Raw genomic sequence first — 70185 nt, 5'->3', positions numbered from 1 at the left:
CAGCAAAAATACATGATAAAATTCTAGCAAAAATAAAACAAAAATTCTAGCAAGACTGATCAAGAAAAGAAATAAAAATTACCAATGTTGGGAAGAAAAAGAAGATAGTTAAATCCTACAGACGTTACAATGATAATAAAGGAATATTATAAACAACTTTATGCCTATAGTCTTGATCATAGGCAAAATGGATAAATTCCTTGAAAGACACAAATTATCAAATCCAAACTGTTCAATATCTATTGAAGAAATTAGGCCAAATAGAATCTTCAACTAAATTATTAGAATGAAAAATAATATTTAGCAAGTTTGGGGGATATGAAATGAAAATATAAAAAATACTAAGAAATGTAAAAGCTTGCATTTCTGTTCACCAACCACAAAAAGAAAACATACATTTTAAAAAGATGCTGTTTATAGTTGCAATGTAAAACACGAAAGTGCCTAAAAATAAATTTAACAAAAGATGTATAAATTGAAAAAATTGTAAAGCATAAATAAAAAATTATAAAATTTAATATCTTCAGGAAAGATTAAAGGAGACTTAGGTAAAGGAGATATCATAGGTTGGAATATTCAGTATCTTAAAGATGCCAATCCCTCACCAGCTGATTTATAGATACAATACTATGATTCAGATTAAAATCCTAACAAGTTTTCCTATGAAATGTGATAAACTATTTTAAATCTTTTATGGAAGAGCCAAAAGCCAAGACACTTTTGAAGAACAAGATGGGTAAGTTACTTTACCAGACATCTGGGGTTACTAAAAAGCTATAGTCATTAAGACAGTATGGTTTAAATACAAAGATAGACAAATTAACAATGACACAAAATAAAGAGGCCAGACACAGTCCTTCCTTTGTATGGAAACTGGATTCATGACCAAATTGTAGTTGCAGATCTATGAGGAAAATAATCTATGGTTATTCAATAAATAGTTCCAGGACAAATTGTTATCCATCTGGAGGAAAAATTAAGTCAGATCTCTACCTCGTAATCATAGGGGGGGAAAAATCAATTTTAGGAATTGTAAATACTTAAATGTGAAAAAGTAGAATTATAAAAATGTTAGAAAAAAATATCATCATGACCTCAGTGTAGAGAATGATTTTTTTAAACTCAGAAAGTGAAATAAATACAAAAAGTACTGATAAATGTAACTACTAAATTTGTCTTCTATTGCTGTACAACAGATTACCATAAACTCAGCAGCTTAAAATAGCACCCATCTGTGAACCCACAGATGAATAGGCCAGAAGCGCAGGCATGCCGCGGCTGGGTTCTCTGCTCAGGGTCCCACAGGTTGGAATCAAGGTGTTGGCTGGGCTACGGTCTCATCTGGAGCTCTGAGTCCTCTTCTGAGCACACAGGGTTGTAGCAGATTGAGCTCCCTGAGGTCCCAGGTCCTGGTTGGCTGTCAGTCAGGATCTGTTCTCAGTTCCTAGAGGCCACCTGCATTGTCACAGAGGCCCCTCCATCCTCAAAGCCAGCAATGTCACATCAAATCTTTCTCATGCTTTGAATCTCTGACTTTTTCTGTCTCTGATCTCTTGACCCAGGTTTGAAGGGATCATGTGACTGGGTCAGCCCCACCTGGAAGATCTCCCTCTTGATGCACTCTTACTCAACTGATTAGTAATCATAGTCATACCTGCAAAATTCCTTTTGCTATAGAACACGATCACAAATAACACCTCTCATATTCACAGTTTTTGTCCATACTCTGGAGGGGGTACATTTTACCAGAGTGACGGTCGTGGGTGTCATCTTAGAATTCTGCCTACCACACTACGTTATAGTTAATAACCCCCGTTCTGCAAAAGACATTAAGAAAGTGGAAAGGCAAACTACGGAATGAGATAAAATTTTACAATATACATACATGATTAAAGAATTGTATCTGAATTGTATTTTTTAATTCTTGCATATTAATAAGAAAAAAAACAAAATAGAAAAACAGACAAAAGAAGTAAACCTATTTCACAGAAAAAATGCAAAATATCAACGAATATATGAAAACATGCTCATTATTAACTGAGGAACAGTAAGTGGAAACCCAGTAAGACACTATTTCACTCCACTAAATTAGTGAAACTAAGGAATCTGACAATATCAAGCGCTTGCCATGAATTTGGAGTAATAGGAACTCCCCCTCACACACTTCCAATGTGAGTTTCAATTGGTGCAGCCTCTTGGGATAATAAATTGTAATTATTTGTAAAGTTGAAAATGCACATTGTCTACAACCCAATAATTCCATCTCTTGGGTATATACTTGATAGAAATGTCGGCACATAAGTATCCAAAGCAGAAAAAAAAAAAAAAACTGGAAGCAATGGAAAGCAATTCAAATGTCCATCCACAGTAGAATGTGTAAATACATGATAATATATTCAGATAATAGAATACTTCAAAGGTAATGATATGGTTCTAGCCCTTAAAGTTGGTGGAGACTACGCAGGTGTTTATTTCATTCTTCCTTCAAGAAGTCTTTCCAATGCCTCTGTCCCTGCTCCTGAGCAGGTGTCACAGGATAGCAGGTACATAGAGATCTGTAGCCCAATGCTTAGCTTCACAAACCAGGGGACAAGGAAAGAGGACACGTGTCAGGCCTTTCAAGGGCATCTCTTGAAACCCTTGTTTCAGTCCTCCTAGAACACCCTCCTTCTTTTTTTCTCAGTACCCACCTATAACAATCTCTTTATCTTTTAAGGGTCTTCTTCTGGATCCTTGGAGATCATCCTAGTCCTGATGAGAAAACTGAGGTTCGGAGAGGCTTAAGTACATGCTTGAGAAACACAGCTGTTGAGAGGTAGCCCTGGTTCTCTGGAATCCGTGCCCTCTTTATCCGCAGCATCCAAGGCTAATTCATATCCGCATTCAAACCACCCTTGAAGATGGTCCTTTGTAAACAGTAGGTGCTCAGCAAAGGCCACTTCCTCCCTTCAGGTTCTTAGGTTAAGTTTAAACAAGAGTGTTCTAAAACTGTGTTTTGATGTCTTCACAGAAAATGACCAGCAGATGGCAGCATTTAGCTTTCCCAGCTCCTGACTTCCCAATTGCAAGCATTAAGGGGAGAAATGTAGGTTTTTCTTTTCCATTCTCCAAACGCTGCTGTCAGTGCCTCCGCAGTGCCCATTGTTCCCATTTGAAGCACCTATCCTCCTACTCTTTTGACAAAAAAATGTACTGTGCACCTGCAAAAACTGAAGCTTTGAACAGAGTGATGCGAGGAGAGCCCAGGGACAAGCAACAAGAACTTGAACACTTTTACCCTCTGCAGAGGCTTATAATGCCAATTCCCATGGCAGGCCTGTGGTACAGTGGCAGGGAGGGCAGCTTACTTAAGGCTCCCATTTTCACTTGGGGAAACCGAGGCTCTGAGAGGCAAGGTGAAGTCCTCCAGGACACACAGCAAGGCCAGAATTTCTGATTCCTACTCCAGTGCACCATGTTAGTTTTACCACATTAGTTCTCAAAGACAAAATCTACCCTGAAGGCATTTTCAGCCCACAGATGCAGACAGGAGATCTGAAAGTTAAAAAATAACCCAAAATACTATATTGTGAATAATAAAGGAACAGCATAAAAGAGTGTTGGGGCTCAGAGGAACAGACAGTTCCAATTTCAGGATGGGGGGTGGGTATGGGAAGAACCATGAAGTCAGGGAAGAGTTTCTGGAAAGAGAGGAGCTCTTACTTTTGGAAACAGTCACGACGAACAAAAGAAAAGGAGCCGTAGTGGAAATTCTAGATCAAGATGTCAAAAGTGTGTCCAGGGTGTGCTACGTTCTTTGACCTCCCAACTCCTCCACCCTGGTGCCCATGACAAACATCACTAATCTGCTGCGTCCAGCGCAGCTCGAGATCGTATCTGAAGACCGGCAATGCAAGACTTAAGAAACAAAGAGACAAAGTAAAGAGCAAAGACGGGACCGGGAGACTCAAGATCTCGTAGATCTAGAGGGCCAAAAGCCTGGTCAACATCATATTTATTAGGAGTATACAGCTCAGAAAAAAAATGTGATCAAAGAGGTGGGGCTTTAGATATTCCATGAGATAAGCACTAAATTCTGCTTGCTGGTTAACTGATTAATTTCAGGCCCATCCCTTCCAGGAACAATCAGCCTCCTGGGGGTATGCAAAATTTCTAAGTCTAGCCTGTCATTGCCTCCAGGACATCTCAAGATAGCAAATACTTCCCCTGGGTTCAACAGTATGTTTTCCTGCCAGAACAAAGTTCTGTTAATGGATGATCTGGCTTTCCAAGACTGTCCATTGTTTCACCCTAAGGAAATATCTGCCCTCCTTTGTGCCCTTATGGTCAATGTCAGGATTGCTCACTACAAATTTTCTTTAGCATAATCCGTGCTATAGATCATCTACTGAGCAAAACAGTAAAACAAAGCAAGCATGTGCATTTTAAGCAAGCAAGTGTGAATGTAATATTTTAAGCTCATGGAAATTTAGGAGTGGCTTCTTTTCCAGCTGCTTGTTGTCTAGCAGCTTGTTTCCCAGCAGCTTGTTTCCCAGCACTAATCAACTGTGAGATGCTTTCCTCTTGAGCTCAGAGCCTTCCCAGAATCCATTTCAGCACAGTGCTCCAGGCATCCCCTTCTAGCCAATAAGAGACAGCCTATCAGGTGAAGCCTGTTTGCTCTTCCTCACCCTGCTCTATTGCCTCCCCAATAGCTATCTTTTATTGTGCACTTGCTGCATGCCAAGAGCTGGGCTGAGCCCTCTATATACACTTTCCATTTAATACATGTAACAACAAATTCCCAACTTCACAAATAAGCAAAAGTGAGGCATAAAAGTGTTAAAAAACCTTCAGAGTGGCAGAGCCAGGATTAAACCCAAGTCTGTCTCTAAAGCCCATGGTAGTTGGGATAAGCCGGTATGGGGAGAAAAGCTGCGGTTTAGACCCTTGACGGGAAGGTGGTAACAAGACTCACAGGGCTGCAGTGGAGATGAGTCCCAGAGAACGGAAGGCATTAAAGATGCTTTGTTTGTTTATTCATTCCTTTGACATATGTTTGCTAAGCAGCTACGACGTGCCAGATACCTTTTGGATGCTGGGAGTATAGCGGCTGATAAAAGAGGCAGAACCTTCCATCCTCAGTCATGGGAGATGAACAAATATGTCAGCTTATATGTCAGGTGATGCTATGTGCCGTGGGGAAAACTAAGGACTGGAGAGGGGCAGAAAGAGTCACACAGAGCTGTCTGGGCATCTGAGTCTGGGGGATAACAGCTGGCCAGGGGGCCTGAGCTTCTTGGAGTGACTGACGCAAATAGGGATAACTGCCCTAATGAGATGGGTCCTGATGCTCTCAAGACAAATAGTGGTAGTGGGAGTACAGATGGGGCGTTGATGGGAATATCTGGAGTTCCGGAGGCCTGCCTCATTCTGCCAGAGGTAATGTGGCTGGGGAAGGGCAATCTTACCCAGAATGCACTGGTTCTCGGACCCCCTTCTGATTCTGGCAGATGGTGCAGTGGACACAGAGACTTCCTTGTACACATCATACATTTTTTGATCATCTAGTGGAATCAGTTTCATTCTGCAGGGGTCTCTGGCCATTGCCAACATCCAGCCCCATTGATGGGATCAGCGCAGGGTGGGAGGTGAATTTTCAGTCTCTGGGCCTTTCCTCCCTGCAGGACCGTGAATAGGCATTTACTGTACCAAGAACTGTAGGAAATATGGAGACTGGCATTTGTCCCTACAATAAGGAGCTTGATGTGTAGCTGGAGGAGCAAAATGACTGTCCGTGAGTCTGTGCAATAACACAGGAAACCTACTGTTCACAGCACAGGGCCCGCTGGGTGCCCAAGCTGATAGACCAGCTAGGTTTTGAGGAAAATAAATATGAAAAAAGAAAGTGGCCTCGTCTTGCTAGAGTCTTCAGGTCTCCCCTTCGGTGCACGAGCAGTACAGAAGGGAATGGGGGAGGTGGAAGAATTGTCACCCTCCATACCTGGGACAGGGTTTCAGAACCCTCGGGGCCAGCTGGGTCATGCCACCCTGCCCCACTTCTCCCAGAGTCTGGTGCCTTGCGGAGGCTTTCCTGTGTCTGCCCTGCAACCGTGAATGAGCTTGCCTTTGGATAACTTCCCCTCCAGGTGCTCTTCACTTGGGATCTGTGAACACCCTAGAAGTGTCCCCCGTGTGCAGGGTAGGTTATCATACATATGAGCACATGCATGAGTGTGTGATCCACACTTATGTGTTCCCAATTGTCTTCAAAGGCCCCCAAGGCATCTGTGCTAGTTACGAATGTATTATTCCCCAGCTCCAAATTCACCCATCAGTACCTGCTCTGTGAAAATGGGCAAAAGTCTCATAAGCATCTCTCCTTTACGGTGAGCATAATGTTAAGTTTCCTCAGTAGAGGGTACTGGGGGAACACTGGAGAAGGAAGGGGCTTCTTTTGCTGGTTTTGGCAAGTGTAGGACGTCCTGTGATGCTCTGCCCTGGCCATGTGCCCAGAAAGTCCTCCAGAGACCTTGCGGTCCTGCCTGGCCCGGCGATCACTTTCCCACGACCATCCCAACCAGACACCGTGCTTTCCACGCGACCCGCCTACACGGCCACTTGACTCCCTCTCCATGCCCACGTGCCCACCCACCAGGCTGTGCCTCACCTGTGCCCTTCAGGTTGGCTTCCAGCTTGTCCAGCAGCTGCAGACCAGCTCTGGACCAGGCACCAGCTAATTTCTCTGCCTCCAGGGGGTTGCCATGAGACCTCCTCCCACCAGGTCTGACCTCTAGTCTGAGGAGGGGCCCCCTTCCAAGGTTGTCTGTCCTTCCATGGGTCCTCTTCTTCAGCTGAAGGGAGAGTAGCGTTTTAGTTCTGCTTGTATCCTGTAGTTACTCTTTTGCCATAGCATAATATTCTTTATATTAAACTTCCACTTCTTAAACCCCTATGTGCTTTCTGTCTCGATTGGACCCACAGTGATACAGCACTTGTAGCCTCCAAAATATTAAGATCTACCATCCCTAGTTCCAGAAGAATAAAGATATAAAACTCTCAGCCTATTGCTTAGCACACAGAGAACAATAAATCTAAGTTGTTGTGTTACTACCGTATGTCAGGGATGGAGGTCAGTTCCCCTGTTACCACAAAGGGTTTGCAACTCTGCACAGTGTCTCGTAAGTGGTCCCTCTTGCCTGTTTAACTTGAGCTGCATTCCCTCCTGGTGTAGCAGTGAAATAACAAGCAATTAGAGCTATCATATGTAGAGTGCACACTTCAAATGGTGTGCCAAAGGTTTTATATGTTCTATTAGCCCATTTTGCAGATGAGAAAAAAAGCAAAAGACTAGAAGACAGAAACTTGTACAAAATTTCATAGCTAGCCCAGGAAGAGCTGGCATTTGAACCCCAGTATATCCAGTTCCAAAGCCCGAAGTCTTAATGACCATGATGTATTTCTTTTTAAATTTTATTCATTTGTTTAAATTATAAATTATTTCTTCTTTATTCTCTATTATATTATGTACAGTAGACATTACTGTTTAAAAATCATGTGTGTGGGCATGCTGTATTAGCTTTTAAAATTTTTTTATTTTATTTTTATTTTTATTTTTCATTGAAGTGTAGTCAGTTTACAATGTTGTGTCAGTTTCTGGTGTACAGCATAATAGTTCAGTCATACATATACATACACATTAGTTTTCATATTCTTTTTCATTATAAGTTACTACAAGATATTGAATATAGCTCCCTGTGCTATACAAAAGAAATCTGGGTTTTATTTATTTTTATATATAGTAGTTAATATTTGCAAATCTCTAACTCCCAATTTATCCCTTCTCACCCCTTTCCCCCTGGTAACCATAAGATTGTTTACTATGTGAGTCTGTTTCTGTTTTGTAGATGAGCTCATTAGTGTCTTCTTTTTTGAGATTCCACATATGAGTGATATCATATGGTATTTTTCTTTCTCTTTCTGGCTTCCTTCACTTAGAATGACAATCTCCAGGCCCAGCCATGTTGCTGCAAATGGCATTATTTTATTCTCTTTTATGGCTGAGTGGTATTCCATTGTATAAGTATACCACAGCTTTTTATCCAGTCATCTGTTGATGGACATTTATTTCTATGTCTTGGCTGTTGTAAATAGTGCTGCTATGAACACTGGGGTGCATGTATCTTTTCGAATTAGAGTCATGATGTATTTCTTCATAGTAAACATCTATTGCGTGTCAAGCTTTGTGCTAAATGACTCACACTAGCTGTATAGTGTGTCTCCTGTAATAACTGTGTTTGGTAAGCAGTTCTGTGCATTTTACAGATGAAGAGACAAAATTTCTTACCCAAAACCGCTCGGCTAGGGAGTGGAGGTGGGGTTTGATCGTGGCCCTCTGACTCCAGAGCCCACACTTTTAACATCTACAGTGGACTATTTCCCGGCTCACATACTAGAAGTGAACTTTGGGGTGAGGATGTACCTTGCCCTGGGGACCGTGATGGGTGAAACAATGCAAAGCACACAGTGTTTAACTTCGCATTCAATGTCCATAGGCTCCCAATCATGTCACCTGTGTCACAGGATAGAAAGCTGACGAGGCAGACGGTATAGGACCAGATATTTCTCTTCCCCCATGTCATCACCCTACTGTCCCTCACTCTCAGGGAGAAGGATGATCTGAAGGCCCCTCTACAGACTGGTTTAGAGGCACCTATGTTCACCTCCAGCCCTCCAGGGAGGGGATCCCCTCACACTCAACTTGGCAGGCATGGCTGTAGAGCATCCTGCCAGCACCCCACGCTCAGATTCCATAGCCATCAGTGGTGCCAACCTGAGTCCCCTTTGTGTGACCTCATGGTTGTTTACCAGTTTAGCTCTAAGAACCTAGCAGCTGACGGGGAGAGGGAAATCCGACCCATTATAAGGCCCAGAGTATTTGCAGGTTGCTAAGAAAAAGCAATTATTCCAGATGGTGAGGCCAAAGAGCACATTCACTTCTGAGTGCTCCTTGTAGAGAGGCCGCTGCGAATACACTCAGCAACGCCCTCAACAGCATCCCTACAACAGACCGGGGTTCAACGTTCAAAACTGTATTTTGCATAATGTCCTTCTGTGTCCTTCAGGCCACCAACCGAAGCAGAAAGCATGAAAAGTAATTCTCCAAGAAGCCACAGGAGGTAGTCAAAGCACAGAACTCTGCTGCTTTGGCTGAACTGGTGATATATTTAAGAATATACGTGTAAGAGATTGAAGAGAATACATACTTTATAGGCATTTGACCACAAACAGCATTTCTCTTAGCGAAGCTTTTGAAAAATACTTTGTGGCTACGGGTTGTAGGTTCTACTTGGAGTGTTGGTACTTTCCATTGCCAACTAAGAAATGGGCCACATGCCTTAATAATAAACTGGGCTGGGACTAATTTGATCCTCTCATGAAAACTCAGGCGCCAGTAAGATCATGTTCCTAAAGAGAAGGCCAACCCACATCCCCTCCAAAGTGCATCAAGGGAGTCCTTGCCCGCAGAGCCAAGATTTGCTTTGGGAGGGATTTTGAGAGTTCTCTCACAATGCAGCAAATGGGTAACCGAGGCCCCACAGTTCCACATCCTAATGTGCGATAGCAATAAGAATTAGCCTGGAGAAATGGTAAAGTGGGTTGCTAACCATCTACTCTGTTTGGCCACACATGCAAAACTCTGCAGCACATCTCACTTTGAGTAACAGGTTCTGCCAGTTAAACTGGCTGTGAAAGTTACTCCGAAAGTAACTAAATAAGGTAACCGACTATTTATAATTATTTTCTGTAAATCTTTACCTGAAGTTGGAGGCTACCTATTAAAATTATTATTTCAGATCCCAAATTGGTAGCCCTTATTTCTGGAAGTAAGGAAACAGTAGTATCCATTGCCTATTAAGACCATTCCTGGTCCATGACATCAAAATCAGGTAATTTGCATCCAGAGAATGCTTGACTTTCTGTTCTCTGGTGCAGGGCAGGATGGTGCAGTGAGACCACATTTAACTACCTGCCTGGCACAGACACTGACCTTTCCCAACTGACACTGGCTGGTGGGCTGCACCAAGTCCAGCAGGAAGCAAACCTGCAGCCCATCCAAAAGTGGTTTCAAGTGAGTCAAGATCAAGTTAAGAATGACCTTTGATTTACTAGATGGGATGCTTCGTGACTCATAATCATTGAATAAAGCCAGTTAGATCTTCAACAAGAAAAAAAAAGAAAGAAAGAAAAGATCAAGTTAATAATAAAAGGAGCCAGAACACATCTTTGTTTTACCCAACTGGAAATGACAAATAATGTAGGCCATGTTATTTTCCCCTACATATTGGATCAAAGGCTGGGAAAGGATCAGCAAAAGTCACAGAACATTTAATACAATTTTTTGCAGATTTTTCCTCAATACCCTATAAATTATAGCAAATGACCTTGCTCACAGCTTGCAAGTTGTGCACGGAGAAGATCAGGCTTGCAAATTATTTAGCAAAAGCCAAGTTTATAGATCTTGCTCATACTTGCTGGCGGAGAGTGACCAACTCATCCTGGTTTGCCAGAGACGTTTCCAGTTTTAGTACTTAAAGCCCCATGTCCTGGAAAACCTTTCAGTCCCTGGTAAAGCAGGATAGTGGATCACCCTACCTAGAGGCCTTTCTCACCAGCTGGTGATCCCAGGCTGGACACCTGCATTTAGCGGTGAGGCACAAAGCATGGACTGGAATCTCTGCTTGGGGAGTAGGGCTTGTTGACTGATGGAATTCACTGCAGGGTGTTTAAACATCCATCAGCATCTGCACTGAGGACCTTTGTCCAGGATGCTCATTTTCTCCAAGGATGAATCCTCCAGTTCTCTGCTTGTGGATTGTAAATCAGGATGCTCGCTACCTGGGGACCAGGGTCCCACTATTCAATATGCAGATTTTGGCTTAGTCCTTGTTTAGTTCAGTACCTTACCTCCTCCTCCCAAATTCATTGTCTTCCATCTAGCATTCTGTGGTCCCCACAATTCAATTTATATGACAAGTAGGTCTCCTTTCTCCCACATCTACCTGAATGAGCTGGGGAAAATGGCTTAGGGTTTCCGCCTGTGCCTCTGTTGCTCTGAATGCATCTTTAAGGGCTAAGCCTTTCTGAGACTCTGGGGGTGGGCTAGGGAGAAATAGCTGGCTCCTCCCTGTTTATTCCCTCTAGAGGCACCCAACTTAAAGCACCCCCTATTCTGCCAAGTCAGTTACTGCCCCTCCATGTTGTCTATCATCTAAAACTGTGTTAACAGGATGTTCTACCATATTCCCCCTGCACATCCACCCTCTACCTTTCAAAGTCACCTGGCTTCCCATGATCCAGTCCCAATTTGACAGCTTTTCCTCTCAAAGAAATGAAGGATTCCTCTAATCCTTAATTTTCTATGAGGACTCTCTTAGGTTTTAGGGGCAGGGTTTCAAAAGAAGGAATTTCAGTTATAGAACAGTCCTTGACTTGGAGCAAAAACAACAAATGCATAAATCACTTGAATACAAGGTAGAACTGGGGATAAATAACCTATAAAATGTGCAGATGAGATTCTGTCAGAGGAGAGAGATTGTGTGCAGTTTTGCAAATGAAGTGAACTTTTAGCTAGGGCTTTTAGAAACACGTAAAATTCATCGAGTTGACCAAGTATATGGAAAATAGGAAACTGCCATTTGGAAGCATATGATCTATTCAGTTAGTCAACCAACAACAACAACAGAAGTGTGTGAAAAATTCTTGTCCACTATTTTCTTCTCGTTTGTTCCTCTGCCCTTGTAGGATCTTACCTTTGCTTTTCCTCCGCTGTCATTTTTCGGAGATTTAGGGAGGAAGAGGAAATAAACTTGTGTTGCCAATCAACCACATTGCACCAGACATTGTTACTCTGGTCTCTCTTTTTGTAACACCTGATGGATGGATGTCGGCATTTCTGGAACTATCTTCCATGTCTATTTTCTTTTCTAGTTTCTAGTTATTTATCCCTTCCTGTTGTTTTAGGGGAAAATTGATTGGTCCCGTCTTTCAGCTCAGGTGCTCTTAAACTGCACACGTTCTACTGCTTAGCTCATCCACTGAGGCAGTTTTTTCACTTTAATTATAAATAATATATTTTTCATTTCTAACATCTCTAATTGATTCTTTCATCTTCACTTATTTGGGAATATGAACTATATCCAATTCAAAGCTCAGTACTGGTTGTCCTATTTGTTCTGTTTAATCTAGGAATCTGGAGGCAGACAGCCTGGGGTGGCAGAATTCTGCTTCACACTAAGCTGAATGACTTTGCAGGAAGTTATTTAATCGCTTACACCTTAGTTTCCTCATTTGTAAAATAGGAATAAAAACAGTTCTACCATAAAAGACAACAGTAAGGTTAAAGTTTTTTTTTTTTTTTTTTTAATGTATGCAGTATGTGTAGAATAGTGCCTGATGTATAAATGCTCGGTCAATATTAGCAATGATTATTATGTTTCCTCAGTTATGTCTCCCTTTCATAGTATTGATGCTTCTTAAATGATATGTAATCTTTTGACAATGAACTTGTGTTTTCCCATGAGGTTTCCTGCAAGAAATCTGCCCGTGTGTAACTCATTCTGAGGGCGGTGAAAACCATGTCCCGAGTGTGTGTCCCATGTTGCTTCTGGGGAGAGTGCAGAATGGGCAGGAGGCCCCATGGGGTGGGTGATCTTGTGGCTGGTCTTTGGGGCTCAGCTGCTACCCTTCCCTCCCTGGCTTTGCCATCCATCTGGGCCCTGCCCTGCCTCTTGCTCCCTTAACACAGCTGGCACCTGGAGACAGACCCTCCTGTCTTGGCCACCTTATATGCAAGGATGGGGTTTAGGGAGACGTTCAGGAGCCAGCTCATCTAGCTGCTCCCATGGGAATGCTTGTCTAACCCTCCCAGCAGTAACCCTTTTGCTCCAGGCATCCCCTCCCCTCAGGGCACGGAGTACCCTTGTTGCTGCTCCCACTTTTGTCATATATATTTTGTATATATTGTAGTATATACATTCAAGAGGATATGTCATGGACACTCACGAGCTGGGCTGTAATTTGAAAATCTCACTGAGTCTGCTTTCAGTTTCTTAGAAATTCCTCAGCACTTCTGATTCTCTGAACATTTGTCATCTTTTTTGAGGACCCTAATTTTTTCCTTTCCTGTCATTTCTGGAGTTTGGGGCACTATCATGGAAAAGGAAGTCAGAGAGTTTCTAGGAAAGATGACAAGTAAGCAGAATCTTGGAGAATGAATAGGAGCAGCTGAAGAAAAAGGGGAGAGAAGGATGCTGCAGGCTGGGACACTGCAAGAGCAAAGGTGTGGGGATATGGCATGGTGTGGTGGCGGACGGGGGACTGCAAGCAATTGGCATTTGAGAGAGATAAGTGTTGTGTGAGCTGCAAGGGGAGAGGCAGGGCACAGTATTATGTTCCAGGTTAAGGGGCTTAACCTTTCCTGAAAAGCCCCGGATGGTTCTAAAGGAATGGCATCGTATGCTGCTCTGGAGGGCAAGTGTGGGTGGAATGAGACTGGAGCTGGGAAGACCGGTTGGAAAGCTCCTGCACAAGACCAGGTTAGAAATCATAAGGTCCTAGACACTAGGACAGTGGTACTTATGGGATGGAGACTGGGGGTCAGATGCAAGAAATATTTAGGAAGAAAAATCTTCAGACAGGGAGAATTTACTAATAGTGTTGGTTTTCTTTAGACAGAATAGGAACGGACTTCAGTCTTCTTCCAGTATGGTCAAATGTTTTAGTAAAATTTGCAAAAGCAAGCTATTCTCACTGCAAACAGTTAATGCTACTGGTCGTATCAAGTACATTTTTGTAACTCCTGTCAAAGTTGGAAAGACTTCCACCAAGTTTCATATATGAGCTATGAGATTTCAGACCATTTTAAGTTTTCTTGTGCAGTGTCTAATCGTAGATACCTCTCAAACTGACACAAGTATTTTCCAGTTTACCACGGATGTTCTTCTTATAGCAGTGAATTGAGGTTTGTGATATCCTTGTAGAGGTAAGTATTCATATAAAGTTATCATAAAACTGAGTATTAGTGTATGCATCTGGAATTTACAGACTGTATCAGGATGAAATATATCACATAAGCTAAGACATAATCTGATGTGAGATGCTTAATACATTTAATTTCACATGCAGGCACACTTTAATTTGCACTTTAAGTTTTCCTAAAGTTTGTGCTTCATTACACAAGAGTTCTAATAAAACATATTCCCTGAAATTGTAAAAAAGGTGAATTTTGTACATGTGTATGTTATAATGTATAGGTTACGTTTTCAAGTATATTCGCTAGAGAGAACTTTCACTTTGTTTGCTTGTTTGTTTCATTTTTAGTGGAGGTACTGGGGATTGAACCCAGGGCCCTGTGTGTGGGCTCTACCACTGAGCTATGCCTACTCCTTGAGAACTTTCATTTTAAATAGGCATGGAAGTTCTCAAGGAGTAGGCATAGCTCAGTGGTAGAGCCCACACACAGGGCCCTGGGTTCAATCCCCAGTACCTCCACTAAAAAAAAAACAACCCTCAGGATATAAACAATCTAAATAACCAGGTAGCCACCTGGATGGAGAGATAGAGAGAATCTTGCACATGTAAAGAGTGAATATACATTCACAAAAACTGGGACATTCAAGGTCTGTATATGAGGCAACAGAAAGTCTTAATAAATTCTAAAAAGAGCACATTTTCTCATCTCCAAGCATTAGGGATAGAAATCTATGATACAATGTTTTTTAAAAAGCCATTACTTTGAAAAAAAAATTGGAAAACACACTTCTAAATAGTCCATGAATTAAGTATAAAATCCTAATAGAACAAACCAAAATATTTATAATTAAGAAATAACAAAAGCATGGCATATTAAAACTTGTGATATGTAGCTAAAGCAAGATTTAGAGGGAGATTTATAGTCTTATATAAATATTAGAAAATAACAACAAAAATTCTGAAAATAAATGATCCTAAATGTTCAACTCTGGAAACCAGAAAAAGAACACCAGAGTAAACCCAAAGAATGTAGAAGGAACAAAATTACAACGGTAAAAGCAGGAATTAAAGCAATAGATAATTTTTTTTTTTAAGAATTGACATGATTTTAAAAATTAAAGGGAGATTCTTTGCAAAGTCTGGCAAGAATGAACTGCTGACTTCCTGGATCCCAGTCTCTCACCTGCCTCTCATTTACCCCAGGGATCCTCTTTACAAGCCTCTGTCGTGTGGGGGTATTTACGATTTAATTTTTTCTCTATTAGAGGAGAGCTGTGTTTAGAGCACGGGGGTTTTCTTTTGTACCTCTTTCCGTGGCACCCAGCACAGGGCGCGGGCTGGGTTACATTGGCTGTATTCAACCATGTCAGTTGAACGAATCAGTGTTAAAAAGGTTATATTACAGTACTCAGAGCTCTACAGCACGTGAGCTTTTCACAACGCACTTACTTTCCCCTACTTCATTTGACGTTTGCATCAGCCCTTAGCAACAATGAAGCAGAGGTTACTTTACGACTTTTTATAGATCATTTTGAAAATTTTATAGGCAAGAAAACCAAGGCTTGGAGAACGCATCCCTTCCAAGTGTCAGAACTGGAGCTACAACCCAGGTGTTTGAACACCAAATCTAGAGTCTTTCCCCCCACGTGGTGTTCCCACTGAGCCATAAAAAAACACAGTGGTTGCTATTCACCATTCTAGCCTCGCAAGACTTAGTTCTGAGGCAGGAAAGTTTGTTACATATAGAAGGAATTTCACCCTAAATGATTTGTTTATTATTTTTAAATATGGTATTTAAAGAAACATTCGCTCAGCCACAAGAAAAATGAGCCATTCAAAGAAGCTCGCCTTTGCGGCCACCTGGGAGCAGGGGACCGCGGGGCAAGGGCGCAGGGTGTCCAGGCAAAGGGGCTGGGTGAGTGCCGGGTAACCCTCCCGGATGAAACCTCCAGCCCAGAGAGAGCTCCTGGTAACAGATGCCCCGGCGGAATGCCGCCAGTTCCGGGGGGAAGGAGGGCTTCAAGCCGGCGCGTGCTCCTACTCCTGCTACTGTGCCGCTGTGGGCGTCGTCACTAGAGTAACAACAATCCTGGGAGGGCCTCCTTGTGCCTCTGACCTTACGCTCTTTTTCTGCTTCGGGGCGAGGCGGGGAGGGGGGTGGCGGTTTCCTCCGAGCCGCTCCCAAGGCTTTGGCCTGAGTTTCACCCTCATTCGCCCAATCATCTCCAAAAAATGCAGTCCAGCCCCGAAAAAGAGCTGCGCCTTGGGGGCGGCGGGGGTGTTGGAGAGGCTGTGGAAGATGACTGGACCCCCAGGGTTCGTAGCTGGGCGGCGGCCATGGCTGCCCGACGGCCATGGCTGCCTGAGGGCACGGCTTACGCCCAGCATCCGCACCCCTGCCTCCTTTTCGGCCTACCGCGATCAGTCCAGTCCCACTCCTTGCGCTATTAAAAATGCAACTTGGATCAGCAGCTTTTTATTTTTTATTTAAAAAATTTTAACAGCCTCAAACAGGCAACAACCTAAATGTCCTTTCGTAAAGAACTAAGTGATAAAGAATGGTGACTCGCAAGATCACTCATGTTATGCAGTGGTTAGGAAGACTCAAGTTGACCCAGGTGCGCTTGCATACAAAGACCCTTTAAGGTACAGTGAGTAAAAAGGCATGGTTTGCAGAAAAATTCTACAATACCGTTTTGTAAACAGCACATCTAACTGTGAGAAAGGCACTCCTAAAAAGTGTACTGGGGGAGTGAAGAGTGAATCTAAGTTAAAAAATTTTCTTAAATATTTAATATGTATTATAAAGATTTATTAAGTGTAATAAACATTCATATATGTGTGAACTTTTTTCAAAAAATAAACTTAATTTTTTAGAATAGTTTTAGATTTACAGAAAAATTGCAAATCGAGTTCTCGTAAACTCCAGTTTCTTCTATTATTAACATCTTTTATTAGCATGATGTTTTGCTACAATGAATGAGCCAATATTGATGCATTATGATTAATTAACCTCCATACTTTGTTCAGATTCCATCTACTGTCCTTTTTCCAGCATCGTATCCAGGATACCATGTTACTTTTAGTTTTTCTCCTTAGGCTTCTCTTGGCTGTGAAAGTGTGTGTGTCTCAGATTTTCTTGGTTTTGATGACCTTGACAATTTTGAGGAGTACTGGTCAAGTATTTCATAAAATATCCCTGAACCGGGATTTGTATCATATTTTTGTCATGACCTAAGGACGCCTGTGGTGTCCTTTGGCGAGAGATGGCCTGTAGCTTCCTCCAGGAGCTGGGAGAGGAAGCTCGCAGCCTGCGGGCCAAGACCTCTCTCACCTGGGGGCGGGACCGGGACCAGACCACGCCCATCGTTCAGCCCAGCCCCTCACCCAACCCCGCCTCCACCCCGTCCAGCCCCTGGCGCGCGGCTCCGCCCCGGGGCGTGTTGGGGCAGCGGGCCCGGGAGTTTTCCGACCCGCGGGCTCCTCCTCCCGCCCCGCCCAGACGGCTGCGGAACCCGCCGTCCCGAGCGCCCTGAGAGCGGGAGTGGGACAAAACTCGGGGCCAGTCCGAGGTTCCGCGCCCGGGACGCCTGCAGAGATAGCTGCTGCTGCCCGCGTCCCTGTTCGCCCCTCGCGGTCCCCCACCCCCGTGGCCAGTGGCCAGGTGAGTGAGGGTTCTCCGGGGCACAGGACGGGGCGGTGGCAGGGCGCCGCGGCCCCCTACAGGAAGCCCCGAGCCGCCCCGCTTCCCCTCCCGGCCCTGCGGCTTCCTGGTTGCATAGCATGGGGGGAAGGGGACGAGTGTCGGGCTTGTCCCGGACGGGCTGCGTCGGCCTGGCTGCCCAGCTCTGTCAGAGACGGGGGGTTGCCCTCCCTGTGGACTGGCGGTACACAGTCTGGGTCCTCCCACCTCCCCGCCCCGGGCCACGGGATTGTGCCGCTCTGCTTGGTTCAGGGGCTCAGCTGGCTGGGGCCGGCTTCAGACCGGGTGAACCTGCGACAAGAAGGCGACTGGCTAGTGCAGAGATGGCCAGTGGCCACGACCGCTTTGACTCCGCTGAGTTCTCGAGACTGCGTGTGTCCTTCCGGGAATGGCTTGTGCTGAGGCGAGCTAGTAGAGGAGGCTGCCTTCAGGAACTTTCCTCCGGAACTGGAAAGACAAATTCCTGGGAGCTGTTAGTGTTGGAGTTGATTTGTAAGGCACTTTATTTGAGAGAATGCGGGATCCATCCCAGGTGCTGTGTGTTTACCTGCTCTGCCTTTCCCCCATCTCCAACCTTGAGCTACAGTTTCAGGGAGGGGTTCTTGGACTTTTTCCACCCACCCTGGGCTCAATCCAGCCCCCTGAAGATTTAAAAAGGTAGAAACCTGTCTGTTGGCTTAAAGAAGAGTTGTGAAGTTCATCAGCTTGGGACTTTATAGAGGAGAAGCTAAGCCAGCCAGTTCCAACCGAACCTGGGAACGGTCTGCCAGGCACATTTCTGTCCCTGCCCTTCTAATCAGTGACCGTTCTTTGGAGATTGAGTGTTTTTGGACAGACCCAGCATATCTGTGGTGGCTGGCCATTCTGCCTTCCCTCCCTGCCTTCACTCTGCTTCCTGCGGCCTTGACCTGGGCTTGGAGTGGCCCTGTGAGGGGTGAGCCTCTGTCACACCCACCCCTCAGCAGGAACAAAAGCTTGCAGGGCAGTGCCAGGCTGAGTCCAGGAGCTGGACAGGCAGGGTGTGTTATCTTGCTCACTCTGGACTGGCTCTCATTGTGTTCCTTCAATCCTTCCTTGTTTCAGTCAGTTGTTGGGGATTCCGGGAGGATTAACAGGGCCCCTTCCCGCAAGGTACTCTCTGTGGTGTTCTTGACGAGAGAGGCCAGGGGAGGTGCCGGGGCAGTTAGCTGGCACCTTGGTACCTCAGGCTCCTGCATTCCTCCTGAATCTCACCTCTTACTAGTCTCCGAGCCTTGGTTTCCTCATCTTTAAGGTGGGGGTAATAATAATACCTACCTCACAGGGTTATTGTGAGGATTAAATGAGTTAATTATACTTAACGACCATACAGCTGGGGCATTGATCTGAACAGGTGGTAGCTGGTGCACCATACCCATGTGTCCAGGTGGACGTCACCCAGGTTAAACATAAAGCTCTCGGCAGAGCCTGGCGCAGAAGTAATCACCTGTAAGCGTCAGCAATACAATTATAATAATAACCATCACTCCCTTCATGCAGCTGAAGGTCCAGCCAAGTTGAACTGCTTTCCTTCTGACCCGTTCCTCTGTCTTAGCTCAGGCTGTTCTGCCCTCCAACCCTCATTTCTGCCCGTTATTCATCACCCTTCTGGGAGCCTTCCAGGTGCCTGCTCCGAGCAGAAAGGGACAAGACATGCTGGGAGCCCCCGCAGCCCTCCTCCTCCACTCCTTTGACACCACTTCTCGATACTGGCCTTGCAGTACTCATTGTATGGCCACACGTCTTATCTCTGCCCCGTCCTTGGTCTCTGGAGGGTGGGGGCTGTTTCTCATTCGTCTTTTGGTCTCAGAGCACCCAGGATGGACCTTGCCTAATGTAGGTATTCAGCAGATGTTATGCTGAGTGAAAGAGGCAGGCCAGGGAAGTAAAGTTTCCCTGTTGTTAAAATATTAGACCTTGGAAGCTGAATTTGGATAAGCAAAAAAAAAAAAGGTGGGGAGAGTGAGATGGAAGTTCTGAGTCCAGACTGAGAGGTGGGAGTAGGAACTGACTGAGAGGCCAAGTAGCAGCTCCCTTTGATTCCTTTCTGTTTCCAGGGCCAGGATAGTAGACAGGGCTCATCCTGGATTGCTGTACCTAGAAGGTCAAGATCGATTAGTGATGCCTTGGCCATGTGATTTGAGGAGGCTGGGTATTTTGGGATGATAGGAGTGAGAATTGAGCCAAAAATAGGTGAGTGTGGGTTTTTCTTGGGAATTCACTGCAGAATAGAGGGGGTGAGGGGAAGCCAGTGCGGGCAGGAGGTGAGCGTAGAAACGGAATCTGTGCTGACGGCTGGATGTTCAGAGGACCCAGGGCCTCTCTGGAGCTCCCGCTCCTTCTTCCTGGGTCACCTATTCCTTCCTCTTCTCAGCTGCCATCCCTTCCCCCTCAAGCCTGAAGCAGTCCCTGGCACTTGGTCCTGGGGGGGGGGAGGGCACTGGTGAAGATTCTGTGTGTAGGTGTGCTGTGCAGTCACAGCCAAGCAGACCGACTCCAGTTTCTCTGGATTTTTCTGTACAGCACCTGTGAACCCACTGCCTGCAGAACATCAGCAATTTGAGGGGTACCTAGATAGGAAAGCTCTTAGGGGAAATGAAAAAACTGGAATTTCCTTGTTGCGAATTTGCATTTTTAAAAAGAGTTGTTGAAATTCATTGGAGCTTTCTAATAACTCCTGAAACCATACCACATTACACTTGCTGACCCTGATTCAGGTACCCCACGAATTAAAGGGGTGACATCACGTGGTGGTTTGTGTTTGGGAGGATCCTGACAGTGTAGCCTGAACAGTGACTGGCTTTGCTCCTGACGTGAGAAAGTAATGGGTGAGGACAACCGAGGGGTCAAAAGACAGAGTGTTCATCCCTGCTGGGTACCCTGGTAAAGCCACAGAGCCACACAGAGTCCCAGTGTTCTAGATGGTAAAAATGCCCACCTCAGGTGGTTGTTTGCAGAATCTGGTGAGAAGATGTTTGTAAAAGGGGTTTGAGATCAGTGAGAGGGTGGTGATGGCGATGGCGATGGCGATATCTTGGGTGTGTTCCTTCGAGGAACCTTGAAGCTGGGGGTGGAGTGTGCAGGTGGCTGATTCCTGGCTCTGTGATCTCTTAGGGTCTAGTCTTCCAGGGGCTTTTGCTTCTGAAGTTTCCGCTGCCTTAGCAGAGAAATAGGGGAGGAATTGCTCCTGAAATTGAGAGGGAAGTCAGGTACCTCCAGCCCTTACCTATAGTGTGGGGAGAGGCTGGCTTGGAGGACAGTGAGATGGAAAGCAATCTGAGTGAGGGACAGGGAGACACTCAGAGGCTCATAACAGGGAGGCGGTGGGAGCATAGGGCTGACGAAACCTGGGCAGTGGCATCCCTGGGGGTAAAGGGTGTGTATGGGGGCGGTGCTGGTGATAGCGCATGCGAGCTTGCTTGTGTCCTCCTAAAAGGTCACAGCTATTTTAGGAAGCTGTGACAAGGGATGTTTCTATTGGACTCAGCATTAGTGAGTACCCACTGGTTGCCTAGCCCTGTGCTGTGAGCACAAAAGCAGAGGCCACCCCCACTAGGTTGTCCCCTGGCTGCTCTGTAGTGCAAATGTAAAATAATTTGTTCAACCTTTCCCTTGTTGATGGGTATGGAGACTGTTGACTGTTTTTATAATTTGAAACAGTGTTGGAGTAAACAATCTATAGGATCCTGTTTGGAATGTTGAATGTATTTATTTATGAGGAAGAGTTGCCGTTTTTATGATACTAAGTTTTCCAAATCAGGGACAGGTTACAGGCCTTGGAATATAGAATGTCTTTACTAAATATTAAGAATGGGATTCTATATGTGTAAGCACATTTGACTGTCCTTTATGATTGGATTACCGCATTCTGTTGATTCTTATTTTGTGGTTGGCTTTATTCCTTTGATAACTATGTAAGTTTAAAAAGCTAAAGATCTAATCTGCTCTTAGAAACAATAATTAGTACATATACGAAAACTAAAAAAAAGTGCAATATACTGTTTATATGTATTTACATGCAATATAATGTGCATGTGCAGTCGAACTATAATAATTCTACATAATAAAACTGGAAGAAAAAAAAAAGAAATAAAAAGAGACAGATCCGAAAGGCTTTGCCAGTGAATTGGTCACATATGGAGAGGAAAAGGAAGAAATTAGTGTTGAAACCTAACGTTTTAACCCTAGCAAATGGGTGAAAAAGGATATGAATTACTAAGGTAGGAAAAACAGGAGTATTTCGTAAGAGAAAATAGAAGTTTAAAAAGCAAAAGTATTGATTTTTAAAATAAATACTTTTAGTTTTCTGAAAAAAAAAAAAAGAATGGGATTCTAACTGGATATGCTGGAAAGCTCTCTGTATATACCTCATGTAATATATGTCACATAATTTGGAAATTATTCCTAAATAATTTTTTTGTATTCTTTCTACCTGTTTTTCTGTTTGTTGGTCATTAATTTCAACCTTTATCATTATTCCTTTCTTCTTACTTTTGGCTTATTTTGTTGCTCTACTTTTAACTAATTGGTTCATTTATTTTTAGTCTTTTATTCTAATGAAAAAAGCACATGAAGCTCAACATTTTCTTCTGAGTACAACAGTAGCCGACTGGCCTTGGTATGAAATGCTCACCTTTCCATAGCTTTCTAGTTATTATGTAGATAAGTTTTGATCCAAGGACTTATTAGAAGGTGGCATCCTGAATTTCTCAGTAGTTTTGTCGGGGGTATGATCCTATTTTAATGTTTGCTAACTTTATTGGGTTATGATTAGTGACTGTGATTGGCAAAATCTCTTGTCGGGCTGTGTTAAGATTTTCTTTGTGGCCAGCTACACAATCAATATGAAAAAGTGCATGGGCTTGTATTCTCTGTGGACACAGACTTCAGAGACATCTGTGATCTTGAGGTTGCCCTCTTCGGCTTTGCTTATCGATCTATCAAATTCTGAGAGCTGGATCTGAAATTCTCATTTTAATCTATTTTAAAATCAAGGTCAATTTATATTTGTTCTGGATTTACGGATTTGGCGTGCATGTTTGATATATGCAAGTTTATCAAGCTTGTCTTTGTGAATTATACCTGGGGTCATTTGTTGCTTATTGTTTTTGGCCTTTGGCCCTAAATTCCATATAATCTGTGTTTTAGGAGTGTATATCGCCAAGAATCTGGGAGAATCCCTTATTCTATACAGTCCTAAAATTATTAACTCAGTGCATTTTATAAGATAGTGAGTGAAAGGCTCAGAAATGTACAGGCAGCAGGCAGTCAGAGAGTTAAGCCATGTCCTTTAGTGTCCACTCAGGGTCATGCAGAGTGGTAGTAATAAGGCCCCTGCCTGCCTCTCAGCGCCCCGATTATTGTGAGCTCCCCATCCTTGCCTGTCCCAGTGTTTCCCACGAAAGCCAGGTTTTTAGGAGGGATGGATAAAAAGATCTGCCTGCAGAGCCCAGGGCCAGGCCTGGGTACCATGCCCTTACAGTTGGTTCCCACTCCCTGCCCCCCATGCCTTACGTCCAAGGAGATGGACAGCTCTGACTTGCAGTTACACGTTTCCTTCCTCATTTGCGGCAGCAAGGTGGACTTGCTCTTTTTTCCCAAGGGATATGACAGAATAGTACACAAAAATGTCCCAGGGCCAGATGTCGGATATAAAGACCTGGGTCCCAAGTCTTACGCTTTTTTCTATGCTTGTGCTTTAAGTCACGCAAACTATTTTCAAGAGACTGGAATGGCCTAAGCCTTGTGGACCCATGAAATCCTGGCGAGCAGGTTTTCAAGTTCTGTGTTTCCAGATAAAGGCAAATGGCCAACAAATGGCTGGAAAAAACCCTTAGCCTGCGGAGGCAGGATTATTGGGAAGTCCTCAACATGTTTTTAATATTGGTATTTCCATTTCTAGTTTTTCTATGTATTTTTCTAATATGTCTTTGCCTTAATTTTTAATTTTTCTTTCTCACTTATAAAAAGTTTCTCTTGTAATCAGCACATGACTGGGAGGTGGGGGGAGATGGTAGAAGGCAGTGATAATAACAACAAGCTGAATTTGGTAGTTTCTGTCTTTGGTAGAGAATTCAGCGTCTTATTTTCTGTTTATTGTTTATTATACTTAAGTGATATTTCTGTCCTGATTTCTGCTGTCTTGGTTAAGTTTCTCATCATTCCTCTTCCCCACCTACCTGCATTAGGATTCAAGATTGGTCGTGATTTAAGAGAGGAGTTTCTCTCTTTCTACAGAAATTGGAATCCAGGGTTAATAAGTGTCTGTTCTATGAGGTTGTCCAGGCATCAGGCTGCTTACGTAAAGTCGCTCCCAGCATTCTCCAGGGCTTTGGTTTTCAAACTTGAGCATGTTTAATAATAACCTAGCGGGTCTGTTAAAATAGATTCCTGGGCCCCACCCCTAGATGTTCTGATTTAGGAGGTCTGTGGTAACGCCCGAGAAATTGCACTTCTGATGGGCGCCCAGGTTGTGCTGATGCTGTCAGTCTGGGGCCCACACGGGTGGTGGTGCTGCTCTAGGTGTTTCCCATACCTGCTCGGCCCGGAACAGCTGACTTCCTGACAGGCCCTGCCTAGCTGCCAGGGATGCTCAGAAACACGGTCCGTATTTGGGGCTGCCCGTGCCAGGCTGCAGCGAATGTTCTGTTATGGAAGCAAAAGGGGGCAGATGGTTGGGGAGGCGGAGCAACCAGAAGTTTCTGGAACACCACCCACTGCTGTTCTCAACCAGAAACCATGACTGTGCTTGTCAGTTTTGCCATTGGCTAAGGCAGCCTTCCTCGGGTTGGGAAAGGGGACTGGTGTCTCATGACAGTGGCAGGCCAGCAGGCAGTGCAAGGCACCACAGCCTCCGGGCCCGTGGGCTGGTGACTGGACAGGCACGTCGCTGCTGCTACTTTGCCGATGCTCTGAGGGTCATCGCTGCTTCCAGGCTGTTCCCGATAGTCCAGTCTGGCAGCCGTGCATCCTGCCACTTGGAGCCACCTCCTGATCTTGGCCCCTTGGGATGGGGATGGGGGTGTTTCCCTCCAAGACCCAGCTTTGGGATGGAGAGTATTCTACTGTGCTTTCTCCTCCCAACTCACCTTCCTCAGCTCCAAGTGTTACACATCCAGGTGTTGACCATCTCCATGAGACCCTGGGGGCAGAGGCCACATGAACCCTGAACTGAGCTGGGCTGATGGTCAGCGAGGCTCCTAATTCCCCATACAGATCGTAACAAGTGGCCACCAACCACTGCTCTCTGCTGTTGTTAACTCACGGGGGAGCCTGGGGAGATGCAGTGCCCCCGAAGATGATGCCTTCTCTGCGGATGATCGTGTGGGGCTTTAGCGGGAGGCAGCAGGGTCCCTTTCTCATTCTGGCTTTCCCAGGATAGCCTTTACGTTTCTGAGGCCATTCTCCAGCCCTGGAAGGTGGAATGGCACCCGGAAGTATGTGAGTTGCGGGGAGCTGGCCTGGGCTGTGATGCATTGGCCTGGAGGTCGAGAAAGGCGGTTGAGTCTTTGTCCTGCCCCAGCTGGTCCTGGGACCCCAGGCGGGCCTGCTCCCCAGGACTCGGCTCCCACTCTGGAAAATAAGCTGGTTGAAGCAGAGGATCTTCTGAAGGCCCCTTCCAGCTCTGATGTTGTAGGATTTCTGTGTAATCCAGGGGCCAGTGCACTGGGAATTGGCTTTATTCCTAAGAGGTGTCTTTTTGAACCTGCTTGCTCAAGTTCAGCCCCTTGGTGGGGCCTGGGCACTGGCCCGTTGCCTCTCTCCCTGCCTCCTTTGCCTGGAGCTTCTCCAGGCCGGGCCACCCCAGGTTACAGCCTCGGGGGGCAGTTTGAGGCACTGCCTGGCTAATGATTGGCGTGGGTTCCAGCTATTCTTGATTCCTGGGTGTGGGCTGGTGGGGGGGGCGGTTGAATGTTTAACAGCACATTGCGTAGGTTTTTGTTCAGTGCCAGGGAAAGCACGGTCAGGGCTGGTGGAGTGCTGCCCAGGGGCTTGACGGCACCTGCCACCCACAGCTCAGAGGTGAGGCGGTGCCCCAGCAGAGTCAGGGATGTTCCGACGCCTCTCACATCCCTTGAGGTCTGGCCTTGTCATGGGAGGGGAACGTCTGACATAAGTTCTCTCTGCCCCCAGAATTCCTGGCGCCTCTGTACCAGAAACTCTGACCAAAGAGGTCGTTGGAACAGGTGCCACCAGGATGTGAAAGAGATGAGTCAGGGTCCACTGGTGTCCTGTCGGTATGTGTCAGGGACCTCGCCGTGCCCTGCCCCGTGGAGGAGGAGAGGAGAGCCCTGTCCTACAGCCCAGGCACTGACTCTCTTGCTGGGAGGCCTGGAAAAAAATAATTTTCGCATCTGGCTTAAAGGCAGGCCAGGATCGAACTCGGCTTAAGGAAGGTGTAAAGGAGACAAGGACAGGCTGCTTTAGGATCAGAAATCCTGAAGATGGGAAGTGCTGAGGTATCGGCTTGGCTGAGCTACAGACATGCATTTCCTGCATTCTTTCCAGCACCTGGAGACCTCTAGGGACCTTCTGTTTTCTTGCAATGCACAGTGTCACTCTTGGCCCAGGGCCCTTTGGCAGGCCTTAGGCTCCCCCCTCCACAGGGGCCAGCCCCACCTGAGCTCTGAGAGAGCATCTTCTCCAGCATGATCTGTAGGCTCTCGCGGGGATTTCTTTTCAGCTTCCAGCTGAACAAGGCTGTCTGGGGACTTTGTCACCATTAGAAGAGTGGCCCTCGATGAGTGCTATTTGAAGCACTGCATTCTAGGCAGGGCAGGAGTGCTCAGCCACTTGGAGCTGGAATAGATACTCTCTCAAGTCTTCTAGGTTTGAAAGACTGGGCCTTTCCAAAGGCAGCTAGACTGTCCCAGGACTGGGCAGTATCAGGGCCTCCCTGATAGAGGCCCGGGGACTCCCTGCTGCCTTTAGACCTTTAGTCTGGCCTGCCACCCATCTCCCCGCAATTTGTTGTGAGAGAGGAGCTGTGACTGACTTGCGGATGAAGGTGAGATGGCTCATCCCATCTTACATGGCAGGGCCCTGGGTGAATGCCTGTTCCATTCATTACAAATACAGGAGCTTGCAGGGACAGACCAGGTAGGGACTAGTGGGCAGCCAGAGCAGGCACCTGGGATGCAGGCGCAGCAGCTGCAGCCCTCACTGTGTGCCACCACGTGGGGATGTGGAACCCTTGTTACCAGGACTCCTATTTTTTTAATTTAAAACAAAATTTAAATTGGAGAGTCTCTTTTGCAGCCTCATCCCGCCCCTCCCCACAACAAAATAAATGTTTGTGAACTCCAGAACCTCCAGGGAGCTCCAGGTTCTGGGCAGCACAAGTTGACAGCCACAGATCCCTCGCAGGCTCACTCGTTTAAGGGCGAGGGAGAGATACAGGGGGGAGCCTTAGGTTTGCCAGGGCCCATCAGAGAGAAGCTGGTGTCCTCCCACCTCTCCTCCCTGCTCTCAAAGAGCCATTTCCTGAGTCTCAGCCTTAATCTCCATTCTGCCTGGAAGTGGCTCTTAAACACATTCTGGGTATTATCCTGAAACTGCTCTTTTGTGTTTATCTCCCTAGCTAGAGGGAAAGCCTGGTGCAGGCCCGGACTTTATTTTCCCTCCTGTGCCACAGGGAGTGTAGCCCAGAGTGCTGGGTACCTCTCTGAGCCCAGAGATGGAATTAGTGTAAAGATAATGAAACTTAAGCTTCAGGTTCAAATCCTCAAACCACCCCACCCCCATCACTTGCATGTGGCCCTTCCAAGGCTGTGGGAGGGGCCCTAGCAGGGAATTCACAAAGTCATGTAGTTTTGTAGAATTTGCAAAAAAGTCTTCTAAATCAGCTGCTTAAAGAGGGCTCCTAAGATTATGTAGGCTTCAGGCTCCACAAAATCTGGACCTCCCTCTAGAGATGCTGGTGAAAATCCAGGGATTGGCTGGGGTCCTGCCTTTTGGACAGTGGGCTCTTGGCTTGGGGTCAGGAAGTGGTGGGAGTCCTGAGCCAGCCCTGGGAGGCTCTTGCTTTGTCACCTGGGCCTGTCACTTCCCCTCTCTGGTTGTCAGTTTCTCCATTTGTGACAGGGATGCTGAGGTGGGGTGGGAGTGAACTGAGTCATCTCTAGGGCTGCGTGACCTCTGGTGTCCCAGTTGCTTGGTCCTAGCTGGCTGGGCATGATCATCCCGCCCTCACATCACACTGCCCACATTTCCCCTCCCGAGAATATTTGCATTGCTGGCTGGGTGTGTCTGGGCTGTCCACACAGAACACACTCACAGGCCCCAGGTCTCACCATGGTGATTCATGTTGACTGATAATACAAGCAAGCAAAGCTTTATTGAGCTCTTATTCCCAGGAGATGTGAGCTCCGGGTTTCTCTCTCCCTTCTCGGGTGGAGTGGGTTTTTTTTGTGGCCTTGGGTTTATTGCTTCCCGTGTCTTAGAAAGCTTGCGGAGTGAGGTAGACTTGTGCACTGATCTCTTACACAGAGAGAGCAGAGGCCTTTTCAGACAGAACCCTGTGGAAGGATGGAGGATGGGGGAATGAAGAGGAGCAGTGGTTGCTGTGTGTATTCATTCTCTGTTGCCACTGCAACAGATTATATATATTTAGTGGCTTAAAGCCACACAGCTTTTCTGTGTAGTAAAATATGCACCTCATAAAGTTTATCATTTAAATCACGTTTAGGTATGCAGTTCACTGGCATTAAGTATATTCACATTACTGTGCAACCACCACCACCACTCAGCTCCAGAACTTTGCATCTTTCAAAACTGAGACTCCGTTTCCATTAAACACTAACCCCTCCCATTCTACTCTTCCCCCAGCCCCTCCCTGGCACCCACCATTCTGCTGTCTCTGAATCTGACTACTCAGGTGCCTCATATAAGTGGAATTATGTAGTGCTTATCTTTCTGTGGCTTATTTCACTCAGCATACGTCCTCAAGTTTCAGCCCCGTTGAGGCATGTGTCAGAATTCCCTTCCTTTTCAAGGTTGCATACTATTCTGTTGTGGATACACCACATTTTGTTTATCCACTCATCTGTCGATGGGCATTTGGGCTGTTGTGAATAATAACTGCCGTGAACATTGGTGTGCCAATATGTTTGAGTCCAGCTTTTAGTTCTTTTGGGTACAGACCCAGTAGGGGAATTACTGGGTCATATGCTTCATTTTTTGAGGAACCACCCTACTGTTTGCCACTGTGGCTACAGTGTTTTAGCACATGACTTTTCTGTTGTGCGTTTTTGTCTAGTGCATCTCCTGGTGTTTATTGGCAGGGTTATAGGTTCCAGGTTTTTCCTGGAAGCTTTTGGGGAGAGTTTGTTTCCTTGTCTTCAGCTTCTAGAGACTGTCTTCTGCACCCCTTGGCTTCTGGCCGTCTTCCTGCATGGGTGGAATCCCAGTCACACTTCTTATGTTCTTTTTCATCTTAATTTTTCCTTATTCTTTCCTTTCATCCTTAACACAGCCTGGAAATGACTCATGGGCCCACCTGGATAATCCAGGGTAATCTCCCCATCTTGAGGGTAGTAACCTTAATCGCATCTGCAAAGCCCCTTTGTCATGTAGGGCAACATAGGCACAGATTCTGGGGGATCAGGGTGCCAGCTGTCTGTTGGGAATATTTTTGATGGATCTAATCAAGGAACCCGATGGTGCCTTGACCTCGGGCTTTGAAGAGCGCTCCCCTCTCCCCCTTCCCAACCTTGACCTGAAGCACTTGTGACCATAACAACTGGTTAGGCTCCCCGCCTCACTGTGTGGGCTGGACACCTGGTAGACACTGAAAAGGTGTGGATGTATGTTCAGGGTGTTTGATGACCCTTTCCCCCACTTTCTAAACATCAGAGCCTGCCCTCTTTAGCCACTTGTGAGAGTACAACACTGGCAGAGTTGATCACAGTGGAGAGAACTGTCTATACTTTACAAAGGTCTTCCCTGTTCTTACTTCATTCAGTCCTCACAGTAACTCCAAGGTAGGTGGACAGGTCATACCTTTGCAGACAACTTGGAGATTCAGAGAGGTTAGTTGTCCTGCAAATGTCACACAGCAAGTGGTGGTGTTAGGACCCAGACCCTAGCTATCCTAGGCTAATGCTTCTTAGGGAGTAAGTTAAAATTAACTGAGTATCTGCTATATGCTAATAAGCTACGTGGTGAATAGGTTTATATGTATGTATCAGTGCATTAGACCCTCACCACCACATAGTAAGATGGATGTATTTTCCCCAGTTTTATAGGTAAGGAGAAAGGCTAAAAGAAGTCAAGCCACATGCCCAAGGCCACTCAGCCGGCAAGTGGTAGAGCTAGAATTGGACCCATTGTCGTTGGTCTCCAGACCCTGTGTATTGCCCTGGCTGCCCAGCAGCAATGTTAGAAGATGCTATCTGGGCTGTGTGGGCTGTAGATAAAATTCACAGGACAGAGCTGAGAAGTCTCTTGTGACTGCCCTGTGATGTTTGTGACTCTCGATGAGGGAGTGTATGTTGCGGGAAGACGGTGGAACTGGTTTAGAGTGTGGGAAAGAGAGTAACTGGGAATGGTAGAAGGCCCTGCAGAGAACCTGGGACTGGATGTTATGAGACCCAGTGATAACTTAGGCTGTGTGCCCTGGATGAGCTGCCCACCTTCCCCTTCCCCACCAGACAAAGGAAGGGTTTAGAGAAGGAGCTCCCCAAGTTCCCTTCCAACTGAGCTGCTGACAGGTTGCGTTGTACAGACAGTACCTGTCGCCGGGCTTGGAGTGGGGTGCACTCCGGTAGGCCCAGGCGATCCTGGAGAAGCTGCACTTGGGTTGGACTGTGAAGGAAATGGAGGGCCTTGAGAGCTAAGCGGGGACAGCAAGAAGGCCTCTGACACTCTGGGACCTGGGCTTGATTAACACCTGCTGGTCCCTCCTGCGCTGTTTCTCGTTGGGTCCTGAGGAGCCCTTCTGATCAGATGCAGTAATTGGGAGCAGCCTCGCCAGTTCCCCACGCTGAAGTGGTGAAACTGACAGACACAGACCTGCCTCCCCAGCCTGAGCTGCACTTAGGAACAGACTGCAGTTCCCCTTTGGGCGGAGGGGGGTGTTTCCTTAGCTCCTGGCCGCCCCTTGGACTTAGGTGGGGGGGGGGTTCTGTCACTGCATCTGTCACAAGAACCTTGGTGACTCCAAGGAATGCAGCCTGAGCCCCGTCACATCCCAGGCCTGGGTTGTCAGCTAGATAATGACACCATACCTGGGTTCACCAGCCTCCTCTGTGGCCACTTTCCACTCTTCAGAAATCCGGATTTGGGGTTGGCATTGGACTAAGTGTTGGTTCTTCCAGAAGCCCATTTGGTGTGGGCAGGTGTCAGAGGGGACTCTCGCCACGAACCGCAGTGACCCTGGTTTGCCAGAGCTGGGCTGTGGAGGGCTTGGTAGGGAGACCTCCTGTGTGAGCCTCTGTGCCTGCTTGCAGGTCCCTTTCCGGGAAAGGGCTCCTTTCTCTTCTCAGTCCCCAGGACCTGGTCTGGGAAGGCAGCTGATAGCAGAGAAAATGGCTTCAGTCAGGGCTGGGCCCAGAGTGGATGTAGTGCCGGCAGGTTTCAGGGGGCCACAGGGCCGGAGCTGCGTGCCAGGCAGGTTTCTCCTCCAAAGGCCTTTTCAAAGGTGCTTCCTCCTCCATCTGGATCCCACCATCCCTTTTTCCTGGGGCTTGGACCAGGCCCCTGGGCACCAGGAATACATTGCCAATTTCCTGTTGGTGGTTTCCCCTTGGGAAGATTGGAAAATCCAACACAGCCATTCCCACCCTGGGCCTGCTGCTGCTGCTGCTGCTGCTGCGGGGCTGGGCTTGGTGTGGGAGAAGAAACCTGCTGACTTCACCTCACTGCCCCCCTCCTCTCCTGTCCTCTGTTCTGACCCCCACTCCTCACCCCATCCCTTCCCTGCCCCCACATTTCTTATCTTTAGTATTATCAAATGGCCCAGGGTCCTCTGGGACCCTCTAATCCTGTTTGCTGTTTTATATTGGGGAAACTGATATACAGTGAGAGGTTAAATGGTATAATGAGAACACATTTGATATTAAACTCTTGCTGTCTGTGTTTTACAGATGTGGAAAATAGGCCCAGAAAGGTTAAATAACCTACCCAAGATCACACATCTAGTAGAGGGCAGAACTGGGATTTGAACCTGGGCCGCCCAGCCTCAGAGTTCACATTCTTTACTGCCCTGGACTGCCTTGAATGAAGTACCTGGGAATCATGGTGAAACCAGGTATCCTGCTTCCTCATTCCATGCTGTTCCATCAACCAGTGCTTTCAGAGTCTTTGAAATACTAGTTTCTGGGGCCAGGGGTGAAAGTCCTGAGCTTTGGGGCCTGACTGCCTGGGTTTGAAACCTGGCTCAGTTATCTACTAGATGTAACCTTAGGTAAATTGTATAATCTCTCCATATCTTGGTTTCCTTATCTCTAATATGGGAATCATAATCTTAGAATCTGTCTTACGGAGTTGTTATAAAGTTATCTTCCATGTAGAGCACTTAACACAGTGCCTAGGACATAATAAGTATTTGATATATGTTAACTATTATGATTATTGCCTAATAAGTTTGGGAAATTTGGGGATAAAGTTAAGCAGGCTGCTTTGTTACAGGACTTCTCAGAGCCTTTATTACAATATCAAGAATTGGCACTTTCCTGGAAGGAGAAGGTGGGAGGCAGCATTTTCCAAAGTTTTTGGACAACTGATCTCTCTCACTCGCTCTTTTTTTTAAACTGGGTACCTGGTAAATTCTCAACTCATAAGATGTAAGCTGGTGCCAGAGAACACAGTTCAGGAAGCACTGAGCGACACTGCCTGTTTCTGCTTGGCGGGGCTGAGCTGGAAATAGGGGTCCAGCTTAGACCTAAGGAAGACTGAATGACTGTGTATGGCAGAGCTTGGGCTGGGCAGGCTTCCTCCTCTCATCCCTGTAGGTGTGGGGAGAGGGGCGCAGTGTGAGTCCAGGCACCTTAGGGTTTCTGGAACCTCCTGGCAATGAAGAATGGCTTTGGCCAACCCCAGTTTAAAGCTGTTACTGCACTGTCTTCCTGCTGCTCTTGGAGGAGAGTTCATAAAGTAGGTCACTCCTGGCAGGCCCAGCTGGGACCAGTCCAGGTTGAAATTGTCACAGGTTTTGCAGCGTGGCCCTGTTAGGGGAAGGCTGGCAGGCTCTGCTCTCAGCAGGCTGAGTTCCACCACGGACCCTTTCCCCATGTGTTTGTGACTTGAGTAAGCTGTGTCCCTGGCGTATTTTAGTTATGAAAACGAGGTGGTTGGAAGCTAGATAATCTTCAAGTTCCCTTCCGATATAGACATGTTAGAAGTCTGTAAACCTAGGCTTGGGGTGAAAACCCAAAGAGAGGAACCTCTAGGAGTCCTAATATCCAAGAAGGAAGAGCCCCTAAAAGTGAAGCCCCCTCTCACACCCGACATCTGGGTAGGTGAGGGCCCAGCTCCCGGTTGGGATCCTTCTCTGTGTAAGATTCTTGGAACTGAACTACCTTAAATTGACGTTTCTGTCTTGCTTGGGGCCCCATTTGCTCCCTGCTCTGGATCTCTGCCTTCCAGCAGTATGGGCAGCCTATGGAAGTCAGGAGCGGCTCAGGCCGGCTCAGGGCTGGCTAACCTCTTCATCTCCCCGACAGGCGGGTACTGGAGGTGGGCCAGGTAGGGATGTGGGTGATTAATTACACCTGAGCCTGCCCAAACCTAGCTTTGCTCTGGAGCGAGGAGAGTTTGCAGATAACAGGGGGAGGGTATAGCTCAGGGGTAGAGCACATGCTTAGCATGCCTGAGGTCCTGAGTTCAAGCCCCAGTATTCCATCAAAAAAAGAAAAAAGGGCTTACAGATAAGGAAACAAATTTCTCTCATTTTTTTAAAAAAATTCTACATATGTATGAATATACATAAACTATATGTACATATATGTGTGTATATATGTATATGCATATACATTTATGTATGTGTGTTATTTATTTATTTGGTCTTAAATTATACTTTGGAAACTGCTCAGTAGTGACCTTTGGTTAGGGGGTTAGAGGGGAGAGTGAATTTTGCTTTTCACTTTGTCTTTCTATTCCATTTGAATTTCCCTACAATGTGCTTGTATTCCTTTTATTTTTTACTTTTAAATGTAATTTATTTTTTAGAGCAGTTTTAGGTTCACAGCACAATTGAGTGGAAAGTGCAGATTTCCCATCTACCCCCACCCCCTCGCATGCACCGCCCACCCCACTGTCAACACCCTGCCTCAGAGTTAGAGTTGATGAGCCTAGACTGACACATCGTTACCGCCCAAAGTTCATAGTTTACATTAGGGTTCACTCTTGGTGTTGGACGTTATATGAGTTTTAACTAATACATCCACCACTTTAGTGTCATACAGAATAGCTTCACTGCCTTAAAAATCCTGATGCTCTGCCTACTTGTTCCTTCCTCCCCTAACTCCTAGTAGTCAGTGATTTTTAACTTCTCCATAGTTTTACCCCTTCCAGAATGTCATATGGTTTGAATCATGCAGTGCATAGCCTTGTCACACTGGCTTCTTTCACTTAGTCATGTGCATTTACGTTTCTGCCGTGTCTTCTCATGGCTCGGTAGCTCGTTTCTTTTACTGCTGAATTATATTCCATGGTCTGGATATACCATAGTTTATGGATCCGTTCACCTACTGAAGGACATCTTGGTTGCTTCCAAGTTTTGGCAGTTATGAGGAAAACTGCTATAAACATCCCTGTACAGGTTTTTGTGTGCACGCGTTTTCAGCACCTGTGCGTAAATACCAGGGAGCGCTATTGCTGGATCATATGCTGAGAGTAAGTATGTTTAGTTTGTACGAAACAGCCAAACTGTCTTCCAAAGTGGCTGTTCCATTTTGCCTTTCCACCAGCAATGAATGAGAGTTCCTGTTGCTCCACATTTTCACCCACATTTGGTGCCATCAAGTTTTGGATTTTGGCCGTTCTAATAGATGTGTAGCAGTGTTTTGTTGTTATTTTAATTTGCAGTTCCCTATGGATGTTGCCATCTTTTCATATGCTTATTTGCCATCTGTGTATCTTTGGCCAAATATCTGTTCTGGTCTTTTCCCCATTTTCTAATTGAGTTGTTTTCTTATCGTTGAGTTTTTAAGAATTCTTTCTATATTTTGGATAACAATCTTTTATCAGATACTTCTTTTTAAACATTTTCTCCCATTCTGTGGCTTGTCTTCTCTTCCTTTTATTTTTAAAGATAAATCAGCAGGGATCATCTGAGCTGCATGGTTTAACTCTGTATTTAAATCTTTGCATAGAAACAGATTGAGGATTTAAGATTTAAAAATTAATACTCTAGCCCCCAGGCAGGGAAGGCCAGTGGAGGGGTCATCCCACAAAAACATCCACTCTAGTCCAGGCCTGCTTGGCTTGCTGCCGGGCACTGAGGGGAGATCTCAAAGCCGTGTGGCTTCTGGCCCAGGGAGATACTTTCAGGCCTCTGCCTCCTCCCAGCATTAGCCTGCTGCAAGCTTGGTCCCCACCTGGCCTTCTGGGCAGGAACTGTTGTATCCTTGTGCTAGGCATGGCCCTGCCACCATCCTTCCTTTTTCTTCTGTGTCCCTGGAAGTCAGACAGGACACCAGAAGATGTGCAGAGTGCATAGCCCAGCCCGTATCTCCATCTCCCATTGTTGGGGTGGGAAAACGACAAGACTCCCCATGGGGGGTGGGGGGTGGCTGGGTGTGGGCAGTGAGGTGCCTCCTGCTCTGGGTGATTTCGTCTCTTCTCCCTAACACAGCATTTCTAGATTCCTGTGTTTGGGAACTTTGGTTAGGGCCCTTTTGGAGCCCTTGAAATTTAATGGTATCCTTGTGTACATGTACACAGCTTAAGGAACAGGCCATTTTACAGTTCCTGAGAAGCCCCTTATGTATCTGCCATGTGTTTTCAACATTCACCTAGCAAACTGAGGCTTGGTCTGATGAGATCCTGGGATGCCCAGGTCTTGCTTGTCCTCGGAGCATACTGCTAGGAGTAAAGACTACATAGAATAAGCTAGAAAGTGTCCAAGTACCTTAACGGAAAGAGTGTTTCCTAGAATGGAGAACACAGAATCAGTTATATCAGAATCACCGGAGATGGGATGGGGTGCTTGTTTATATTTCAGATTCCTAGGCCCATCCCAGATTGAAGGGCCCAGAATGATAGGGGCCAAGGCCAAGGCGTGTTTAGCCAGCTGTCCATGTGATTTTCAAGCACAATGAAGCAGTGCTACAGAAAGTGTGGTCCAGAGTCAAGCAGCAGCAGCATCACTTGGAAGCGTGTTGGAAATGCACGTTTGGGGGCCTGTCCCAAACCTCTGGATGCAGAGACTGGGGGAAGGATCCAACAATCTGGGTTTTAATAAGCCCATCATTGTTTTGAAGACTGAAGTTTGAGAAGCACCAGTTTAGCCAGAGCAGGCCGTAGCCGGATGAAACCAGGTGCACGGCTGCAGGTAGATGGTTCCAGGGAGGAATGGAGGGTGGTGTTTGTGCTGCAGCCTGCCCCAGGAGAGGCAGGCCCAGAGACCCAAGTTCTCTGGAGGCTGGTTTCTAGGAATTGGAACAATCCCCGAAGAGGCCAGCTGCCTGCTGCATGAGGAGACCATCTCCAGTGAGTCCCCAAGACAGAGTGCTGTGACAAGAGCCAGCACAGAATGGGGATGTGCCCAGCCTGTTGGAATCATGTGTGAAGCATTCCTACCCAGGCACCTGTTTTTTGTTGAAGGGCAGAAGTAGGAGGGAGGCGTGGGTCAGCACAGAAGGTGTGATGTTCATAGATGCCACAGGGAAGGCTGATCTACAGGACTGTAACTCAGTGTGTCCCCTTCTGTCATGGAGAGTGAGGGTTGGACAGCCTAGGAGGGGCCCCGGAAGCCCTGCCCAAGCTTTCCTCTGAGCCAGGATATGGCAGCCCCAGGTGCTGGGCCGACTTCACCAAGGACAGCAAGCTCTGGTGGGGGCCTCTTTTGAGAAACAGTGGAGGCCAAAGTTACCAAAGACAAGGCCATGAGCAGATTTCTTAATTCTCAAAAGAGCGGGTAAGACTGTAAATGTTGGGAGTCAGAGTTGTGTGCTGACCCCTGCACATCCTAGGATGTGCCATCGTTGGGAAGGGGCCAGGTGGGCACTGGGAGCCAGGGTGGCGCCCCCAAAGGTCGCCCCAGGCCCTCCGGCAGCTTTTGCTTTTCTCCTGTGGATTATTAGACCTGGAGGGCACCAGGCACAGGGGATGTGTTAGAATCCTCCTTTGACGGAGGCCCTCTCTATAGTGTTGCCAACAAGATGAGGAAGCGGGTGTTGGGCTGTGGTAGTTAGGTGGCCGGGTAGCTGGTTGAGTGTCTGTACACTCAACTGGTTAGGTGGGCTGATGTCAGGCTGGGAGTGGTCGGCAGTGACAGTTCAGGAGGGTCCTTTCTGTGTCACTCACTTGGAAGAACACAAGTGCCATGCTTTCCCAATCAGTAGACATGAAACAAAGCTGAGAGAGGGTGCTGAGATGCTCAGCGTCGGTCAGGATCACAGGAGATCTCAGTAGGCTGGAGCAATGGGCAGAATGGAAGGGAGAGATTTAACAGGAGTCAGCATCCTGGCTCCACTGTCCAGGACACCTGCGTGTTACCGATCAGGCAGGAGGGTGGGGAGCTGCTGCCCTGGGCTCTCCGGACCACACCTGGGGCCTTTGGTTCTGAGGAGAGCTCAGAGAAAGAAGAGGGAGTTGTTCATAGACTCGAAACTATTTCAGGCAGGAATGGTGGGGAAACAAATGAGACAGTTCTTTTGGAAGAGGGGAAGACTAGAGGTGGTCTCTTGGGGAGCAGGCAGGGCCCAGGGGTGAAGTACTGTTCCTTGGTGCGGGATTAGACCCAGGCTGTGGGACACTTGAGGGCAGAACTCATCGTTGGGACAGATCTGGACTCTAGCCGGGGCCCCCGGGAGTGAGCACCACCACCCTGAGAGCCGGCTGAGGCTGGCCTGCGGTCCTGCCCCGGGCAGGGAACACTAGCAGGCCCGCCAGGTCCAAGTCCCGAGGTCTATTTATATAATAACACTAACCCCGGGCTCAGAGCTGCACTGCATGGCACTGAATGGACCCTGTGTGAGTTACTCAGATCTTGGAAGAACAGCCGTGGCCTCAAATGAGCTCAGAAATCCCCACCTGAATTGGGCCTTTTTAAAAGTTGTTGTTTTAAATAGGCATACGTGCATGTGGCAAGAAATGCAAATATAAACAGTGAGCTTCATTTCTATTCCAGTTTTCCCCTCCAGAGGCAACCAGTGTGAACCAGTTTCTTGTTTATCATTCCAGGGATGGGGTGTGTGTGTGTACACAGCACTATGTTTGTACATTTTCAAAGAAGTTAGCTTAGCCTACACACAGTATTACATCCTGATTAATAATGGTGATCATTTCAAATGCCCACAGACAGAGCCGGCTAATTCTAAAACAGCTACAGAGTGTCCCTTGTACAGATCTGTTGTGATTCATTCATCCAGCATCTTGTAGGTGGATATTTAGGGGTACCTTGTTGTAACAAATGCTGCAGCGAGATCCAGATCCATGAATTATTTCACACAGGTGTAAGTGTGTCTGGAAAATAGGTTTCCAGAAGAAGAGTTTCTGGGTCAAGGAGTGTCATTTTTAATTTCAGCATCTCTATATTTTTAGTTATCAATTCTCAGCGTATTTGTGAAGGTGAATATCTGTAGTTCCTTTCAGTAATTATTTGCGTCATTTGAGTTTCTTTGATGGTTGTTGGTCTTTTTCTTATCGTAAAACATTTCCCCTAAATTTTTCATTTCTCTTGTCTTTATGTTGTTTTCCTTGTCTGTTTCTTATGCAGAGATTTAATTTTATGCCTTTGGGCTTTGGGGTCGCTTCTTAAGTTTAAATCTTTGGTCTGGCTGAGGTTCATTTTGGTGTATGGAACAAGGTGGTGTCCAGCTTTTTTGTTGTTTGTTTTGGACTTTTTCCCATCTGACTGTGGAAGGGGCCTTTGGGCTCATTCCTCTGGGAGGTAGTCAGAGAGAGCCGTGTCAGGAACACGACTACAGCTTATCATTTTTCCCAATGGGCGGTTCCTCTTTCCCCCATTGGAGGGTTCCTAGTCCATCCACCATTCAAATCCCCGGGGTATCTCCTCACCATTGAGTTCCGAGGGCTGTGGCAGATGGGTCAGACTGAGGGCAGCACCACTGGGGACCTCAGTCACCACACCACAGCAGGCACAGGAAAGGGTCTTTGACCCATACCGCAGGTAGCCAGTTCTAGCTCTCTCCAAGGTCACTAGGCCATTGTCAGGCCTCCCACTGGTTTGCCTACAGTCACCTCTGGACACACCAACCCAAAGAAATTGTCACCCCCATAAGGCTGAGAACCAGGCCCACCCTGTGGGGACCCGTGTCACCTTAAGGAAGCCCCTCTGCTTCCTTGAAAACAACATGCCCAGGTCTCCGGCCTAGCTGTGAAGGGCAACCAGAGTCTTGTAGGTGGATCCCGGCGTCTGGTGTTTCTCAAAGTGGGGGGGGTCCCCGGACCAGCAGTATCACTTGGGAAATAGTTAGAAAGGCAAATTCTGGTTCTACTGGCTCCAAACCTGCAGGTGGAGCCCGGCAACGTGTTTAACAAGCCTTCCAGGTGGTTCTGATACACACTGCAGTTTGAAAACTAGCTGGGGGCCTTGTGTGCAAGGAGGAGCAGCTCACCTGGGGTCAGCAGGTGCAATTAACGGGCCAGCCTACGGTTTCCGCACTCTCACCTGCTGTCGGGTGCCTCTCAAACTGCAGCAGCCACTGCTTATCAGCAGGAGCAGGCAGGTTGTGTGGCCGTCTCCGAGTATGTGGTGTCACGGCAGATTTGTGTCCCTCCTGGGCAGTTTAATTGGCATGGGTCATGGCAGAGGGATCTGCACACGGAAGGACTTGGTGAGAGTGGATATCCCACCACCACCAGTAGGAAAGAGCCCTAGGTTCCACGCCTTTCTCCTTCCCTCACTAGTGATTTGCAAGCCACTTAGCGTTTCTGAGCTCCATCTGCCTCATCTGTAGAGACAGGGTGGTACTGCCTCACTGGCCCTGCTTCCAGGTCCTGAATCAGATGAGCCCTCCTGAGGTCTCTTCTCATTCCTAGGAACGATGATTCCATATCTGGTTCCCTTGCTTGATGAACCGGAGGTTGGAGAACGAAAAGTGTAGCTTGAGGCTGAGCCGATTTGGAGGCCACTGTGGATAGCTTGGGGTCTGTGGGTTGGGCATAGGGAGGCAGGGGCTCTGGCTCCCCCTGTAGCTGCCTGGATGGTGATAAAGAAGAGAAAGGCAAATAGACCTGGACCCCTGAGGATGAAGCAGTGCACTCTCACCTCTGCAGTGGGAGAACAGCTCCACACACGCAGCATCCCTTGTCAGCTGAGGTGGGAGCAGAGCTTGGATGAAAGGAGTTTCAAGGAAACCCACAGGCACGTGGGTGGTGAATCCTCTGGTGGTGGGGCCTGGGCCTGCCCTGGTTGCTGTTTCTGGTGGGGGCCTAGCAGGTTGAGGGTGAGCTGGGTTGCTTGCCACGGGTCAGGCCTGATGCAGCTTCTCCGGGGCAGGTTGTGGGTGTCTCGTCCTTCGGCAAGGCTGGCGGGAGCCCCAGGCAGACCCTGAGCATGCTTTCCTCTTCCCTTTCAGATCTAACCATGAGCTACCCACCAGGCTACCCCCCGCCCGCAGGCGGCTACCCTCCAGCTGCACCAGGTAAGTGAGGCTGGGCTGGTGTCGGGGTGGAGGCGGTGCCCTCTGTGCTCCTCATCCAGCCGTGGAGAGGGGAAGAGTACTAGTGCTTTCCAGTCATTTCCTTGCTCCCATCGTCACTCCGTAGTGCAGCCGGGTTGGGGAGGGGCCGGGGAAGAGCGTGGACCCTGGGGCCAGGCAAGGCCTGAGTTTGAAGCCACTTCTGAAAAGCCCGGACTAGGCCAGGCCCTGGTCTCGTCTTATTAGCTGATAGCAACGGACAAATGCCTTCTGTTCTCTGAGACCCAGTTTTCTCCTTTACAAATGGCTTCAAGCATCTCTCCTTCTCTGGGCTGGCCCAGAGAAGAAGGGGATAGCCAGGTAAAGTCTCTGGCACAGTGTCCTCTGGAGCACTGTTGGGTGACGGTTGCCCCTTGTCACTTCTCCTGCCCTGGGCTCAAGGTGCATGGTTTCTCCACAGCAGGGACCCCCCTGCAGAGGGAAAGTAGAGGCAGTCACTCACTAAGGGGCACATGTTACCACTGCAGCTGCCAGAAGCTGTGGGCCAATAGCAGGGAGGCTATGCCAGTGGGTCAGGCATACATGTCCTGCCACTGCCATCTCTGTCAGCACCTGAGCAGCAAGAGGGAGCAGGTGGGTGATTCCAGGAATGCTCTGTCCCAAGCGTCCCAGATCCTGGAGCTGAAAAGCTAAACACAAGGCCCTCAGAGTCTTCTCAATTCTCGATACCCCGCAGAGGGTCTTGGGAGTGTTTGCTGAACCCTGTCTTCCTCCCTTGAAGTCCAGGAAGGTCCCCTCTCCTCTTCCAGCAGCAGGGTTGGGTTAGACTCTCTTGCCGTTTCTCTTGTGTTTTTCGTGTGGTCTACAGCTGTCCGAGGCTCTGCTTGGCCTCCCCTCCTGACCACCTGGGAGCTGGATGTCTCTGCCTTTTCCTGTTGGGGGCCACCGGGGTCTGATAGGTTTGGTGTTGCTTTCAGGTGGTGGTGCCTGGGGAGGTGCTGCCTACCCACCGCCCAACGTGCCCCCCATCGGGCTGGATAATGTGGCCAACTACACGGGGCAGTTCAGCCAGGACTACCTCTCAGGACTGGTGAGTTTGGCCTTCCTGCTGGGCTGCCCCAGGGGCCACCAGCATGGCCAGAGGGACAAAGGCTGCTGGCGTCAGAGGTGTGTGTGTGTGTGTGTGTGTACCTGTGGGCGCCAAGCATGTTGAGCTGCGTCTTAGGCCGTAAGGGTTTTCATCAGGGCTCTCACCGGCTCGCTGTCCCTCTCCATGTTTTGATTTTCCCACCTGTAAAATGAGGGGCAGGGGATGCACTGGGCTGTATGGTCTTCCCTTTCAGCTCTGGGGGATTGGGTAGGGGTGGCGCCTTCATGGAACATGCATTGAGCACCTTCTGTATGAGCCCAGTATAGGGATGGGAGGGGGGTGAGGGTTTGCAGGTGTGTGTGTGTGTGTGTGCAGGTGCCCTGTACGAGTGGCCACGTGCAAGTGCGTGTTTGTACGTGTGGATGACTATTCTGGTTGGGCTTGGGAGCAGGTGCCTGGTAGCACGGGCAGGCATAGTATATTTTATAATGTCAAAACAGATGTCTGCTCAATGTAAACAGCACAACCAATACATATTCTAATTTGTGCCAGGCCTGCTGTAGGCACTAGGGATAGAAAAACCCCAGCCCCGGAGTGCTCACCATCCTCAGGGGAGAGACAGACAGTAGCATGAAGAAACCGTGTGGTGGCAGAGCAAGTGTGGGTACTTCGGGCACAGGGCCAGGAAAAGGGGGCACTGGTGCAGGTGCAGGGCATGTGGGACAAGGGTTTTAGGTTGGGTGGTCAAGGTGGGCCTTGCTGAGAAGCTGATGGATGGTGCTTGCACTCAGCTTGAGCTGAGTGTGGCTCCTGGGTGGTCACTGTAGGCTCAGGGCGGGAGGGGCAGATGGATGGAACACGGCTGGCCCCGCAGGGCTGTTCATCTAAGGCTTTGCTTTGTGGACTTTCAGGCGGCCAACATGTCCGGGACGTTTGGAGGAGCCAACGTGCCAAACCTGTACCCAGGGGTCCCTGGGGGCGGTTACCCTCCGGTCCCCCCGGGGGGGTTTGGGCAGCCCCCTTCTGCCCAGCAGCCCGTTCCTCCTTATGGAATGTACCCACCCCCTGGAGGAAACCCACCCTCTGGGATGCCTTCATATCCGCCGTACCCTGGGGCCCCCATGCCAGGCCAGCCCATGCCGCCCCCTGGGCAGCAGCCCCCAGGGGCCTACCCTGGACAGCCGCCCATGACCTACCCTGGGCAGTCGCCAGTGCCACCTCCTGGGCAGCAGCCAGTGCCAAGCTACCCAGGATACTCGGGGTCTGGGAACATCACCCCTGCTGTGCCCCCAGCTCAGGTGAGTGCCAGCCCTGTGCTACTCTCTGTCCGGTCTGGCCCCAAAGGCCTGAGACACGTGGCCCGGGGTCCTCTGGCAGCAAGGCTCGGGGGGATGCGGGGCTGGTGTCAGGCTCAGTCCTCCACCTCTAACTTGTAGTTTTCAGAGTGTCACTTTCTCACAGACTCCCCATCCCTCAAGTGTATTCCTGAGGCCTAGGGAGCCTCCTGCCCCCCAGCTTGGTTAGCTGGTCCCTCTGCGAGCTGGGTCTGAGCGCCCTGGGTGCTCTTCATCCCGCTTGTGTTATTTACTGCCTGGGGTCTCTGTTTTGTAAGAACTGGTCTCAAGGCCTAAGCCCGATGGCTTTTAAGTCTTCAATCCCCTGGATGTGTCCTCCCATACTGCCATCAGAGGATTATTAAAACCAGCTTTTTGGGAAGGGAAGATTGTTGGCAGTTCCTTCAGGGTTGCTCTTGGCTCATTTTGGAGAGCAGTTCATGTTTGCAGAACCTCGAATTCATTGTCATGGTTACGTGGCCAAACCAGCCAAGCGCAGGGCTAGTGGTATGTGGTTAACTACTAATTTTAGGCATAGGGTCCCCTCCCCCCTTCCCGACACCCACACATTACTTTGCTCCTGCCCTGCATCCTCCCTCTCTGCCTTCTCCCTTATCTTTTCTCTGAGCTTATCTCCTTAGCTCTGTTAAAACCAGTTTGTACTACATAATTCACCAAGAGACAGTTTAGGCAGGAAAAATCAAGTTTGCTCGTAGTGTAGCTTTCAGTGTCAGGAAGAAGTCTGGCAGGCAGGCAGGTCGTAGAGTGCAGAAAACAGTGCCAGGAAAGCAGAGCTAGTCCAAGAGGCAGTCAGGCTGTGTGTGCCACATGAAGGCTGTACGCTTGCATCCCGGGGGGAGCACTTTTTTCTAATGTGAAGGTGGACTAACCAGGCCCATTAGGGGAGTCCCGATGTGTGCGTGGTGGTGAGGCCTTGGGGAGAGGCCAAGCCCCTGTTCCCAAGGCCTCCCCTTCATTAGGAACCCAGGCCCAGGCCTGGAGGACCCGGGCATAGGGTAGATTTTTCAGCATGAGGACCAGCTCTAGGTGGGCTCCTAGCTGCGGGAGCCAGGTAGAAGCTTCAGTTCCAGGACACAAGGACAGGTAACAGTCATGTTAGGTCGACTCAATGTGAAGTCTCCTGTGCTTTTGATTGCAGGCTTCTTCAAGTACCCCAACTTTTAGAGGAAAGGTCATTCCCAGAGTCTGGGGTGGGCAGTCTCTCTTCTGGGGAATACAGCATCTTTCTGTCTGTCTGAGCAGTTTGGAAACCGAGGCACCATCAGAGACGCTCCTGGCTTTAACCCGCTGCGAGATGCTGAGGTCCTGCGGAAGGCCATGAAGGGCTTTGGTGAGCATCCCTGGGTGGCACAAGTCCTAACCACCCTGACTCCCCAGGCATTTCCACGGTGGCTCTGTGGGCTGGGGTCTCTGGGTGGGGGCAGCCTGGCCCCAGTGGTCGAGGAAGAGAAGGTGGACGTGGGGTGCAGTTGGGTTGCCTGGGAGAATTGGAAGATCCAGGCCAGGAAAGTCTGAAGCTGCAGAGCATCCCCACAACCCCCAGCCCTGCCCACTCCCATCTCTCCTTCCTCCAGGGACTGATGAGCAGGCCATCATCGACTGCCTGGGGAGTCGCTCCAACAAGCAACGGCAGCAGATCCTCCTGTCCTTCAAGACAGCTTATGGGAAGGTGAGTGTTGGGGTGGGGGGTCCAGGGAGCCCTGGTCCCTTCTGAATCAAAGCATATCCTCCAGCATGGCCCTACTCCTGCTTTTCCTTGGGGCTGAGTGGGCCTAGATCTCCTGGACAGACAGTAAGGCACATGAGGGCATCTCCTGCTGGCTCTCAGCTGATGGCATCTTCTAGAGGTGAAGGATGCTCTGAGGGAGAAATCCCAGAGTCCACGGGGTACTGAGGTTTGATGAGAGGGGTACTGAGGTTTGATGAGAGGCGCCCAGAGATCTGGGTTCCAGCCTGGCTCTGCTACGACTCGCTGAGACCACGGGCGAGTTAGCCGACTCCCACGCAGGCTGTTTCCCCTGCTGGGAACCCAGGCGGCCCACCCCTGCCCTCTTCGTGACCACCCTAGGTTTACCTGATAGAAGGGCTTTGAAGGAAAGGGCTTTAAGTACTGAGCAAGTGCGGGGGTGGGTGTATTTTGAACTTTGGGGGCCTTGCATCTTAGAAAGGTAACACTGGGTACATATTGAATAGGCCCGTGATCTGGCCCGGTACCTCGCCTACTTTAACGTGCTGTGTGGATCTGGTTTGAAAGCAGGCTCTGATTCTGCAGGTCTGGCTGGGGCCTGAGGTTTGGCTTTTCTGCCGATATTGCTGGTCTATGGATCTGGGGTGTTGTTCCTCTTAGTCATCTTCTGTAGAGTCTCAAAATAGTTTTTTTTGTTTGTCTGAATGTCCAATCAGGATTTGATCAAAGATCTGAAATCTGAACTGTCAGGAAACTTTGAGAAGACAATCTTGGCTCTGATGAAGACGCCGATCCTCTTTGATGCTTATGAGATAAAAGAAGCCATCAAGGTGTGTATGTGCTATATGTGTGTGTGTGCGTGTGTACAACCCGGGGAAAGGCCTGGACCGTGTTGTGTGTCTTAACCCGCTCATTAGCTACTGTTGCCAGCACGGCTCCTGGACCCTTCTGGGTTGGAGTCCAAGTGCTGTAGAAAGGGGAACATCTGGTGGCTTCCCCAAGGGGCAAATGACATACCACTCATCATCAGGGAGCATCTTAGTCTCTCTGCCTTAAAAACACAGCAGGAGCTGATGTTGCAGAGGAAGCTAGTGATTCAGTGATAAGAAGATGGGTAGGAGGTGTGGGTATATCAACCTCATTCTTTGGGACACTATAGTTAGCAGACAACAGAAACTCTCTTGAGGAACTTATACAGAACAAAGGTGGAGAATCAGTTGTGAGGATGAAGATGATCAGCCAACTTGGAGAGGGACGAACCCCAGGCAAGATTTCTCTCTCGTCTCAGCTGCTTCTTGAGTGTGTGCCTCATTCTTCCGTCTACTTCTGTGTTTCTCCTTCCTTGTCTGCTTGGCACAGCATCCCTGTCGACCCTTCTCCATGGACCTATCAGATCCAGCCACAGAGGAGACCAGCTGTCCCTTGGTCCAAATTTCAAATAGAGGGCAGGTTCTGGTGGGCTTTGTTTGGGTTCACTCTCCCCCAAACCCAATCAGTTATGACCTAGAGGAGGGTCCTGCACGTTCCATGCAGTCCCATGGCTCCCAAGACCCACAGCAGGTGTCCTGTGGATCGGGCGGGGCAGCTCCCACAGACAGGGAATCTTTGTCAACTGAACAGGTGCCCCAGAAGGAACCTGACATTCCTCAGAGGCCTGATGTGCAGTGTCTTTTCCTGCCCCCAAGAGGGTGTTACTCAAAACTGGGCTCACCTCTTGGTGAGTGTTGAGCCAAAAGACACAAGCAAGCCAAAGGGTGGGAGAAGGAAGGATTTATTACTTTTGCAGCAAATGAGGAGAACACAGGGGATCTTTCCCAAAGCAGTGTCTCCTCGAACTGCAAAATTGGGGAATTTTTAAGCTAAGGGCACATGTATATTCATGAAGGGGCTTGGGCAGTGGACAGAATCCGAGTTTTAGTTGATTGACGTCACAAGAGCCAGAAAAGAGCAACATCGTCATCCCTTAGGTTCCAGTTGATCTGGTGGTTGAGGCCCTGAGGGGGTTTAAACTCAGCAAAACAGCTCAAGAAAGTGCTTCAGGATAGTCTTTACCATTGAAAGAGAATTGGGAGTCTTTACATCTGCTCCCTTAACATCATCATTACTGAGCTGTTCATGGGCAAACATTGTGGCCAGGCTTGGATCCCAGATTAGCTTAAGCCAAAAATGACTTCTTTTATGTCAAGAAGCCATGCCTGGTTCTCTTGCTCTGGGAACCCTCTACCGCATCTGCCTACAGTATCATTCCTGTTTTATGGACAAGGAACCTGAGGCACAGAGAGGTTAAGTAACATGCCCAAGGTCACACAGCTAATGAGCAACAGAGCCAAGATTCAAACTGACATAGAAGCCAGGCTGCTGACCCTGTCTTCCGCCTCCTCACTGTTCTTGACGCCGTCATCTCTTTCATCCTTGATGTTGTTGCCTTTTCCTAGATGTCTCCAGATACTCCACTGTCCACTCTAGGACTTGTGTTTTCCCACATGTTCTTGCTCTTGCTTTAAACCCATTTTCTCTTTTGTTTTGCATATCATTCATGGGCTGAACTTGGAATGAAAAAGATCTAAGTCCACCTCTCGACCCCACCACTTACTGCGTGGCCTTGGACAAGTCATTGCAGCTCTCTGTTTCTGTGTCCTGGCGGGTGGAATGGGGTTGATGCTTCATGTGATCTCTACGTATCACCGTGTCGCTGTCATTACTGCTACTTTCCTGGGACTGTAGGGGGAGCCTTCGTGCCTCAGGCCCGGGCAGTGGCAGCAGCACCATGGGCACCATGGTCTGTGTCCGTGGCTTCTGTCGCTGGGCTTGGTGCCCTGCAGAATCACGGCACCTGCTCTGTTTCCTGGGTGCCAGTGAGGGAGCTGTAACAAGCTTGTGGTTCGGTGTGCGCTCTGCTCTGCAGGGGGCGGGCACCGATGAAGCCTGCCTGATTGAGATCCTCGCCTCCCGCAGCAACGAGCACATCCGGGAACTGAACAGAGCCTACAAGACAGGTTAGGCTGGCCCCGGGGCCTCTGATCCCTGTGCTTTCAGGGCCTGGCCACACCCTTTCCCAGGGCCTCCCTTCCTGGCCTTCTTATCTCCTCATCTGCCACCCCCAACACAATGGGCCTCTATCCAAGACCCAGCCCTGCCTGCTGTTTACACACAAGCAGGTGATGGGGTAAGCAAGGGGAGAGCCTCCTGGGCCAGGTTGGGGCCAAGCCTGACCGCAGACCAGGTCAGCCTGGAAGTCACAGCCCCTCCGGGGTTGCCAGTTGTATGTCCCTGGGGGGCCTTGTGGGCCACCTGTCTCCTCGTGCCAGTGCCCACTGTTGACTGTGTGCAGTGGGTGGCGTGGGCCACAGGATACAAGCGTGTCTCCCTTTCAGAATTCAAAAAGACCCTGGAGGAGGCCATCCGGAGTGACACGTCAGGGCACTTCCAGAGGCTCCTCATCTCTCTCTCTCAGGTACCTTTCCCCGGACAGAGCTCGGGGCCCACAGCGGAGAGAGGGAATGGGGTTAGGGTGGGGTGCATGACTGCAGGGAGTGGACTTGACCACACGGCCTGCTTCCTTTCAGGGAAACCGGGATGAAAGCACAAATGTGGACATGACGCTCGTCCAGAGAGATGTCCAGGTAAGTGTGGTGGCCATGCACCTGGCTTCTGAGACGGAGGGCTTCTCTCACTTTTTTGTATCACGTGGGAGAAGTTCTGGGATGAAAAGAGCGACAGACAAGGAGTGGATTCTAGATGCTGTGAGTTTCACACGGCTCTGCTGCTTATCAGCTGTGCGACCTTGAGCTGTTCACCCCTCCTCTCTGGTCTTCAGTTTCCCCACCTATAGGCAGGAACATGTGGGATAATAAATATTACAACAGATGGCAGATCAGTTATGGATGTGGCAGTCCACGTGACTTGGTGCCTTCCCCGTGTCTGGTTGCATAGACCATTATGTTCACAAATGGGGCAGAACTCAACTCGCCTATTAAGCTTTGGAAGATTTGAGCCTAGAAACCAAGCTGTCACGGTTTGTGCACCCTTAGAATTCTGCCCTTGCCCCCAACTGGTGTGAACTGAGGACAAAAGGGGGAGCAGTCTCTTGCGGTTTGCTCTCTCTGTCCAGCCGCCAGAGCGCCTCTCTAGAGGAGTTTGGGTTTCCTACTAATGAATTCAGGCCATAGCAGTTCTACCTGGAGAGAGCCCTGCCTTCCTGATGGCATTCACCAGGAACTTGCAGTGGGCTCCTCATCTCTGTCATGAGGCAGGTTGAGGAGGACTCCTGCAGGTGCCCTCTTGCGAGGGCTAGGAGAGAGCCACTCTTCTGGCTTGGCCCACTTGCTTTCCAGATGAGGACACTGAGGTTCAGAAAGGTTGAGCATTGTGTCCAGAGAAACTTGGAGGCAGAGCCTGGACAAGGGCCCAGATCCCTGGCTCATTCTCTGTGCCCAGACAGTGCCTGCCTCTGCCCTGGTCCCAGACCCCTCCTTTAACATCTCCCTGGCTTGGGACTTGGGACGCCCACCCCTTCTTTGGCTCAGAGCTGGACACCCCTGAAGCCCTGGGCTCTGGCTCTTGCCCCAGTGGGAGTTTCCCCGTTGCTGTTCCCCGTACAGGCTGTTTCCTAGCTGAGGCAGAGGTTGCCTTGGTTTCAGGTCTTGGACCTGCTGCTCTGCCTTTTCAGTTCTGGACCTGCTCAGGGTCACCCTGGCCTGGGGGAACTCTGAGCCCCTGATGGCTACTTTCTGCCCTCAAGGATCAGTGCCTTAACATCCAAGAACTACTACCTGAGGCCTGGAGGGCACTTTGGAGCCAGCTGGTGCAGGGGTTGCAAATTGGCAAATATATTGGGTGAACACTTTCAAAAATTTAACTGAAAAATGCAAGAAGCATCGTGCAAGCACCTCTCACATAAAATCCCACATCCATCACTGTGATCCAGCAATTGTAATATTTATTGTCTCATGCCTCCCTCGTATAGATAGGGAAACTGCTTTTAAAGACTGAGAAACTTCACATAGATACCTGAATTTCTCATGAGAACTGGATCTGGCGGCTGTGAGCCTGGGCTCCTCTGTCAGACTCGGCTGAGAAGTAGCTGCCCCTCCTCATGGGCCTCATGGGCCCCATGGGCCCCACCACCCTCTGGCCTTACAACTGGCCTGATTCCCAAATTTAAGTTACCCAGCTGGCCCCTTTGGGCTTTCAGGTTTGAGACCCTTGAATCCAATCCAAACTTCACATTTTAGAGATGAGGAAACTGAGGCTCAGAGAGGGCCGGTGGTCTGCCTGGAGGCCTGTGACAAGTTGGTAGCAGAGCTGGGCCTCAGGCCCACGTTTTCCTCTGTGCCGCTGCTCCCTTGGTTGGGTTAAAGCTGTTCCTTGCATGTCCTGGGCCCTAGCAGGCCTCAGCTCTCTGGGCTCAGTGGGAGGATGTGTGGGTAATGTCTAGTTCTGCACAGTGAGTGGAGCTCAGTTGGGGTCCTGCCCCCACTTCCCTTCCCCTCTTGGCCTGCGGGCCTGGAGGCTGCCAGGCTCTCGTGGGTGACCCAGGCCTGGTGTCTGGAGTGAGGCCTGACTTGCATGCCTGTCTGCCCATCTGTCTCTCTAGGAGCTCTATGCAGCCGGGGAGAACCGCCTGGGAACAGATGAGTCCAAGTTCAATGCAATTCTGTGCTCCCGGAGCCGGGCCCACCTGGTGGCAGGTAAGGCAGAACTGGGCCTCCCTGCATCCAGGTAATCAGGGCAGACGAGGTGTGGGAGGAAACAGCTTGCAGGAGCACTTGGCAGTTCCCCTCTGCACGGGCCCTTCACTTCCCTGAAAGAGCCCCCTGGTGGTGATTTAAAAGGTCTTGTCAGCAGGTTTCCTGAGTTTCTGCAAGTATCAGACGCTGGGGGAAAGCTAGGGAGGAGGTAAGGGAAATGCAAGCTTCCTGGTGTCTTTCCGCGCTAGAAAGTGGCGAATGTATTAGAGTTGAGGGAGCCTTCAAGAGCACCTGATCCAGTGGTTTCCAAGCTGTGGCATAAAAAATAAACATAACAGCAATAATACCCAGTAACACTCATTTACCTATTCCTTCAACAAATACATACTGAGCTCCTGCCTGGTGCCAGGTCGTGGAGCAGGTGTAGGGGACGGCACTGCAGAATCTCTGTTCTCATGGGGTTCACCTGCTTGTTTGGGGAGACGGGCAGTAAACAAAAATTAAGTACCATCTGGGTTTGCATCCCTGGTGTTTCCTTGTGTGTCCAAATCCTCCCACTTTATAGATGAGGAGCAGGCACAGGGCAGCTGGGGAAGTTAGGTCGCCCAGCTGGTAACGGGACGGAGCTGGGATTTGAACTCAGACTGAGGGCCTCCAGGGCACAGTTTTTAACGTCTACGCTATACTGTAATGAAGCATTAGTGAACACATGTTCACCTTAATCACTGTTTATTTTCATGAGCATGGAATATATATGTGGCCCATCAAACCCCAGGTTTCAGACATTATTAGTCAGGAGAAAACAGGAGCTGATCTGAAGAAAATAGTAAATAATGAAGATGGACAGAGAAATAGTGGAAATCACGATACTGATATGCAGATAACAGCAGTTTGGAGAACACAGATAGAAACTGAGACCCTAGCTGGGGAACGGGGGAGTTTAAAGGGATGGAGGTAGGACCCAGGTCTCCACGGTGCCACCTGCCTGTCCCGGAACCCACAGCCCACTTCCCCGGGGGTGGCCCATCCTCGGGTAAGCTGGGGCGCTGGACGGGCATTAGTGTGCAGTCAGATTGAGAAAGCCCAGCACGTGGAATGATGGCTGGCGTGACTGGAAGTGCGAGGGATTTGAGAGGAGAGTGTTGGTGTCGGGGAATCCAGGACAGGGGATTGAGGTGCGATGGGTAAGCAGTCTGGCGAGGGTGGTGCTGGTCAGGGGACCACATGAGCAGACTTGGGGGGCGGCGGGTGCACTGGCCTGAGATGAGAGCTGGGCGGGTGTGGTCAGTGGGGCCGCCCAGGGTGCTGGGAGCAGAGCGGGAGAGGTGGGCTCCTGGAAGGCAGAGGCCTCCTCACCATGTGTCCTGTACAAGTCAGCTTGAGCTGCCTTCATAAAATACCAGAGACCGGGTGACTGAAACAACAGAAGTTTACTTTCTCACAGCTCTGGAGGCTGGAAGTCCAAGATCAAAGTGGCGCCAGGCTTGGTTTCCCCGGAGGCCTCTCTCCTTGGCTTGCAGATGGCCGCCTCCTTGCTGTGGCCTCATGTGGTCTTTCCTCTGGGTTTGCATCCCTGGTGTCCCCTGTGTGTCCACATCTCCTTTTCTTATAAATATTCCAGTCAGATCGGATTCGGGCCCATGCTAAGGGCCTCATTTTAACTTAATTACCTCTTTAAAAACTTTAACTCCAAGTACAGTTACATTTGGAAGTACTAGGGGTTAGAATTTCAACATAGGAATGAGGGGTGGGGGGCAGAATTCAGTCCATAACATGTCCCTCTGTCTTCTCATTAGTTTTCAACGAGTATCAGCGAATGACGGGTCGTGACATTGAGAAGAGCATCTGCCGGGAAATGTCCGGGGACCTGGAGCAGGGCATGCTGGCCGTGGGTAGGTGTCCTGGGTAGGTGGGTAGGTGTTGTAAGTTTTCAGGCTGCTCACCCATCCTCTGGTTGAGGAAGAGAGTAGTGATGGTCCAAGATTGCTAAATCCAGCTGCCTACAGGGTGGGAAGTCAGGCTGCTTCCGGGATCACTGTGTGGTTGTACCCCCAGCCGTCCTGGAGGTGGTGTCTTGTTTATATTTCAAGCAAAGCTCCAGGGGAGGGAGCTGAGTGTGGGCACTCGTGGGAGAGCGACCAACTGCTCTCCCGAGGAAGATGACTCACATTCTGCTAAAAATACATTCCTGCAGGCAGTTGTCAGATGTTTCTGATGGAAGCACGTGGAAAGATTTTTTTTTTACTTGCCACAGCAAAACAGGCCGTTGCTAAGGAAGCTGGCATAGCTCCCAGGACGCTGGTGCGCTTCCTGCAGTGACTGTGTCCTGCCCTCTGGAGCAGGGCCTGGAGGGCTCCAGGTCCTTCCACCCCACCTCCCAGAGAGGGGTTAGCCCTTCTCTATAACCACTTGGGAACATCACAGTTTGCCTATCTTTTCCTTTGCTTTTCTGGATGGGACCAATGTCCCTGCGTCCCCCATGGTAGGTATCATGGCCTGAGAACCCCAGGGAGACATTCACTCTGCTCAGCCATCCTTCTCCATGAGGGTCACACCACCTCCAGCCCGTCCACTCCTGCCCGAGAAGCAACATGGTTCCTTATCACCATACACATTCCTTCCCTATGCAGCCCCTTTCAGCACAGTGGTTACCAGGAAAGCAGTTGGGTTGGTGTCCAGGCTCTGCATGTTTCTGTTCCAAAGAGCTGGAGCAGGATCGTTGGATAATTGAGCCTGGAGGAGATGGGGGAAGAGGAAGCTACATGTGGTGGTGTGTTTGATTGACATCTGGCCTCCTGAGAGGATGCTGTGAGCTCCATGTCCTCCCCACCCCCCACCCCAGACTTGGTTTTCTACAAATTGAGTTACACTGTGTTTCTCTTTTCCAGTGAAATGTCTTAAGAATACCCCAGCCTTCTTTGCTGAAAGGCTCAACAAGGCCATGAGGGTAGGTAATCCCCACGTGCAGGGTCTGGGTGGGGGGTGTCTCAGCCCTACCTGTGACTAGTACCTTGCTCAGGGAAGGGGGCATGAGGAGAGCCATCCTTCAGCCAAGAGGACAGAGGACAGAGGGCCCACTGGTGTGGAGGGGCCAGGGCCCAGGGCAGGTGGGGAAGTGGGTGGTGAGGAGGCCCGTTGCCCACAGCCCACAGCCTTTGGCGGACTTTCTTTAGGGAGCAGGAACCAAGGACCGGACCTTGATTCGCATCATGGTGTCTCGCAGTGAGGTCGACCTCCTGGACATCAGGGCGGAGTATAAGCGTCTGTACGGGAAGTCGCTGTACCAGGACATCACGGTACGACAGGCCCTCCAGGGCCTCCCCGGCCACTCCCGCTGCCCTCTTCGCCCTCCCTCCCTGTGGTTCTGCATCTGTCAGGGAGGAGTCAGTCGTGTCCCAGACCCTGGAAGGCCTGCAGCCTGGCTCCCCGCTGAGTCACTCCTCTCCCTCGGCTGAGGTGGAGGCAGTTCAGAGGGAGGGCTTGGGGTCCAGTTCTGACTTTTCTCCCTGCTCATTGTGTGCTCTCGAGCAGCTTCCCTGAACCTCACTAAACTTCAGTTCCATCATCCTTAAAATGAGGATAGTAATACCTCAATTATTACTCAAGTGTTGTGAATCTTGAAGGAGGCCGTCCACGTGAAGCACATTGTGTGACCGTGTAAGGGTCTCATAGACACTACTCCTCTGTCATCACTGTGCGAGAGCCGGTCTGGCAAAGTAGATTCCTGTTGGGGATTGGGGGGGATCCTGACAGTAAAATTCTCAGCTCACGTGAACCTTGAAATTGAAGTCACCACGCCCAGGTCCTGATTTCAGACTCATTAAGCTTGATGAGAGAAGGTCCCCGAGAGAAGGTTCTTGGCTAGAAAAAGGATGCTGTTGGTAGCAGAGAATTAGTAACTATTCACAAAGTATCTTGCGTGTGTCAGCAGGCCGTGGGCATCTGGAAGAACCCATCGGCCTTGCCCTCAAGGAAGGAAATGAAGGAAGGATGTGATTAGAAACTAGCCAAGTGTGGCCATACTTCTAAAATAGGTGCAGTGGGCCCAGATGGAGGAGATGGGTGTGAGCTCGGGTGCCAGGGGATGGCAGTTCCCTCCCCTGGACGGTCGCATCCCAGTCGGTTACATTTCTTGCACAGGGCACAATACTGGGTTTTGGCATAATCTCAACTTAGTACAACAAAAATGCACTGGGCCAAGGCCACCCTTAGCCTTGGGGAGGGGTGCTTTTGGATGTTTGAAAGTTTTTTGTGTTTATTCTTCAAATTCTGACTTTGATCATTGGGGTGAGTTAGTATTCTGTTTTTAAACGAAAAGCTGGGGAGGCTGAACTGTGTTGTCCAAGGTGTGTGCCGCAGGCGAGGCCGAGTGTATGAGCCTCCGATGGGGGGTTTCCTGGGATGGGGCCGCCCGTCTGTAAGGGCGCCTGGAGCAGAAGAAAATCAGGAGGCCAAAGCCGGCCACACCTCTCTTAACTAATGTTTTACTTGTTTCTGTGACCAGGGAGACACTTCAGGGGATTACCGTAAGATTCTGCTGAAGATCTGTGGTGGCAACGACTGAGCGGTGACTGGTGGGTCACTTCTGTCCACCTGCTGGCAACAGCGATGCCAGGAAAAGGCTAAAAGAATGTCCGTCGGTTTCTAATAAGTCCACAAAGCAGCCCCCAGGTGTCCCAGTGTGGACTGTCTGTAGCACCTTGGCCCACCCTCCGCCCGCCCTCCTGATCCGTATGGTATATCACGCTTGTGCTGAAGGAGCTGGGCGGGAACTCTCAGGGTGCCTCCCCACGCCCCTCTCAGCCTCTTGCTGCTGAAGTAGACGTTCTGTTTCCTGACTCATACAATCCTGCCCCTTTGCTTGTGGCCGAGACTCTTGCTTCATTTTAGTGGAGTAATTTTGTATGTTTATTTGGAGGCACTCATTTTTTTATATAGTCATGGCCAGACAAGTGCACCCATGTCTCTTTGTTGCATACACGGTTCTCGTGAGAGGTGGGGGTTGGGGGTGCCGTGTCTTCACTGAGGAGTAAAAAGGAAAACCTTTAAGGGTAATCTTCTCATCTGGCGATAATGTGTCATGAGCTTTGTTATTGCCAAACTCATTCCTTTTTAGAAAAGAAAGAAAGGGAAAAAAAAAAAGGCCAGAAAGTCATCTGTTCCTTCTTCCATGCAAAACCACAAGAACAAAGCCAGCTCCCTGCCAGTGACAGGGCTTCTTGTGATTGAGAATGTGCCTTAAATCTGAATGTCAATGGCCAAAAGCTGTTTCTAAATTAAAGCCAGCCAGCTCTGGATCGTTCTGGAAGTGTTTTCCTGGTGCAAGGCATGTTTTCTTCTGGTTCATGATTGTATCCTGTAGCTCAGGGGTTCCAGCCTTAGTAGCCAGTGAAGACTCACATGACTTCAAATAGAAACTTGTGCTGGGAAACCCTACGGGTATATAATTCACAGGGACTGAACTGTAAGGACACGAGAAAGGGAGGTTTCTGAAATTCATGCCCCCGGCCCAAAAGGTGTGGGGATCTTGGTCAGATGTGGGTGCAGTGAAACCACTGAGGGCAAGTAGGGACAGTGCGGTCCTTCACCCCGGTCCTGAAGGAGGGACACGGGCGGGGGGTGTGCATGACTCCTGGGGTCGCCCTTATGGCCAAGGGTCAAAGAGACACGAGATCAGCGCCTCCCCTCAGGGGCCCTTCTGTCTGAAAGGGAGCTCCTGGCCGTGGCCCACGGCAGGCCCTCTGCCTCTTGGCTGGTGGTGGTAGGAGAGGGCAAGTCCAGAAGGGACAGAGTTTTTAGAAATTGTTGTGTCATATCCAGAAGCCCAGAGCTTGGCTTCTGGTCAGGGGTCTCCACTCCCTTTCAGATTTCTTATGTTGAAAGTTTAGAAAGGAGAGAATCCAGAGACGGGTGGGAGCCCCAGCCTGCCGGGCCCTAGCAGGGGACCCAGGGAGCGGCCTGTCCACAGAATAGACATCTGCTTGGGGACACCACCTTGACTCCTCACTGCCTTCTGGACATAGGGGAGGGGGCGGCCCAAGAGGCCCGGTGCAGCCATGAGCTGGACACTAGCCGGGCCTGCCTCCCTGCCTTGCCCAGCAGAGAAGGCTGATGTGGGCCCTGGAATGGATGGCCGGCCCTGCTCATCACTTCAGCCCTGCCTCAGTTTCCATGCCTGGAGCCTCCTGACCAAGGCCCAGCATGCTTGGCTGAGGCACTCCCCACCTAGGGCAGGCCCTTTGCCCTCGGGTGCCCAGTGGGACTGCCTGGTGGGATGGACTGCGTGGTATTGCACGACTTACTGTGAGCTCAGGCTGACCCTAGTGACCTCCTGAGCCATGCCAGGGCCTAGAATCAACCTCCTGCAATGTGACTGAATGTTCTGTGACATTACTATGTCCCATTGTGTGCACCAGAGGTTTCAACCTGGTGTCCAGCCGACAGCATCTAACCTGTATGTATATTTACTTTGGTCCCCAAAGAGTCTTTTTAGATGTTTGAATTTGTTGTCAACATTTAAGCATTAAGAGATTTCATATTTTTAAAAATCTGAAATAATGGATTCTCTTGAAAAACCAAAAATTGTAGCACTACTGGCCCAGCATTCCTGCACAGCAATTGCTGCCAGAGCCAACTTGCAGCTACCCTGTTTAGACGCGTACTATCCATTTTGCCACAGGCCCCACTACTCCCTGTGGTGTTATACCCAGCACATGTTACCTATTTGGCCCTATTATAGGCCTTTGAGTTTGAAACCTCTGGTCTGCACACTTGGGGACCACCTGTGTTCATCTTGGCCTCAATCTCTACTTTATGTTCCTCTGGCTGCCCTCTTGGTTATGCCCAGGGGACCCATAGTGAGGATGGGCTGGAGGAAGATGTGGACTCCTCACAGATCTCTTCAGAGACAGCGAAAGGCAGCTGCCACCTTCTAAGGTGAGTGGAAGCTTTTTAACACGATGATGCTCGGGATAAAAAACGATGAGGGAGACATTGACCTTACAGCTCATCTGTCTGGCAGAGAACTGCACTGGGTCTTTCCTGCTTCCTGGAGGTGTTCGTCAAGGCCAGTCCACGCTACACATCCAGGGTCACTTCCCGAATAGCAACCAGAGGATGAGACACCAGGTGATTTCTGTCCTGAGTCCATTTTCAGCAGCTCTGGGACATCTGAAGGAATACTGCATGCTAGGGGCAGGTCCAGAATTAGGGTGAGGTAATGAGTCATTTGCCTCAGGTGCAAAATTTAAGAAAGGAACCTTGGAGTGCTCGCTTTGTGGATGCAGGAATGGTCCTGAAGTGGGGGTTCTCAAACCCTAGTGCGCATCAGGATCATCTGAGGAACTTATTAAAGATGCAGGTCCCTGGACCCCACCCTCACTGATTCTGAGCTGGCACAGGGGCCAGGAAAATGCATCTGTAACCTCATTGACTTATATTCTGATGCTGATCTAAGTACTCCTGCGCTGAGACAGAGAACTTTTGAGACTAGAAATGTTCACACAGAGGGCAGGTGAGCAGGTGGCTGGGTGTTTGGAATTCAGTCAGGTGATGGGAGATGGGATTAGTCAAGTCCCAACTTTGGCAGAGGGACCTGAAAGTTGAACCTTTGCAGGTACCCATGGGCAAGCCAACAGCTGCATAGCCGTGGCATGTCCATTCTTTTGTTTTGGCAGGAAGCTCTAGTCCTGGCCTAGGACTTGGCCTATTATTTCAGCTGTCAGCTCCTTCCTACCCTGGCTGATATGGAATGGAGTAAGATATGGAAACAAATCAAGCTAAATCATTTCCCCAGGCAGGTACCAGCTTAAATTGTCACCCCATCAAATCTGAAAGCTCTCTGCCTGTGTTCCTCTGAGGACAGGGACATCTTTACTCAGTCCTCCACCTGGCCCTTTACAGGGTTCTCTCTCAGCAAATGATTCAACCCATGAAGCCTCCAACTCTACAAAGGGCTCTTAACCTTCAAACCCCACTCCTTGGGAAGCTCCCTTTGGCCTAATACTGGTGTCCACTCTGAACCTGGTTCCTTCTCAACGGTAAGAGCTGATGCAGCCCTGAAGCAGGAAGCACACTGGTCCCGGAGTCAAGCATCCCTATTCTGGTCTCAGCTCAGCCACTGATTTGCTGTGACCTTGGATAATTCACTTCCCCTCTTTGGGCCTCTGTTGCCCCTTTGTAAGATGAAGGGTAGACTAGATCAGAGCATCTTAAACCTCATTGTAGTCAGCAAAAATGGTAGAGTAGGGAACTCCAAAAGTCCGTTGTTCCTCCTTGAAAGCGACAAATAAGATGGCAAAGATGGTCAGAGTCAACTTTATCAGAACTCTGAAAACTAATGGAAAGTTTGCAGCACCCAGTCAAAAGCTTAAGGAAAAGGAAAAAAAGCCAAGTCTTAGTAAGACAGTCTTCTTGCATTTTCACGTACCCCAGCCTTATCCTCCTCATCCCAGCTTGATAACAGCATTGAAAACAATATCCACAGGGCACTGAAGGTTCCTAGCAATGGAGGGAACAGAATGGACCTAGTTCTCAGGAATTATGGTGGTTTATTTTGGTCCATCTGGTTGCTCCCTAAAAGACTGGCTCAAATGACTTGCTTTTATTTACCTAATTGGAACTCTCCCAGGGTGGAGGTGGCAACCCTGGAGGACATTTGAAGGCAAATTCATTAGCCACTGATGCCTGGAGAAGGGGATAACAGTTGGGGCAAACAGGAGACAAGCTGAAAAGTTTGGGGAGGGAAGGCTGGGGATGAGATGCTTTGGGGTATAATGGTTTTGGAGTGCTCCCATGAACTCCTGGGACTGTAGAAGGCCACATACATGCCCAGCATTGGGCATATCCTTAGAAAAGACTTGAGACAGCCCTAAGCGCCTTAACCTCTGGCTGACCTTCAGGCTCTGCACAAGCAGGAAGTGAGGGCTAAGGCAGAATCGTAGACTGCCTGGCTGTGTCAAAAGTTTTGCCCCAGCACACATTTGTAAAGATTGGGAGATTGGGGGTTTTGTTGTTGTTCTAGGAGTTTAAGGAGGTATACTGAATCACTAGTGACCACTAAACAGAGACTTCAATAGTCACACCTGACAAAGAATACAAACTTTAAAAGATTAGTTCAGAAGAGTCACTAAACAAACTACAACAAATTCAACAAGCAGCAGCAACAAACTCTGGGAAGGGGGAAGAATCTGATCTCCAGAATTTTCACTTTACAATGTTCAGAATGCTTCGTTTTCAACAAAAATTATGAGGCATGCAAAGAAACAAGAAGTAGGACCCATACACAGGAAAGCCAGAAATCTGTTAATAGAAATTGAGGAAAGCCTAGATGTTGGACTTACCAAGCAAATACTTCAATCAACTGTCTTGAAAAAAGCTCAGAGAGCTCAAGGAAACTATGTAGAAAGAACTACAGGAAATTAAGAGAACTGTGTCTCACCAAATAGAGAATATCAGTAAAGGGAAGCTAAAAAAAGGAACCAAGTAGAAATTCTGGAGTCAAAAAGTACAATAACAAATTTTACAAAATCACTAGAGGGTTTCAACAGATTTGACAAGACAGAAGTTGGCAAACTTCAAGTTAGGTCAGTTGACATTTCCCAATCTGAGGAGCAAAAAGAAAAAAAAGAATAAAGGAAAATTAACAGCCTAAGACCTGTGGGACATCAAGTATACCAACATAATGGGAGTCGCAGAATAAAAGAGAGAAAGCAGAAATATTTGAAGGAACGATGGCTGAAAGCTTACCAAATCTGATGAAAAACATTAATCCAGACATCCCAGAAGCTCAGTGAACTGAGTAGATTTTTTTTTAAAAGATCCACTTTGAGACACGTTATAACCAAACTGTTGAAAGACAAAGAAGGAATCCTGAAAGCAGCCATAGAGAACTGACATGTCACAAAAAAGGATCTTCAGTAAGATGAATGTCTGATTTCTTGTCAGAAACCATGGAGGCCAGAAGGCAGTGGGATGACATATTCGGTATGCTGTTAAAAAAAAAAAAAAAAAGCAACCAAGAATCCTGTATCAGGCAAAATATTCTTCAGAAATGAAGGAGATGTTAACACATTCCTGGATGAGCAAAAGCTGAGTTTGTTGCTAGTAGACCTTGCCTACAAGAAATGCTAAAGGTAGTCCTTTAAACTGAAATGAAAGATTATTGCATGTAGTTGAAATCTGCATGAAGAAATAAAAATAAATTAGTAAAGGTAAACATAGGTAAATATAAACATCAGTATTAATATATATTTTTTTTGTTTGTAGCACTTTTTTTCCTATATGATTTAAAAGATAATTACACCTAACAATGATTATAACATTTTTGGGCACAAAACGTATAAGGATGTAACTTGTGGCAGTAACATGAAAGGCAGGGGATGGAGCTATATATAGGAGCAAAGTTTTTGTCTCCTATTGAAGCTTGGTATTAATTCAAACTTAACTCTTATAAATGAAGATATTAAAACATCCTTTGCTCATGGATTGGAAGACTTAGTATTGTGGAGATAGAAATAGTCTAAAAATTGATCTACAGATTCAATCCAATCCCTGTGAAAATTCCAACTGACTTCCGCAAATGTGGACAGGCTGATCCTAAAATTCATATGGAATTGCAAGGAACTGGTCCTCAAACAGCCAAAACAGTCTTGGAAAAGAACAACAAAATCAGGGAACTTACACTTCTTAATTTCAAAACTGACTACAAAGCTACAGTAATTCAAACAGTGTGATATTGGCATAAAGGCAGACATATAGAACCATGGGATAGAACTGAGAAGTCAATCTAAACATCTATGCTCAAATGATTATTGACAAGGGTGCCAGGACCATTCAATGTGGAAAGAACATTCTCTTTAACAAATAGTGCAAAGACAACTATCCCCAAGCCAAGTAATGAAGTGAGATCTCCACCTTACACCACATAAAGAAATTAAAATAGATTTTAAAAACTAAATGTAAGAACTAAAATAAAAACTTAAGGAGAAAACAGGAATAAATCATAACCTTGGATGTGGTGATGGATTTTTAGATATGACACCAAAAGAACAAGCAACAACAACAAAAAATAGATAAACTGGATTTCATCAAAGCTAGAACTTTTGTTTCAAAGGATACTATCAAGTAAACAGACAACCCACAGAATGGGATAAAACATTTGTAAATCATAGATCTGATAGAAGCCTAGGATCCATAATACATAAAGAACTCTTACAGCTGAACAAAAAGACAACGTAATTTTTAAAATGGGCAAAGGATTTGAGTAGACTTTCTCCACAAAAGACATACAGGAGGCTGATAAACACATGAAAAGATGCTCAGCATCACTAGTCAGTTTAGGCAAAAGCAACTGAAAACCACGAGATACCACTTCACATCTAGCATGATAGCTATAATCAATAAGACATGTTGGAGAGGATAAGGAAAAATTGAAAACCTGATATATACTTGCTGGTAGGAATGTAACTTGGTACAGCTGCTGTGCCAAAGAAGTTTGGTGGTTCTTCAAAAACTTAACATAGAGTTACTGTTTGATGCAGCAATTCCATCCTTCATTATAGACCCAAGAGAAATGAAAACACATCCACATAAACTTACCCACCAATGTTCATAGTGTTACTCATAATAGCCAAAAAGTGCCAACAACCCAGCCGTCCATTGATTTGATGAATGGATGAATAAAATGTACATCCATACAATGGAATATTATTCAGCCATAAACAGGAATGGAGTTCTGATACATGCTACAATAGAGATGAACCTTGAAAACATTATGCCAAGTGGAAAAAAAAATCAGACATAAAAAAGTCATGTATGATTCCATTTATATGTAACGGCAAGAACAGGCAAGTTCACAGAGACAGAAATGTTGGTGGTTTCTAAGAGATGCTGGGAGCAGGAATGGGAAGGGACTGCTCAGTAGGTACAGGGTTTCTTTCTGGGGTGATGAAAATATCTGGTTTTAGAAAATGGTGATGACTGCACAACATTGTAAAGCCACTGAATTTGCACCATTTTAAATGGTTAACATTTTGACTTTTATGTCAGGTGAATTTTAACTCTGTAGAAATATTTTTTAAAACTTTAATGTGTACACAAATCCCCTGGGGATCTCATTAAAATGTGGATTCTGATTTAGGAGGTAGGGCCCCCAGTTGTGCATTGTCAGTAAGCTCCCAGGTGAAGCCCCTTCTCTTCACTCAGGGCCACACACTGAGTAACAAGGCTAGTCAAGGGCCCTTCCACTGTGTCGCCTTACGATTCTGGGCCTCAGGTACGTCTCCTCTGTGAACCTACTCCTGCCCTGTCCGCCCCTATAAATAAGGCGGGCAGAAGCCCAGACCCACTGGGGCTCCGAAGTCTGAGCCTGCAGGGGGTGTGAGTCTCAGGGCATGACAGCAGATGGAGAAGGGCGTGTGGCTGCAAGGGTCACTGTCAGCAGACACAGAGGGGACCAAAGGAGTAGTTTTTATTTTGCACAAAGCTGAGGAAGGCAGGCCAGAACGCAAAGCTCTGTTCACAGAGGAGAGTTGCTGTATCAACTGCCAGCGGCTGGTGCTCAAAAGCGATCTGAAAGAAAGGGGGCGGCCTCGGAGTCAGCAAACAGGGGTGCTGAAGGCTCCTGCCCTCCCAGCCCAGTCCCCTGGGGACTCCCGTGCCAGGAGACACTGCTGATCAGAGGGATGCCGGTCTTCCCCGAGAGGGTCTGGTGGTGGCAGAGGAGAGGGAAAAGGTGTGTAAATGGCCAGGGAAGGAGGCAGCTGCTCTGAGTCAGGGCAGTACTGAGAGGGGAACTGATCCGACAAGGTGCCCTGACTGGATGCTGAGCTGCAGCAACCCTGGGGGTGGGGGCAGAGAACGCCTGGGTTGAGTAGGGGTGATGCCTCCCACATCTATCCGAGGAGGAGCTGGAGCCTCCTCGGCTTGTCCAGGCTACACCATGGGGTGAGGCAGCCGTCCCCACCCTGCTGCCCAGCCCCCGAGGCTGCCTTCTCTGCTCAGAGCTGCTCACCATCTCCGTCTCCTAGGAGGTCAGGGATCGGGCTGAAGGGCCCTGGGGGCAAGTTCCAGGCCAGCTCCTCCAGCTGACCCAGCAGGCCTTTTACTTCTGCCTCCAGGTCCTCCACCGTCTTCTCCACTGTCTAGAGCAAGAAGAGATGGGGGCAGGGGAGAGGTGAGTAGAGGACAAAGTGCCAGGTCCTGCTTAGTCAGACATATCCTGGGGAGCACCTGGTAGTCAGCCCAGTGGGGTGCAGTGGGGAGAGAACTGGGTGCCAGGGGAGCTGGGTCCTCCCTGCTCAGGCTGCCCCGCCTGCCCCGCCTGCCTCTATTTCCCAGATGACAAAATCCTAAAGGCTCACTCTTTAAGGCCACCCCTGGCTCTGGCACTGAGCAGTTTCACCACTTAGTAACTGGTTTGTGTGACATGGAGGGACCCTGGGATTCATTTTTCAGCCCAGCGTTTCAGGACTTCACCACTGGGAGTTCACATTCTTTTTGTTGCCCTGCCCTCTGGTGGCCATTCTGCCAAATTACAGTTTGGGGATTTCAAAATTTTCTTTATTTAGAGTTCTTAACATTTTTCGTGAATGAACCCTATTATCAGTCTGGTGAAACCTACAGACCCCCTATCAGAAAAATGCTTTCATTGAAAAAAATAAAACATATAGGATTTCCAGGGACATCAACTGCATTAAGATATCAACATATTAAAATTAAATTTTGATATAAAAATGTATGTATTTATTAACTTATGTAAGTAACACCAGGTCTGACAACTACTGAAATTTTGACATACTGATTGGAATAAATCATATGCTGAGATATTCCCAACGACTATAATAGGGTGAAACTCTGATTTGTACTGATAACAAAGTCACATACCGTTAATACTACTATGGTTTGTTGACTGTATTTATAATGAATGAGAATGCTAAATTTCAGTTAAAGTTTTGTGAAAATAAAGTGCAGTTTCCCCCCCCAACACACACAAGTTTATGGCCCCAGGTTACAAACCATGGTTGTATAAAAAACACTGTGACTGAATTTCCACCTGTTGTGAGTGATTACGCAGAGATCTCTGGCTGGGGCTAAGGGCAGGTAGAGTCTGTTGGCGGCTGGTCGGCCTCACAGCCCAGGTCAGGCAGGGAGACGTTGAACATGGTGGCCAGGGAGCAGGACTGGCCTGGATTTCCTCAATTTTCCATAGCAAGATTGGCCTGAACCCTCCAAAGCCACCCGCCTGGCAGGTGGTCCTGAAGCTGGATGTCCTCCCAGGTCACCCTCATTACCTCCTCCAGGACGTCTAACCGGCTGTGGATGGCCATGTGCTTGTCACACCCTGTGGCCCGAGCTGGGTCTCCGTGGGAGGGGATGAAGGGTTCGGCAGCTGTGGGAAAACAAGTCTTGTCACAGTGGGGCCCTCAGCTTCTCTGTAACACTAGAGACTCCCGCAAAGCCCTGGGCTCAAGTGAGGTGGCTCCTGAAAACAGTCCAAAGAGAAGCAGACGAAGGCTCAGTGTGGGTCAGGGTGTGAGTGTGGGGCTGCCCCACTCACTCACTGTCTCTCAGGCCATGGTTACCTACAGACCCAGGTGGGCTTCCTCAAGGAGGTGCTGCCTGAGCTGGGTACGATAAGGAAGGGAGGAAAGGTTTCAGCCAGGGAGGAACGGCATGTGCAAAGATAGAGAGGCATGAAATAGCATAGCTCAGTGCACAAACCCTCAGGGAGTCTGGAGTGGCTGGAAAGTACAGGGTGGGTGGGAGATGAGAGTGGATCATAGAAACGAAGTCGGGGTCCTTAATAAACCAATCACGATGCTTGTTTGGGGGGTTTAACAAGAGTCATGTGGCCATATATGAACTTTTAAAACACAAAGAATGGATTGGAAGGATCTGTCTTTGAAAGCAAGATGTTATTGCAGTAATCGGCATAAGAAGTAATGAAAGGAGACAGTAGCCACAGGAAGAGAGGAAGACAATGTATGGAGATGTGTTAGTGACAGCATTGACCTTGGGGACCAGTTCGTATCATCTGACATTTTATGAGTGCTCACTATGTACAGCATGGTGTGCTAAAGAAATGTGTTAACTCAGTCAACCTCTACAACCACCAACCATTATCCCCAGTTTACATGTAATGAAACTGACGCACAAAGGGGTGAAATGATACGTCCAGCATCACACAGCTTGTAAGCTGAAGATCTGAGGTTCAACCTGTTCAACTCTTAACTCATCATTTTCCTCCCCAATATTGGTTCTCCCTTGGTTCTTCCTGGCATCACCAACCCTCACACCAGAAGTCTCAGAGCTCCAGTTTCAGTGCCTGCAGGGCACCCAAGTTGGCTGGAACCTTGGAGAACAGGTTGGAGGATACTGTCCCAGAAACAAAGAGAAGAAAGAGCTTTAAGAGGAGGAAACGGTCAGCCTGGCCTAAAGCAGCAGGGAGGTCTAGCAAGATGAAGACTAAAACACTGAGCAACAGAAAAGTCGATGCTGAATTCCACCCCAGCACTTTTAGCGGAGAGGTGGAGGAGAGCAAACTTTAGATCAGGGTGGGAATGAGAAGGGGAGGAAAGGTCAGGAGGCAGCAACTTAGATCCTGGAAAATATTTCCAAGAAGCTTGGCTTTAAAGGAAGGGAGATCTGATCACAAGGTCTAGCGGAGTGTTTACTGTTGTCACTTCTGGTTCTTTAAGCATTGAACACAACCATGCTTAGAGCCTGAGGACCGGGAGAAGATGGGAGAGCTGAAGGAATGCATTTCCCAATAAGATGTGAGGCCATGGAATCCAGCAACGGTGGCAGGGGCTAGGGACCACCTGTGGAAGGAAGAGAGAGGAAATGTGGCAAAAATGGGTTAAAAAGTTCTACTTAAAGGGCTAAGAAGTTGAGTGAGTCCCACCTGATGGCCTCTATTCACTCTGTAACGAGGGGAACCATCTGCTGAAAATGCATGCGGGGTTAGGAAAGGAGAGAGCCAGTTGTGACGTTTTCAGGAATTCTCGGAGTGGGTTATCAGGTGCAGCCACTAAAATGGAAGCCCTGGCAAGAGTAGCTACACCACAGAAACGGACACAGGCTTTTTTGTTTGTTTCCCGAGAACCACACCCCTGGATGAGGGGTTTGAATAAAGAGAGAGCTCCAAAAGGGGGTGAGGACAATGAAGGAGGCAGTTAGGAGGACCCTGTGCAGAAGGACCCAGAATCACCAAGGAAGCCCCTCCCCCAGCAGCTCAGCAGGTGGGTGCAGGGCAGCAAAGACAGGGGGCTGGACAGGGCTGACACCTGGGAGCCTGCAGGATGAGCGCAGTGGACAGCAAGAGAGCAAAGGAACAGAGGATCTGACCAGCAAGGACTTAAGGGGATGAGCTCTGGAGTCTAGCCTGGATAGGAAAGGGGAAAAGGCCAACAAGAGGAACAAAAATTGGGAGAACTGGAGGGGCTGAAGGGATGGGAGGTCTTGATGAGATAACAGGAGTAACCGAGAGAACAAGTGATAAGGGATGTTGCAGTTTTAGCTTTTAGAGGTGGAACAGCTTCAGAGTGACAAGATCAAGGCTGTGGCCACGGTTGTGGGCATCTGAAGCGGGGTGAAGGTAAGAGTTATTGGACTTAATCTTTGTAGATGCAAAACTCTTCTAAGACCTCGGAGTTGGCTGGGTTGCCCAAGGAACCATATAAAGTTGACCAGAAGGTTGGCAGTTCTTGCTGTAAGGACGGGGATGGTGAGTCATTTGGCTGCTGATGAACGTGTAACTCTGAGAGGTTGAGTGACTTGCCCAAGGTCACACAGTGGGCTGGACCTCAAGCACCCTGGCCTTCTCCCGGCCCCACCTCAGCAAGCCGGCCTTCTGGAGCTCTGCCAGAGTCCCCTCACCCTAACAGTCTCTGGTCCCAACTGGATCTGGATCCCAGCCCTTCCACTCAGGAGCAAGAACCAAGAGCAGGCACAAAACCTTCTTCCACTCTGAGCATCTTCTGTGGTGAACAGTTCGCGTTTTTACATTCTCCTTTTCATTACAGCCCTCCACTGAACTTAGAAAAGCCTCCTCAAGAGACAGTGGTGTAGTTGTTGACTTTGGGGAGGGAGAGGGTGTTACAATGGCACTTTGGCTGTTTTTTTTTTTTTTTTAAGGGAGTCTTTCAGAGATCTAGACTGAAATATTTATAGATGAAATGCTATGATGTCTTGGATTTACTTCAGAACAACCCAGGCCTGGCAGTGGGAGGAGGCATGGCTGGGGGTACTGAGCAAACAAGCTTGGCTGAGATTGAGAACTGTTAAGACTGAGCGATGGGGACACGGGGTTCATTCTGCTCTTCTCCATACTTTTGGATATACGGTTTGAAATTTTCCGTAAGAAAAGCCAGTTGACTGGTGGGGTTGTTAGCAAAAAGCAGAAGCCATCGTGGGCTTTGTGCATTGACATAAAATGTTCAGGACGAGGGGGGGTGGTCTGAGAAACCCCACCTGGAGGGCTGTGCTCCATTCTGGCCCACGCGTTGTGGGAGGCCTTGAACAGGCAGAGGCAGGTCTAGAGGGGGCCACGGTGAAGGGACTCCAGATTCTGACTCACTGGGCTCAGCTAGAGATGAAAGACTTTGAGGGGGCAGGAAGAGCTGTTCTCGCGCACAGAGGGCTGTCTGGGGAGAGGGGTTCTGTGTCCACACTCACCCTCTGTAGGCTCTGCCCTGTGGCCAAGCCTTTCCCCTGAGCCCCACCTGCCCCCTCCCAGACCCTACACTACTCTTCCCCTCCTCCCAGCCTTGGCCAAGAGGAGGCAACATAACCCGGCCAGCCAAGCGGGGCCCCGCCAGTTCTGTAAGTCACGGACAACATGAATCTGCTTCCCTCCCTTAGCCTAAAACATCCTGTTCCCTACGTGTCTGCGATGAGGTCTAACTTGGCTCCCAAACCCCTCCAGGGAAGAGGCTGGGCCGAGGGCTGTTCTCCACATCACACAGCAATAATCCCTCACATCTGGACAGAACTGCACCCTGGGCCGCACCGCACAACTGTCTGTGAGCTCATCCAGCCTCCCAGCGGGCTCCGGGAGAGAGAGCTGGGGCAGAGCCAGAGCCGGGCCCGGGCCCGCACCACGGCCTGCACCACTGTGTCCCCACCCCGCCGGGGCCTCGGCGTCCATCTCAAGGGATCTCAATGCACGACAGCAGGAAACACACCAGTGACCCCCCCACTCTCCACCAGGCTCAGCCACAGATGGGTGTGAGCCCCTGGGAGCCTTCCTCTCCCTGAGCCCCTGCTGCCCACTGTGGACCCCAGGGTGGGGAGGGCGGAGGTGCTGCCGGCCCAGATGTAGCTCCTCCGTGATCCGGCTCTGTCTCTCAAGCCTCAGAACTTAGCTGCAAGGACAGAACCAGGATGAGTCAAGGACAAGTTGCCAAGAACTAGGCAGGAACTTCCTTTTCTTCTTGCTTCCCCACTAGTGGGAAGGGGCTCCCGGTCATGCCAGCTTCACGGGGCTTTGGGGAAGCTCAAAACAGGGAAGGAGGCAAGGAGGCTGAAGGATTATCACGCTCGGCCGTGGGCAGCCAAGGCTGTGGTTCCCAGTGTTCCCTTCCTGCCTTCGCTCCCGCCCTCCCGGCCCCGGCCAGTTGGGAAATGGACCTTCTTGGATGCCGGGTTGTTTTCCCTGGCCTGGCTCCTGCTCAGGGCCTATGTGTGCCCTGGATGGCGGCCACGGGTGGAACATGGTGAGAGCGGGCTGCCGGTGGAGGCCAGAGGCCCAGGGAGGCACTGGGCTAACTTCTCCAGTTAAAGGGACATCCCTCTGGGCCCCCATTCTCTGAGCGGGCAGCACAGCCCTCTCCACTGACAGGCAGAGGAGACCTTTTGTCTCTGCATCCAAACACTGAGAAGGCGCACACAACTCAAATGACTCCTGACCCTGAAAGGTGCTGCTGTGCCTCTGAACATCAAAGACAGCCTCTGCTTTGACTGGTCCCACTTGTCACTTGGGGGTTAATTCTATTTGACCACATTCAATATAATAGCATAATAAATTTTACCACATTCAATATTTGTATTAAAATTTGTGATTCCTGCCAAACCATCAGTGGTTTTTGATTTTTTTTTTTAAGCAGAACACTTTTCAGTTGTATGAAGAACTCTAATCTGTGGACCTGCTCTAGCTGAAACAGGAGAGGGACCCTCAAACCCCCCTAAATGGGAGCTCAGATTCTGAGGAACATTTTTATTTTGTTCTGTTTGCGGAGCGATACATTCTGTGTCCCTTGTTCTCTGGTCATTTTCCAGATGTGGATTTGAGCCTTGGTGATCACCCGGAGAGCTTACCAATGTCATTTCAATACATTCAGTATCTGGTTAGGTGAGGATACAAGCTGAGCTGCTGTAACAGAGAGCCCCCCTCAACCACACACATGTCAGTTCAGAGGCAGACGGGCTGGTGGGTGGGACTGGCAAGCTGCTCTGCTCCCCGAGGCCATACAGGAACCGGGATTCCTTCTACCTTGGAATACTGTGTTTTTTTTAATCCACTGGGTTATGAAGTACTAGAACACTCCCAAACCCCTACCACGCTGAGGTCTAGGAGGCCACCCAGGATAAACCTCTCTCCATGCGCCGCGAACAGAACACGAGGTTGGGAGTCAGAGATGCAGCCCCACCTCCAATGCGTGCTGACTGTGCTCTTTGCCTCTCACCCAGCTTCCTCGTCTGTAAGGGATCTGCCCTGCTCTGTCTACTTGGAGGGATGGCTGTGTTGAACTGAGGGGATCCTGCACTTGAAGGTGCCTTGGAACTGCTAAGTGATGTGCAAATGCCATTTGGGGCACTTACCAGGTGAGCTGGAGACCGAGCAAGTCAGTGAATGCCTCC

General features: G+C 48.7%; 2 protein-coding genes and 1 long non-coding RNA gene across 4 annotated transcripts in view; 2 read left to right on the top strand and 1 right to left on the bottom strand.

The window, feature by feature from the left end:
- Window positions 1–17472: 17472 nt before the first annotated feature.
- Window positions 17473–55633, top strand: ANXA11 (annexin A11). 2 transcript variants are annotated; one of them, XM_064487991.1, is made up of 16 exons: window positions 17538–17677; window positions 31819–31982; window positions 40441–40506; window positions 41481–41593; window positions 42505–42891; window positions 44191–44278; window positions 44523–44617; window positions 45352–45465; window positions 47541–47631; window positions 48010–48089; window positions 48202–48258; window positions 50232–50325; window positions 52122–52217; window positions 53214–53272; window positions 53499–53621; window positions 54830–55633. In XM_064487991.1, the coding sequence occupies exons 2-16, from the start codon at window positions 31952–31954 to the stop codon at window positions 54887–54889; spliced, it is 1554 nt and encodes a 517-aa protein (XP_064344061.1). In that variant the 5' UTR covers window positions 17538–17677; window positions 31819–31951; the 3' UTR covers window positions 54890–55633. The 2 variants fall into 2 exon arrangements, with proteins under 2 accessions (XP_031316919.2, XP_064344061.1); XM_031461059.2 differs by lacking the exon at window positions 31819–31982 and having other exon boundaries at window positions 17473–17677.
- Window positions 55634–62133: 6500 nt separating this feature from the next.
- Window positions 62134–70185, bottom strand: part of PLAC9 (placenta associated 9) — an 11860-nt gene continuing 3808 nt past the window's right edge. Inside the window, exons 2-4 of the mRNA XM_064487992.1 lie at window positions 64617–64714; window positions 63338–63467; window positions 62134–62895 (exon numbers count right to left, since the gene is read on the bottom strand). Coding sequence (XP_064344062.1) covers window positions 62885–62895; window positions 63338–63467; window positions 64617–64714 — 239 coding nt within the window. The 3' untranslated portion in view covers window positions 62134–62884. The remainder of the gene's footprint in view (window positions 62896–63337; window positions 63468–64616; window positions 64715–70185) is intronic.
- On the top strand, window positions 63440–69397 carry LOC135321816 (uncharacterized). The gene is made up of 2 exons (XR_010381910.1): window positions 63440–63499; window positions 68252–69397. It is a non-coding gene; the product is annotated as an uncharacterized LOC135321816 (long non-coding RNA).

The sequence above is a fragment of the Camelus dromedarius genome, chromosome 8, assembly GCF_036321535.1.
Source record: "Camelus dromedarius isolate mCamDro1 chromosome 8, mCamDro1.pat, whole genome shotgun sequence".
NCBI classification, from domain to species: Eukaryota; Metazoa; Chordata; class Mammalia; order Artiodactyla; family Camelidae; genus Camelus; species Camelus dromedarius.
Note: the sequence above shows the minus strand (reverse complement) of the source record. Positions and strands in the feature narration are given on the sequence as shown.

Bases quoted from the DNA above. Each gene is read 5' to 3' on its own strand.
- ANXA11 (XM_064487991.1), top strand. From the start codon at position 31,952: ATGAAGTACCTGGGAATCATGGTGAAACCAG. The intron at 31,983-40,440 runs GTATCCTGCTTC...CTTCCCTTTCAG, and splicing joins GGGAATCATGGTGAAACCAG to ATCTAACCATGAGCTACCCA. The intron at 52,218-53,213 runs GTAGGTGTCCTG...TCTCTTTTCCAG, and splicing joins GCAGGGCATGCTGGCCGTGG to TGAAATGTCTTAAGAATACC.